The sequence below is a fragment of the Rhea pennata genome, unplaced genomic scaffold (genome assembly GCF_028389875.1).
Source record: "Rhea pennata isolate bPtePen1 unplaced genomic scaffold, bPtePen1.pri scaffold_32, whole genome shotgun sequence".
Lineage (NCBI taxonomy): Eukaryota > Metazoa > Chordata > Aves > Rheiformes > Rheidae > Rhea > Rhea pennata.
In genome coordinates, this window is record NW_026907679.1 from 327,889 (window position 1) to 389,273 (window position 61,385).

The window sequence follows — 61,385 nt, forward strand, 5'->3', positions numbered from 1 at the left end:
TCTTTCCTACTGTGTGTGTATGAGTTGCTTCCAAAGAGTGGCTCTGCAGCTGGCGGAGAGGCTTCTGCCACGCTTTGAAGATGTAAGGCTGGTGGGAGAGGCAGGGGCTCTCTGGCGTGTGGGTGCATCTGTAGACGTGGCTCTGGATGCTGTGTGTCCCTCTGCACGTGTGCCCACTGGCCAGTGTATTGGCACCTCCTGCCACAGTTGTGCTGCCTCTGCAGAGGCTTGTCCCCAGCTCCGAGCCCTGGCCAGGGAGGGGGACAGTTGTGCCTGCAGAAGACGAGGCCTCGCAAAGGAAAACCTTCTTCTCATGCCTGGCTCCTGCAGTCGTTGCTGAGGCCTCCGCTGCTCTCCTTCCTTCCTCACAGAGCTGCAGCACAGTGCGAGAGCTCTCCATGCTGCTCTTCAAGGACCTGATGGAGATTGTGGTGGGGAAGAACAAGCAGAGGATGAAGCAGCGCGTGCAGAGGAGCCTGGTCCCACTCTTCCTGCACATGAGCGAGCAGAACCAGAGAGCGGCCCAGGTATGGAGCAGTGCTTTGGGGAAGGGATGCTGACATGACCTGGGGGAGGCCTGAGCACCATGGCAGGGGCTGCTGACAAGTGTGCCTCTGAGTGCATGTGAGCGGGAGGTCCAATTTGCTGAGTGGCCAAGGAAAAGGCAGAGGTGCCGCTGCCTTCAGCAGGGAGGGGCAGCCCTGGTCCTAAGCCCCACTGTGGGCTGGGGCATGCTCCAAGGCTGGCCGAGATGAGGGGGAGGCAGGGTGTCTTGTCCTGGCTGTGGTGGCATCTGCCGGTCTCTGCTGCTCTGCAGGCCGCTCAGAAAGCCCTTGTCAGCGCTGCACAACTCCTCAAGTGGGAGGAGCTCAAGCAACTGGCCAGGACAGGGGAGACATGGAAGATTGGGGAGTACCTGGTAAGGACAAGGCCAAAGTCCCGGGGCCCTGACCGGACGAAGCCTGCCCCGCTGCCCAGTGTGCAGGGCACACAGCTGTGCCCCTCACCCACTGCTGCAGCCCAGAGCCCCGGCCGCCTCGGACTCTGCTCCAGGTCCCTCTGCCCTTGCTGTCCCCCCGGGATGCTGAAGGAGCCCCTGGCTTGGCTGTCCTTGTCAGAAGGCTTGGGGGGGATCTCAGAGGAGGCCGGTCGTGGGAGGAGGGTCAAGCCTGACTCCCCAGGGAGTCTCGGTGCCAACCCACGGCCTTGCGGTGTCTCCAGGTGCTGAGGGACAGGAGCAGAGCGGAGCAATACCTGCACCAGAGCCTGCCATACTTGGAGAAGCCTGAGGCATCCTTGCGGGAGGCATCCGTGAAGTTCCTTGGTGAGCCACTACCCCAGTCGCATCCCTGACCATGCAGGTGGGCTGAGAGGAGGTTCTGCAGTGCCTCACAGCATGCCTGCATCCTGCACCCCGGGGACCACACTGAGGCCAACCTTGCACAAGGGAAAGAGGATGAGTGGCTAGACTGGCAAGGCCCGGTGGGAGCTGTGCTGCTGGGGTCTTGGTGGGGAGTATGAGGGCTGACAGGAGGTGTTTGCCTAGGGCTCACGGGGCAGCAAATGAAGCAGAGGAAGGAGAAGGTGGAGCAGATCTGCAGTGGCGAGTGAGATCAGCTGTGGCAGGAGGCCCTGGCAGGGAGGAGGAGGGAGCCCAGGAAGGGAGCTTCAGTTGCTGGCCCTGCCATAAGCCAGGCAGGTGTGGTCTGCCTCTTTGGGGGAGAGGAGGTGAGTATTTGTGGGTCACCTGGGGTATTCCTGACCAGCAACTTGCAGCTGATCCTTTTGTCCCACGTGCTGCCTGCCCAGCCTGGGAAGGGCTGGGTGGGACGGGCCCTGTTTGGGCGGGATATCAGGGATGTCTGCAACTATGGGAGTCTGTTATGTGCTGTGATCTTTTCTGTCTCAGCCCTTCAGCCCCTGGAAGCTGATGCTGAACCCTCCGTCCGTTGCCTGGTGACACAGACCGTGCTGGACCTGAGAACTGCCCGGGAGCGGTCGCCACCAAGGTTCAGCTTTGGAGCACTGGGTCACTGGCTCCAGAGAGCATGGCAGAGGTGTCACCCTTCTGCCAGGAGGTGACTCTGTTTGAGCAGCACGGCCACAGCTGTGCCAATGCCGTGGGGCTGCACGCCGCAGACACGCAAGTGTGCTGGAAGGTCTGGGCCATGGCTGGTGTCTCCCGCAGCACAGGACAGCTCGACAGCTCTAAGCGCATCCTGTCCCATTAGTGTTCTACCACTTCTTCCCGTTGCTCTGCTTTCCTCAAAGATAAAGTCCTGTTTCTTCAGCCCATGTGTGTGTAATTTTTTTTGGAGAGAGAGAAAGGCAAGGGGGAAGAGGGCAGTTGCTCTGCTGGACCAGGAAACACAAGGGCAAGAGGGAGAAGCTCTGTAGCCTCTACAGACACCCGCTGTCCTCAGGCCTTGCATCTGCTGTGCAAGGGCCGGGCTGGTGTTTGCCATGCAGCTCTCTTTCTATCACCACTGCCCACCCTGCGCCGTCCCTGGGAATTGCTTCTTTCCTCTGCTCTCCCTCTTCCCCATGACTATGTGCTTCTGTTTTCCCTTGAAAGACCTCAAAAGCCAGGAGCCATCAGCTTTGATTCACTGGGGTGCCCCGTAATCCAGAGCTGCTGGCGCTGGGGCCGTGTGTGACCCAGTCCCTTTCAGCGAATTCAGTGCTGCAGAACAGTCCCTTCACTGTCAGCCAGCCATAGGAGCTGCTCAGGGACACGGAGCAGTTCAGTCCAGCTTCCCCAGGAGCAATCCCACCACGGCCCCTGCACACTGCAGGCTCACACCGGAAGCACCTGGGTGCTGTGGAACTGAGCACCGGGTTCTCTCTTGGCCGTCCAGCCGCACTGTTAGCTGTCGACCATCCTGTTCCTGGCTGAGGCCACCTGGTCTGTTGTGTACCTGCGGTCTGGCATGGCTCGACCGGAGAGGGAATGAAGCTTGAGAAGGATGAAAGCCAGTAAGACGCACAGCTCTGGTGTGCACTCAGACTCACCACGAGCTGGCCGGTGGACCCAGCAACCCATCCAGCAGCAGGGAGGCTCCCCGAGGCCAACAGCCAGGGAGAACCTTGATCATCTTGGTGCAGCTCCTCTGCTGGCACATCACAGCCATCCCCACTGTTTTCTGCTGCTTTGGGGGTTTCATCCCAATTTCCATCATTTTCCCTTTTTTCTGCCTCTTTATGCATTTTTCCATTGCTTTTGCCTCGTCTTCCAATATTTTCGACCCTTTCCACTGTTCCTCGCCGCTTCCTGCCGTTTTCCACAAATTGCTGAACTCACGGAGGTTACGGCTGAAGTACATAAAGATGGAAATCTTACCTCAACTTGGGACTGGGAATCTTGCACGATTCATGGAGAGAATACGGTCTTCTCTGGTTGGACTCGTTCGTTCATGATTGAGAGCCGTTGCAAACACCTGTTTCCCCTCTTCTGCTCTCCTCTGGTGCAAGTCCTGTTTGTGGAGACCTGGGCGATGGACTCCTACTTGCCTCCATTTCCTGCAGCTGCCTTGGGCTGTTTTCTGTTGCAGCTGGTGAGGTGTGGTGGTACCACCGGTGGTCTCCTTGGGTGAACATCTCCCCAGTCCTTTGCATTTGGAGAGGACGGTCATTGCTGGCAGCTGGTGGCAGGGAGAGCCCTGGGGTAGCGCAGGAGCTCTGCTGTCCCCAGCTCATCCTTTGGGATCAGCTCCATGGAGCAGCATCTCCTTCAGCCCAAGGATCTCAACGTCCCATCAAATGTCTTGGAAATGCATGTCTTTTCTTTCCTTTCTTCTCCCCTTTTTTTTTGGGGGGGGGGGGAAGGGGGGGAGGGAACTGGCTCATGTTGCCTCCAAGCTTCTTCTAGCAGCAGCCATGCCCACCAAGGGCTGTCAAGATGAAACCACACTCAACACGCTCACGGTCGCTGAGAGGAGGTCTCCGCTGATCTGCTCGTCTTCATCCCACTGCTTACATGCAAAAAAATCCCCTCGTTTAACTGCAATTTTAAATCCGATATGAAAACACTATAATGCAGCAAAGATTTGAGGAAGTTTCCATGACTCACGGTCCTTAGGATTTAGGAAAAGCACTGGTTTTAAGTGAGTAGAAGTGATTTATTCCCCCCCCTTTTTTTTTGTTCCCACCTGCTTCGAGCTTTCCACCAAAGACCAAACACGCGTCGCAGAACGAGCTTTCCCCCACGCTTAAAAAGCAGCCTCTCGCCTAGAGATCAATGTCACATTTTAGCATTTCGCTAAATCCCCTCTAGATTAAATTAAACCGCGCTCTCCAAAGGGGAAGCAGCCGCCGAGCCCTGCCGGCGGCGACTGAGAGGACGTTTCCCGGATGTGTTGGAAGGATAAAAATGATCCGTTCTCTTTTTGATCGTTGGAAGGTGCCAGTGAGGAGCAGCAAAAGTCAAGATTTCTATGTTTTTTTTTATTAAAGTTTTGTTGCTAGCGATAAGGTGCCTCTTGGCTGGGAGCACAAGAAGGACCCAGAGCAGCTTCTTGTTCCACAGTTTAAGCAATAGAAACTTGTTGCCGATTCAATATTTTATTTGACATGATCAACCAGATCCAGCCACGATTCTCAGTTCTACCACTGCCCCTTGGGGGACCCAGGCGTCCGGGTGCCCCTTCTCACCCCCCGCTCTCCCCCACACAGAGGGGACCCAGGCGTCCAGGGCTCCCATGCTGAACCCCCCCCAACCCCACTCCCCCGGGTGAGCGAGGGGCCCAGGCGTCCGAGGTGCCCAGGAGTCCAGGCAACGCAAGAAGCCCAGGACAACCCAATTCTCCAAGGGACTCAGGTGTCCGGGAGGGTCCCAGGCATCCGGGCATGCCGCCCCGCCCCTCCCCTGCACTCGTACAGAGGACCCAGGTGTCTGTGGCCAGCAGCGCCACACCCTCCCCCATCCCCACACCTCCTCAGACGCTGGGCCCCCCGCGAGGCTTCCAATAATTACTTTATTTTAACATCTTTAATTACAGACAGTAAAGTGGGGGCCAGGCCAGCAGGGCAGCTCCTGAGCCAGTGCCCCCTAGATGGTCCCCCCTGCCCCTCACTCCAATTGGTGGGGCGCCCCCCCCGCCCCCCCAGCGCCCCCCCCCAGCACCCCCCCCCAGAAGATGGGGAGGGAATAAATACAATCCAGCGTATTAAAAGCCATCGGGGGAGGGGAGACACCCGGGGGGGAGGGAAGGTGTCACCCCCAGGGGGTGTTGAGACCTCGAGGGGGTCGTGTCATCTCGGGGGGGGGGTCACATCATGCCCAGCTGCAGCAGGGTTTTGGCGTACATCATGGGTTGATGTTGGGGTGAGGCTGTGGGGGAGAGTGGCATTGGGTGCGGAGGGGGGGTAAATACCGCCCCCCCCCATGGCAAACAACCATCCCTGGGGCAAATAAACACCCAGATCTCCCTGTCCTAGGGGAAGGGGTAGAAATAGGCTGCTGCCCCCCACCCCGAGTGCTGCAGGTTTGGGGGGGCCTTCTGGAGGGTTGGGGGGCTACAAAGGGAGTTTTATGGGCCCTCCTGGGGGTGGTTGGGACCCTGGGGTAGGGGGGAGTTGCGAGATCCTGGGGGGTCTCCAGGGGTTTGGAGGGGGGCTCCTGGGAGGGTTTTGTTGTTCCAAAATCTGGGTTCTGTTACCCGGTGTGCAAGCAACCAACAGACACACAGGGTCGAGATATTTCTTTATTTCATTTCTGCGCAGAGATGGGGGCTAGGTGGTAAATCCACAAAGCTAGCACACCTTCTCCCCCTCTCATTCTTCATTTATACACACTTTCCAGGGAGTATTTTATACAAATCTTTCTATTGGTTACAATTTCACTACCTCAGGTAACCGCTCTGCGCTTGCGCTTTCACATTCTGGCCTTAGGCATGCAATCTCTGCAGGAGCTGGCCCCTAGAGCCCAGGGGCTCCCAGCTCGTGCCCTCTGCACGCACAGGGAGCTGGGATTCTTGAGTTTATTTACAAAAGAGAAACCAGGAAAAACAGAGCAGAAAACAAGCAAGTCGGAGCCGCCAGCTGTAATCTGCCTGGCTAGAGGCCAGCACCCAGCTGTGCATGCCGTGTTCAGCCTCTGCGGGACTGCGCCCTGTGGGCAAGGGCACCGCCTGCGAGGGTGTCAGCCTCAGCCCCGGCTCACCTTCCCGTAGGGTGCAGTGAGCCTTGGGCTGCCTGTGAGCTGGGGTGCCCAGCATGAGGGGGTGTTCCTGCGGCGTGGAAGCTTTACACAGCTCTCTCCCGCAGAGCAGGGGGCTGGAGCTGCCTCCTGCCGCGTCTTTCAGCTTTTTCTCCCCCTCTCTGATATGCCCGTCCGCTGTGCTGCTGGTGCAGCCCTGTCCATCTCCTCCTGGCCTCCGCCAGGAGCCCTGTGGCTGGAGGTTTGCTCTGTCCCCCACCCCCTGGAAAAGACCCACTTGCTCTTCACAACAGAACAACCTAGGACGCGCCCCACTGCGTGCTGCAGTTGCTAGGGCAGCGACGACGTGCAGAAGCTGTCCCTGTTAGCTGGCTCGCTTGTCTGATGACAGCACAGAGGCAATCGACGACGTGTGGCCGATGTCACTGCCGGCTGATTGTGACCTGCCCCTTGGTGGCAGGGGGCCAGCAGCCCCTCCCAAGGCCCCAGGCTATTGCGCAACCCTGCGTGGTGCTGTGCTAGCCTGCTCCCGGTTGGGCACGGTCGTCTTCTCCTGAGGTACCCTGTGTACCCCAAGGGCGCTGACGATGTCTTGTGCCTGGGAGAGAAGGTCCAAGCACTGCTCAGAACTCGGGGAAGTAGCTGCTTACGTCCCCGACCTCATTTTATCTGAGGACTTGAGGCACGAAGCCCGTTGCGTTCAGAATTTTCATGGAGTACTGCTCTTTGCGGACGTCTCAGGTGGGTCCAAGGCTTGTGAAGGGCGGGGGTTGAGAAGAAGTCAGAGACACGAGGCATTGGGACTTTCTGGACCTTTGGGAGCCCCGGTGCCACCTCTGGTGGAGACTGCATCAGAGGAGGCCTCTTTGCTGCTGCCATCTTCCACTTTGGGGGAAGTAGAGCTCAGAGGTGGCTGACGTCAGGAGGAACAAGGGGCTCCAAAAGAGGAGAGGCCTGCAAGAGGCCGGGAGTTGGCTAGTTGGGCTCAGCAGAGGTACCCAGTGCTAGGCACTCCTCCACGGGCTGCAAGAGCGCGTGGGCCAGGGGCCCCTGCTCCAGGCTGTGTGGTGTGGGAGAAGGCACGCTGCCGGGAGCAGTGGCCAATGCGAGAGTGGTGGTTTCTCTTGGGTGGTGCAGGCTCGTTGTCACAAGCCAGGTCAGGGCATGATGTAATGCGCACGCTCTCTGAGGTGGGAGCGTGAAGCTGGCGGCCATGTAGGCACCTGCTGATTCCTCTGTGCCTGTTTGTGCCTCTTTGAGGTTTCACTGCTCTGACAGAGAAGTTTAGCCAGAGCGTCAGCCTCGAGCGGGGTGCGGACGAGCTAACGCAAACGCTCAATGACTACATGGGTGACATTGTGGAGGGTAAGTGCCGTTCTGCAGGACTGTCTGGGACGGTGCCATGAGGCTGCTCTTTGGGAGAGCAGAGAGGTGCGCTAGGCAGCCTCCTTGTGCGTGCTGGGGGTTTCTGTGGGTGCTGAGGGCCACCGAGAGCAGCTGGGCTCTTGTGCTGGGGGACACTGGTGCTGAGAAATGGGTGTGTTATCTTCACTAGCTCCTTTGGGCAGTGCCCAGTACCATAGGCACCAGTGCTGTGGTGCCTGTGAGCAGTGTAGAGGCGGGGCTGGAGCTGTGCTTTCCTGAATGGTGCCCCACCAGGCACCACTGCCCCTGTGCTGCTCGGGCAGCAGAGTGGCTGCTTCTGTGGCTTGCTTGGAGAAGGTGCAGAGGTGACTCTTCTCTTGCTTTCTTTCGCCTGCAGAGCTGCTGGGCTTTGGAGGAGACATCTTGAAGTTTGCAGGTATGTCTTTCTAATTGAAACTTATCTCTGCTGCCACTGCAGAGGCGTGCCAGGGGAGAGGACAGAGTGAGCTGTGAGCTGGCAAAGCCCAGAGGGGAGGCTCTGTTGGCACGCAGGTGCTCCTGGGGAGCTGCCATCGCAGGCCCCAAGCGGGAAGCTGCAGTGGGACAGGGCTGGTGTGGAGGTGTTGGGGAGGCAGCCTGGGAGCTTGGGAGTTGAGGCAGCATGGTAGGAAGGAGGGGATGAGAGAGGCCTCTCATCTCTGCCCTGAGTGGGACCAGCTGCAGGGGTGCCCGTGTTCCTGTAGCCACACTGTGCACCTTCATCCTCTGTGGGCATGGCTGCTGTTGTAGCTGGCCTGGGGGAGGGGAAGGCATCCCTGTGCCCAGAGAGCTGTAGCTGAGGAGGAGGCCTTCCGACGAGTGCCTCTTCCTCAGCACGCCTGCCGGTTCCTGCTGTCCGTGCAGGGGGGTGCAGCTCAGGGAGCGTCAGGTCTCACGAGAGCCTTCCCCTGTTCCCCTGCTTTCTGCAGGGGATGCTGTACTGGTGCTGTGGAGAGTGAGGGAAACACAGCTGAGAGACACCATCAGCCTGGTGCTGCAGTGCTGCCGGCAAATCCAGGAGAAGTACAGCGTCCGTGACACAGACGTGGGTCTGAAGCTCCGACTGAAGATAGGTATGGGGTGTGCTGGATAAGCTGTGCCGTGTGTGGCTCCATGGCCCTGTGCAGGGCCACAGGCTGCTTTTCCGCCTGGGGGAGAGGTGGTGATCCCTCGTGGGGCCAGGGAAACCTTCTGCCTGGAAGGCTGTTGTGTGCTCTCAGGCAGCCGCTTACAAGCTGCCTGCACGCACCCTGAGCAGATGGCCAGCAAAGGTGCTGGTGTGCTGGGCCTCTGGGGTGCTGTGGCTGTGAAGACATGTCAGTGTCAGCTTCACGTGCCTCTTTCTAGGCACCCGTTTCAGGCCCCTCTGTTGGCAGGCCCCACTTTGTACCCCCTCCCCATCGACACTCCAGCTGGACTCCGTAATGAAGGACGGGTGCCTCCAGCTGAAGCAGCTGAGAGCAGGAGCCTGTCTCCAGGGTTGAGCTTGGAACGGAGCCTGTGGAGAGTTGCCGCTGCGGGAGGCTGCGGAGGTGCAAGTGCTCTGCGCCTCAGTCGTGCTTGTCTCTCCCCAGGGATCTCTGCAGGGCACATGTCGCTGCTGACTGTGGGAGACCGCAAGGAGCAGCACTTCCTGATCCTTGGCAAGGCCGTGGGTGAGGTCTGGCAGGCGCAAAACCTTGCAAGTGCAAGTGATATTATCCTGTCAGCCAGCTGCTGGGAGCTCTGTAACCAGAGCCAGGTGAAGAGCAAGAGAGTGAAAGGCCAAGGAGCTGTGAAGGTGGGTGAGATGGCCTCTAGAGCTGTTTGGGGCACCTGGAGCTGGGGGTGAGGGAGGAAGGTGTGCGAAGGCTGAGGAGATGGGCGTTGTGGGGGTCGTAGCTGTAAAGCGGAGGTGGAGAGCTGTAGCTGTTGCCCTTCCAGCTGAGGGTTAGCTGTGGATTGTGCTTGCTGGGTTTGCAGTGGGGTCAGGAGGGAGTGTCAGGGTTTGGCCCTGCTGGGGTCGTGGCGGTGTTCTGTAGACGTCGGGGTGCGTGGCTGATGGCTGCACAGCTCGTGTGCTGCTGATGCCAGCGTTTGTCCCGGTGCAAATCCAGCAAGGTGGCTTTGCTACACGGAGATCTCCTCTTCTCTGGGAAGCGAGGGCGGGATGGAGGGAGGGTAGGACGCGTGCCCTGGGACTCCTGGGGAGGCTGATGGCAGTGCTTCTGCTGCGTGTGCCTCCAGGTTACAGGCGTGCAGCGGATGTCTGTGTCGGAACGCGAAGAACTTTTCTCCAAGTTCACACGAGCCCAGCTGAACTGCCGTTCTCCTGAAATGCCAGGTGAGTGCTCCGGCTTTGCCTTGTTCTGTGCCAGCCCAGAAAGATGGGGACTGGCTTGCGGAGGGGCTGCTGGGGCCTGGCCTCTGCCCTCTCCCCCTTGCAGTTAGTTAGTGGTTGTGCTTGGGGCGCAGCTGCGCTGCAGCAGAGGCACTGGCTGCTTCCTGCTGCTTCCAGGGGACTGCTGTGGCTGAGCACCTGCAAGAGGAACACACGGGCAAAGGGCAGAGGACCTTGCTCCCCGAGTTGCAGTGCCAGCCCCTGCTTTGCGAGGCCCCCGTAGCCAGGCTCGTAGCGCCCTGCTGCCAGTGACCGCGTGTATTTTCCTTGCGTAGGCGTCCTGAGGCCTGCGGTTACCTTGGCCCCTCATCGTGCTCAGGGGAAGGTGCTGAGGAAGTACATCCCAGCCAGTGTCCTGCGCAAGGTATGGCCACGAGTGCTGGGAGGTGCCTTTTGGGGGAGAGGGAGGGGAGAAGGAGATGTGTGTTGCAGAGCGGCAGTTCTCCAGACAGCAGGTAAGGCAAAGAAAATGCCCCCGTATGCAAAAACCTGGGAAAGGAGTGCTGCAGGGGCCAGAAACCTGCCGACTGTGCGCTCCTGCAGAGAGCGCCGGGGGTGAGGGCGGGGTGGATTGCCCTCTGCATTTTCCACTGGTGTTGTTCTGGCCATGGCCCCGGGGTAAGAGAGAGATGCCTCCGGAGCGGTGACAGCGTTGCTGAGGGTGGCCCCTTGTGTCCATCCATGCCCAGTGCCGCATTGCACTGTTGCGTATCTGCCTCGCGCAGGCTGACGCCTGCTTTGCGCTGCGAGGAGGCTTTCTGCATTCCTCTGAGAGCGCCCGCTGCTGCCGCTCTGTGCGCTCTGCCTTGGTATCTGCTGCAGGCAGGAAGCGCCCAGGGCGAGCTGGCTGGTGGAGGTGGCCCGCTGCTGTCTTCCAGATTGACGACAGACAGCCCCTGGCGTGCCTATCCGAGCTGCGGCCGGTCACCTGCCTCTTTGTGAAGCTGCAGTTTGCTGCCAAGGTCAACCTAACGCAAATCTGCAAGGCTATCCAGGACAGCAGTGTGCTGATTTCGGAGATCCTCCGTCCTCACAAGGGCGAAATCAACAAAATCTCCATGTTTGATAAGGTGAGCGTGGAGGAGCAGTGCCCCCGCGCACGAGGGCGAGGGTGGTGGTGGAGAGGAGGGAAGCGGCTCTGTCTCTCGCACGGTGGGGAGAGAGGAAGCAGCTCTGCCTCGGCGTTGGGAGCGGTACCCTGTGTTCTGGGGTTGCCCTGAAGCTCTGCTGCGGTCGGCGGAGGCTGGAGTCTCAGGGCGGGAAGGGTTTGGTGCAGGCGTTGCGGCAAGGTGTGCTGTCTCTGTCCTCGGCAGGGCTGCACGCTGCTGTGTGTGTTTGGCCTCCCTGGAGGAAAGCTGCCCTGCGAGAGCGTTTGCGCCTTGGAAAGCGCGATTAAAATCTCCACCGCCTGCTCCGGCAGGCTGGGGAAAATCGAGTGAGTGGGGAGGCGTGCTGCCCGGGACGGCCTGGGGCGGGGGGTGCGGAGGGGTGCCAGAGCGCCTGGCTGCTCTGCACACGCAGCCCGCTCAAGCTGGCGTGTCCGCTGCCGGGCTCTGCTGGTCCCCGAGGCCTGTGCTGCCGGGGCAGACGGCAGAGCGCGGGGACGTGGGGAAGGGGCGGCGGTGGGCAGGCAGGACTGCGCACGGGCGCTGCTGAGTCCCTGCTGCTCTGCCTGCGCCTCAGGGCAGTGTCCGTGGGGGTCACCAGCGGGACGGCGTTCTGCGGAGTCGTCGGCCACCGCGTCAGGCACGAGTACACAGGTACGAGGTGTCCGTCTGCGGAGCGGGTGCCCGGGCCGCGTCTCTGAAGGGAAGAGGCAGAGTGTCGGGGAAGAAGCTGTGGGCCCTGGGCGCCGGGCCAGGACGAGGGCTTGGCCTGCGGCAGCACGTCGGGACTGGCGGAGGCGGGGCGGGTCCTGCCGTACGACGGGGGACGGGCTGTGAGCCTCCTTGTTGCTCTCGCTCGTGCTCAGCAGGGTTTTGTGCTGGCCTGTGCTGCAGGGGATGCAGCCGGCAGCCTGGAAGGGTGGTGCGGGTTGCTCTCCTGAGGACGTCAACGCGTGCTCTCTCTCTGTGGCAGTCATGGGCCAGAAGGTGAACCTGGCTGCCCGGCTGATGGAGCACTACCCGGGGCTGGTGTCCTGCGATGCGGCGACCTACGCAGCATCCCGGCTGCCCCGGTCCTACTTCAAGGAGCTGCCGAAGGCCCAGATGAAGGGGGTTGGCGATCCTGGCACTGTCTATCAGTACCTGGGGATGTCGCAGAAGCTGTGAGTGTGCTCTTTGAGCAGGCTGCTGGGGGCGTGGAGGCACACAGGGTGCAGCCTTGGGGAAAAAGAGGAGCTGTGCAGAAAGAGGCCAAGCTGCTGCCCTCCCCAGGCCTCCCACCACTGTGGCTGAGAAGAGGGAAAGCCATAGCACGGCCGTGCTTTTTGCCTGTTCACCTTGGTGCCTGTTGCTGTTGAGAGAGTGGGAGTGATGGCGTAGGGGTGGAGAGGGCTCTCGGGAGTCCGTAGGCCCAGAGGGGCCTGTCAGCCCCTGCCCAGAGGGCCTGCAACTCTGCTTTCTGCCCTGTGCTTGCTTGCTGGCATGCAAGTGCAATGCAGTGGCAATTGTGACCCACCCAGGGGGTATTATCTCGGCTGCTTCTGAGCAGGAAGCTCTTGGAAAGCACTTTGGTCCGTGCTGGTCCCCTGGGCAAGTGTGGGTGGCCAGGCCTGTCTTCTTGCTCGCTTGCTGGTGAAACTGGAGCTGTTCCTCTGGGCCAGGCTTGTAGGTTCTCTTTGGATGATGTTTTGGCCTCTGTTGCTTGCACGTTGATAGCGTGTGCTGTGCCAGTGTGGGCAGAAGCCCTTGGACTTCCATGTGCTGGAAGTTTTCCCTGTGCTTGTTTGGTGTTTGCACTCTCTGCTGAATGAGCGTGAACTTTGGTGGTGGGAGCGTGGCCAGGCTGCCATTATGCTCAAAAGAGGAGCGGGTAGGCAAGAGTGTGTCCTCAGCTGCACGCATGACTCTCTGTCCTCCAGCTTCTGCCTCCTTCACTGACTTTTGTTTTTCTCTCCCCCTGCTAGCATATTTGGCCTGGATCTTATGGAGGAGAGGTCAGAGTACGGCCCCTTGCTCGGTAGGTGAATGCCTTGCTCTTGTGTATGCCCATTTCTTGCCCTTGGGTACCTGCTAGTACCAGCCTGGGAATGGAGATGCTTTTGCAAGGGATGGTGTTGCCTGCAGTGGCCATCAGGTTTAGGCTCATAGCTCGTTCGTAAGGTTGGAGTTGGGCCAGAAGTGGAGGTGGGAATCAGAGTGAGACGCCTAGTGCTTCCTGCCTTCCTGCACCATTAGCGTGTCAGGAGCTTTCAAGAAAGCAGTTGCTCCCAGGCTCCAGCAGGAAGGTGGGGCTGTGAGTGCCCTAAGGCAGGCCTAGCTGCAGAATTGTAGCTCTTAGGGTGGGAAGGAGCCCTGGGTGCGGGCAGGCTCGCAGGTGCGGTGGAGGGAAGGTGCAGTGGCAGCAAGAGGGGAGGCTGCCCAAGGTTGTTGGCTTTTGAGCTCGCTGCAGCAGCTTGCTTTTTGTCTGCCTTCACAGGTCGCGAGGAGGAGATTGCCCTCTTTGAAAGTGCCTTGAAAGCCTACAGGACTTGTCACGAAAGCAGCATCCTAGCATTTGAGGGTGTGCTTGGCTCTGGAAAGAGCCATTTACTCACTGAGCTGGCATTTTTAGGCCAGGCTGCTGGCCACAGGTGAGTGTTTTGGAGCGCTACGTGTGGGACACTTCCCTTGCCCATCCACTGATGTTCGTGGCATCCTTGAGCCCCTCTGCTAGTGCTGCTGGCCGTTGGCCTGCAGCATCCCTGAAAAGCCTCCTGGAGCCGCTGGTATGGAGCAGCTGTACGCTCTCCTACTACGTCTCGCGGGAGCTGGAAGTGGCTTGTGGAGCCAGGGCTGTTGCTCTTGCAAACTTAGGCCAGGCAGCAAGGTCTGGCAAGAGCCCAAGCTGCGTGCTTTTCATGCACCTGGAGAGTAAGGAGAAGAAAGATGCTGGGGGAGGCGGGAGTGGTGTGGTGGAGCTGCCAGAGAAAGGCTGCTTGCCCTTGGGCTTTATCCCCAAAGGCCCCTGGGGTGGCCAAGGCTTTCCGTAGTATAGGAGGCAGATGGCAAAGCTGTGGCATTCAAACACAAAGGCCCAACTTGCTCAGTCCTTGCTTCTTCAGCTGGCAAGTTGCTGAGCAGGGGGAGGTGCTGAGAGCTGTGGAGACACCGGGTGTGGTGGTGGCTCTCCCAGGGGCTTGGCAGCAATTGCCCCTCTGTGGCTTTTCCTTGTAAGACGCGGGAAAAGCTTGGCCCTCTGTGAAGCACTTGGAGGTGTGCGGAAGAAGAATCCGTCTGGGGCTGTGTGTCCAGAGCTCCCTTGCAGACAGCCCTGGATGACGTGCCTCTTCTCTGACAGTTTTGCCTTGGAAGTCTGCAGCTCTTTGCGTTGCTCTCTGAATCTCGGTCCCTTTTGCTTTTGCGTGGCAGGGTGGTGGCTGTGGAACTGACAGAGCTAAACCTGAAGCAGGTCTACTCTGCCCTCCGTATGGTGCTGGCCATGGCCCTGGGCCTGCAGGCATGTCAATCGTGCAGTGCCAGACAGCTTGTGCTGCAGGCAAAGCTCCAAGGGCTGATGGCAGAGAGCAGCTACTGCCTCCTCAACGACATCTTCCTCGTTAAGGTGAGAGCAAAGCCCTCTCTGGCCCTGGCAAAGGGCTGCTTGTGAGCTTTAGTAGTTTGGAGGCTCTGGTGGGGAGTCGCTTGGCTGCCTGGAGGGAAGAGCAGGGGCATATAGCGCAGGCTTCTGTTCCTGAGCGCGGTGGGCAAAAGGCACTGAAGAGCAGCTTGGAGATGGGGCTGATGACCTGTGTTGTCTCCTTGCAGCTGTGTTGGGGAGAGGGCTGATGGTGAGGCCAGGAGAGGCATTTTGCTGGGTTGGTGTTGTGTGGTGGGTAGGTGTGCTGCAAGCCCTGGAAGGCTGTTTCTCTATGACTGTGCTTTTCTGGGCAGTTTCCCCTCTCGACGGCAGTTTCCCAGATGAGTGGCACTCAAAGGCAAATGGAGCTGGAGTTGGTTTTGAAGAAAGTGCTCCAGAAGGTGAGCTCTTCTCTCCCTTGGGGGTCAGAGAAAGACACCAATGCCACAGGCGGAGGCTTCAGGAGGAGAGTGGTGGGAGCTGGCGGGAGGACGATGTACCTGAGTCCTTACCCTTCATAGCCCAAGCACCCCTGCCCATAGCCCCGATACCTTTCCTCCCATAAAGTTGGTGGGAACGTGCTTGGGAGGAGCAACAAGGTTCTTTCTTCTGTCCTACTTTGCACCAGAGGCCTTAAAGTCTCAGAGAAAGTGCAAGCCAGTAAGATTCTGAATGCCTAAGTAGCTGGGGAGAGGAAAGAGGCTTCAGAGCATTCTCTCCGTCTCTCTCTCTCCCTCTCTGTCTGGAGAGGGAGAGAAAGAGGCCAAAGTTGCTGCTATGGAGGCTACTTGAGAACCCATCAGAATCCCCCCAGAGCAAGCTGTTTGTTTCAGACTGTTGAAGAAGATGGCGTTGTATTTGTCATCGACAACGCCCACTGCATCGACTCTCCCTCCTGGAGTCTTATGTGGAGCGTGCTCAGGGATGTCTCGATCCTCATGGTGATGAGCTTCACTGCCAGTCACTGCAGAAGACAGAGGCTTTGCCAAGCTGCCGTAGACATCCTGAAGCTGCCAAAAACCAGTTGTGTTCGTCTGGGAGAGCTGAAGCCTTCCGCTGTAGTGCAGAAAGCCTGCCAGGCGCTTGGAGTTGTCAGCCTGCCCCAGGATCTAGAGACGTAAGTCACAGGCAGGGCCTGTGAGCTCTTGCTGAGGGCTTGAAGCTGTGCAGAGAGGCAAAGGGAATGAAGCCCTAGAAAAGGCAGTGCAGAGCTTCTAGAAGGGCCAGTGCCTCTAGCCAGTGGGACATACTGACAGTCGTGAGCTGCGAGTGGGCAGCTGCCTAGGCACAGAGCACAGGAGGTGTCCAGCCTCCTGTGTTGCACCGGAAGGCAGGAAGGAAGTGGTCCTGCACGCTGGCATGGCTCAGGGGTGGCAAAGGCATTAGTCTGCGTGGTGAGGCTTTGAGGGGTGATTCACTGGGGCAAAGGTTCTCACTGGTGCCGGAAAGTATCTAGGCTGTTGGGGACACGAAGGACAAGGCTTGCTTGGGGCTCTATCTGCACTGCTTTTCCCGAGGATTCCAGCAAAGGCTGTATCTTCCGGGTGACTCAGGCACCAAAGCCCGTGGGAGTCGTGGCCCTTTCAGAAGTGAGGTGGAGCTGTGGTGAAGACGTTGGTTTCTGTGCTCTGCCCAAGTGGCTCAGCACCCACCTGACCTGCCTTTGCCTGTGTCAGTGAGTGCTGGATGTGCTCCTTTGCAGGTTGCTGACACAAAGAAGCTACGGCATCCCCTATTACTGTGAGGAACTGTTGCGCTACCTTCTTGGCCATGACATGCTCTTGTTCCACCCACTGGGGAAGGTTGGGAAACGAGAGGACAAGTGGGAGAGCCTCTTCAGTAAGCACCTTTGCGGTCGATTGCCTAGTTGCTGTGGTGCATTTTCCCCAGCGCATTCTTGCCCGAGGCTTCCCCTGTGAACTTGGCACTGTCAGCTCTTGCAGCCATAGAGATCGTGGTGTGGATCAGGTGTGGGTTTGTACAGGCCTTGCTGCTGGGACAGCCAAAGCCGAGGCAGGGGAGTTCTGGTGTCTTTGAGAGGACAAGTAAGGGTGCCATGGCAGCCAATTTCAAAGGAGGAGCAGAGCTGCTGCCTGCACTCAGATGAGTGCTGGTCTTGTCGTGAACTCATAGGAACACAGGTGCTTCTTCTGGGCCAGTGTGGTGAGTCCTGTGGCTGGAATGTTCCTTGTGCACAGCCACAGGGCTGGATTGAGTCCGTCAGTGACACATGGTGCCAGGTGCTGTAAGGCCTGCTAGGGGTGAATGCTGAAGGGTTGAGGTTGGAGGGAGCTGAGGGATGTTGGGTGGGAGGCATTTAGAGGACCAGACAGAGGGCCTGAAGAGTTGAGTGCGTTAGCGAAAACACTTGAGGGCAAGGGAAGGCAAATGGATGCCTGGAGTCCACAATGCCTGGTCTGCTGCTTCAAGGAGAGCTCCTGCTGGGATCAGGCTCTTCTCTATATGGGTATACGGCATTGGTGCACTTTATGTTCCTGCCGCACACCGTGTTTGTTGGTTAGAAGAAACTTCTTCATCAGCAGGTGGTCTGAGGACTCTGGCTTTTGTGAGCCCCTGCCGTCCTTATCCTCTGCCTGATAGGCCAAAGCGTAGTTTGAAGCCTGCCTGAAGGGGTGGGAAAGAGCAATTACTGTCCCTGAGCACAGCTGCTTACGAAGCTCCGTGTGCGGGGCGAGGGCAGGCAGGCGCAGAGCAGCCTGACCGCAGGCTGGCTTTGGGCACGCTCTGGCTAAAGAGAGAGAGAGATTAAACACAAGACCCCGGCTAGGCACAAAGCGGGGCATGCTGCTTCTGCCTCTAGCATGCCCCACGCGGGTGGATTTTCATGGGGACGTTGGAGGTGCTGCTGTGTGACCTGTGGAAAATCCCTTCTCTGGCCCTTTGAGTCGCTGCCCAAATTCTTGGGATGCCCTGGACAACTCTGCTCTCTAGCCGATGTAGGCGTGTTATTTAAGAGGCATTAGAATGTGCATGTATTTCCCTGGGCAAAAGGCAAAGAAGGTCACTTGCAAAGAAGTCTGACATCAAACCCAGCAGAGGCGAGGCACAGGCCTTGGGAACTTGAATGCCAAAGTGTGAAAGCCCCCAAAGGTGCTACTAAGTGAAGGCGGCAGTGGTAACACGACCTAGGGATGAATGCCAACCAGCTTGCCATGGCTCTGGCAGCAGCCCTGAGTGACCCCCGATTTTGCATTTGCACTGGCAAGCTGCCTGCCTCTGGGATGACGGCAACACTGCTGCCTTCTGTATTGAGGCATTGCCTCCCCAGTCAGGAGGTCTGGAGCCTTTGACTTGGGAGTGTTTGGGGAAACTGCCTGGCAACAGCTAATGTTAGGGAAGGGCTATGAAACAAAGGTATGCAAGGGAAGTGCTTTGCTCGTCTTAGCGAGCATGTTTGGTGCAGGCCAAGTGCATCAGCCCACCTGAGGCAGGCCTTCTTCCAGCTGAGGTGGATTTTGTAGTGTTTGCAAGCAGGAAGTCATGACATGAATTGTCTCCCTTTGCTAATCGCTTTCCCCTGCTCCCTTGTGCCGCTCAGCTTCTGTGACGGAGGCTTCAACCACCGCAGCAGCACGGAGCTCCAGCGCGGGGAAGGACCGCAGGGTGTGCACCATGAGGCCGGATGTGACCCTGCAGAACACTGTACTTCCCCCTACATTGAAAGGTGAGGGGCTGAGCTGCGCTGCGGCAGCTGGCAGCAGTGCTGGGTGCCATTGCCAGGGCATGAGCTGGAGAGTGTGGGCCTCGGTGTGCTGCAGAGTTGAGCCTCTCCCGTCTGGGACTCTGCTGGGCAGGTTGCTTTGGTGCCGTGGGATTGTCCACAGAGAAACCTGCATGTTGTCTGCTCTGAGTGGGGTGGGGTGGGCAGGGGGCAGAGAAAGGAAGGTATTGGGAGCAGACTGTTCTCAGCAAGAGAAAATGCATTTCCAGGGGATATTTGTCATGGCTCCGACTGAGCTTTGAACTAGGCTTCGCACCTCATTGTTCTGTGTGTAATTTCTCCTGCTCGTGCGGGCCTCAAGGCACTGAAGCCCAACCAAATCCGTCTTGCGAATCTCTCTGCCTGTTGTTTTCTGGGCTGGCCCAGAAATCGCCCCATTTCTAGGGGGTGCTGGATGGGAAGCTGTGAATGAGCATGGCTGCCCTCGAGCCGAGCCCTGGCCGAATGCGGGTGGCAGAAATGTCCCCCGTGCCCAAGTGTTCTTCTTGAAGGAGCTGCTTTGTCCAAGAAGGGGAAAGTCTTGTGTGACCAAGGGAAATGCGGGGTTGTGGGGAGCTCTGAGCTGGCCTCGGCAGTGCAGGAAAAGCTCTCTGTCTGTGTGCCCTGTGCACATAAATAGAGCGCAGAGCTGGCAAGCTGCATGCCCGGACATATGCATGTGCTGGATGCTGCCCTGCTCATCCGTGGTGGGGGAGCGTTCGTCTGAGCATCTCTGCTTTCCCGCATCCTTGCTTCCTGGGGGTCAAGCAGGAGCAGAGGCATCTTGAAGACATGTGCCCTGGGTTGCAGTTGTCCAAGGGGCTGGGTCCCTAGGGAAGAATCTACCCTCTCGAGTGTTGCAGCTAATGCAGCCTGTGATGGTGGGGAGTGGGCAAGGGAGAGACGTGTGGCTTGCTTTTGGCAGGGATTGCGCTGGCTGAGCTGGACAGCATGAAGCCCTCGGAGCAGATGGTTCTGAAGTGTGCAGCCATCCTAGGGCCGCTGTTTAGCACGGAGCTGCTGTTCCACATCCTTCCCGGGTGGAGCAGGGCCAAGCTGAACAAGGCGCTGAATGCCCTGGTGAGATGCAACATCCTCAAGTGGCTGAATGCTGCCAAGGGGGCAGAAGAGAGCAGTGTTCCCACCGAGGGGTCAGGCACCTCTCTGGAGGAGGAGAGCGGTAAGAGGTGGTAAGGGGAGCCTGGGAGCACTGCAGGCTGCTGCTGCCGCTGTCTGTGTCCCTGCTGGGGCTCCCCAGAGAATGCCCCCTGCCCGGAGGAGGTGTGTAATGCTCATGGCACCCCGGGGAGTTAGGGATGGGTTGTTAAAAGCTCTGACAAGTCCATTTCCGAGGAGCCTGTGCTTTGTGCTTTGTGCTGGAGGGCAATATTGCAGTGAGGTGCTCCGAGTCCCTCTGCTGCCCTGCCTGCAAGCGCGGCTCATAGCCCATGTAGGAGAGGGAGTACGAAAGCCCGGACCTGCTGACCCAGCCTCCCGCTGTGTGCAGATGAGGGATTTAGTGTGCGTTGATCTTTATTGTCCCCTAGCGCCGGGGGAGCGTGGGAGGCTGGGAGTGTCTTGCAGAGTGGGCAGAAAGAGCTGGCTGTGTCTTGCTTCTGTGGCTGGCAGCATCCCCAGCTGCCGCCTGGGGCGCAGCTGCACAGCCTGTTGGCAGGGAGAGCAGGCCAGCAGCCCGTTGCGCTGGCCGTGCTAGTGTGAGGAAGGCAAGGTGGGCCCTTTTGCTGTCTGGCCCGGAGGCTCTGAGTGCAGGAGCGCTGGTTTCCTGCCAAGGGCCCACGCCAAGGCCTGTCTTTCATGGTGCAGCTATGGCTTGCGTGAGCTCTGGCCCCAGCTCCGGCCCCAGCTCTGGCTGATGGGAAGCCCCGTTGCCTTTCAGATGCCCAGAAGTCATCCGTGGAGGAGAGCAAGCAGAGGGCGAGGCTGGAGTCTGGCGTGCTGGCCTTTTGCGCCCCGCTGCTGCAGGAGGCTGCATATGAGCTGTGGCCAAAGGGACAGAGGGTGGCCCTGCACCACAAGTGTACGGCCTTCCTGGAGAGGCACGCGCACAAGTGCCAGTGCTGCGGGGGAGGCGACTTTGTTGCCTTCCACCGCTTGGCCATCGGCAGCATGCAGGAGGCCGAGAGCTGTGAAGAGCATGGCAGCGACTGCTCCTGGCGCAACTGGGAGGCCTCCCTGGCGACCAGCGAGGAGATGAAGTTGGACGAGCTCCCCGCCTCTACGGGTATGCTGTGTGCCCTGCTCTGGAGCCTGGGTCCTGCCCACTCCTACTGCACACTTGTTTCACGCAAGCGTGGGGATGCTTCCAGTGCAAGGCGGATAATGTTGTAGGACTAGTTCATTTCTCCACTGAGCACAGCTCCACAATGAGAGCGATGATGTGTCCACAGCGTAGCGCCTTTCTCCCCTTGCGTGTCCACCTGCATTTTCCCGGAATTACGGGAGGGCAGCCCATCCCCCGGCAGAAGTGCACGCGTGGCTCAGCAGGCTGAGGTGTATTAGCTAGTGTGTCTAGTACACTTGGTGACGCTAGGTTAAATCTGGAGTTGAGCCCCACAGTGAAGGCAGATGTCAGGGAAGGAGCTGGAGAGGGAGCTGCCGCCAGTGCCTTTGGCTCTGCTCTTCCTCCCTTGGTGCTACAGAATGGCAAGAAGCAGCTCTACGGCATGTGCAGTGAGGAGGTGTTTAATGCCATGCTTTCTTTGCAGATGCTTCAAGTGGTGTACCGAAAGAGAAGAGCTTCTTGGAGGAGATTTTTCGGTGAGGAGCCAAGATTTTGAAGATGATTTTTGGGGGCAGTGGGGTGAGGGTGTGCAGAGGAGATAAGCGGAGTTCCCCGCTTGGGCTGCCCGTTGTGAGTCTAGCATTGGCGAGATCAGGCCTGTGAGAGGCAGCTGGGTTGAGATGGCCATGGGGATGCGTATCTTTGGGGAAGCCATTGGGATCCCAGTGCTGATGGTGATTTGGAGGGGAGCAGCCCTGGCTTTCTAGCTGTTAGAGAGCAGTGTTGCAAGCTGTGCAGGGGCAAAGCAGCCCCTGGAGGCAGGGTGGCTTGTGGAAGGGGACAGAAATGCCAGCTGGTCTCCCTGCCTGCCTAAAAGAGCAGTGCTCCTCCAGAGCCAGGGCAGCAAAGGCGCCAAAAGGACCAGTGCTCCTGCTGCTTTGTTACAACTGTGGCCAACGGAATGGCTTGCCATTGCTGAAAAGGGGAGCTGTTGCTTCTCATGCCGGTTCTGCCCTGCCTGAGGCCCCAGGGCTCCTCAGAGTGCCCAGCATTTACTGGTCAATGTGCCCACAGTGTCAGGGAACAAATCTTGCCAAAGCGTGCTGTGTGAGTGAGTTGTCCTGGCTTTGCTTGCCATGCAGGGAGAGCCAAAGGTCTTGAGGGAGGAGAGAAGGCGAGAGCGGAAGGGAGGAAGGAGCACAGGGGGAAGTCATAGCAATGATGGGGGGCTGCAGCCTGCTCCGGAGTCAGTGGTGTCAGTTGTAAGCTGGGAGGGCCCAGGGAACTCTGGCTGCAGGTAACTGTTGTGTGGGGTAGAAAGAAGGACTGAGCGAGCTCCCTCAGCACGCCTGGGAAGGCTGTGCAACCCACAGCTCCCGTGCGGTGCCTTCGTGCGTGTGGCCTCGTGCTGTGCTAGAACCTGTCTTTAACGTACGCTGAAGGAGCGGTGTTGGTGACGCTGGTGTGTGCTTTGGTGTCTTCTTTCTCCGTGATCTTGTCTCCAGAGCAGCAAAGCGGTTTCTGGCTAAGACCGAATGGATGCCCAAGGTGCCCAGCAAGACCCAGTGGACGCAGGGTGTGGAGTGTTCCTGCAGCTGCAAGGCCATTGTGGACTTGGTGCTTGTGCCCTTGGCTCAGCACTACATGGCAGTGGGCAATGAAGCCAGAGCCTTTTATTATCTGCTGGAGGGTGCGGCTGCCTACTTGCACGTCTCCGACAACTACCTGGTGAGTTGCCGTGCTTGCCAGAGCCCACTGCCCGTGGAGTCCTCTCAAGTGCCTTGCCCTGGGCAAGCCCATTTCCCCACTGCAATAGGGCCTGCCTGGGGGCCTGCCTTTGTGGGGACTCAGGGATGAATTGGTGGGAGGTAGACCCAGTGTTTGCCTCCTGTTTGCCTCTCCTGTGGCAAGAGAGACAGGGCTGTGGAGCAGCCCCTTGGTGCAAGGTGCACCTCCCAGGAGGTGGTGCAAAGGAGTGCTTGTGTGCGTGGTGTGAGAGGCAGCGTGACTGTCCTTGGGTGGGCATCACCAGGGGCAGATGCAGGCCTCCTCAGCAAGATGCTGGAGGCACCTGGGAGTGCTGGGGCTGAGGACAGGCTTGGCAGCGATGCTCAGCTGCTCTCTGTGTGCTTGTTCAAAGGCCTTCCGGAACCTGCAGAAAGCAGAAGTGCTGAGGACCTTGGTGGCTAAGAAGGGAAACGCGCTTGCTTGCTTTGAAGAAGCCACTTTGCTGAGCCTCAAAGGAGAGGTAAGGTGACAGGGTGGTTTTGGTGGGCTCCCCCGGTGGGTGGAGTTGAATGCTTTCCTGTGGGGTAGGGTGGGGTGGGGCAGGCTCTCCCTGGCCCACCTCACTGTAACTGTTCTCAGCCTGCTTTCCTGGGGCCCCTTTGCCCCCTGGCCCAAACCAGCTGAGGTCCTGGCCTTGATTCCACCAGAGACATGCAATTGGTTATGTGCTGAATCGGAGCCCTTTGGGAGCCTTCCCAGTATCCTTGTTCTTAGCGTTCCCAGTAGCTGGGAGGCTCAGGATTCCCAGCTGTGCCTGGGGCTGCTTGATGCACTGGGGGTGAGCTTTTGTGCCAAACGGGACAGCCTTGAAAGCCCTTTTGCTGTGTAGGTCTGCTACCATATGGGACAAACGGAGCTGGCGAAGACAATGATCAGGAAGGCATTGAGCCTTCTGAAGAGGAAATTCCCCACGACCTCCACTGGCACCGCCTTGCAGCTTGTGCTGGAAAAGTCAGAGTATGCCTCTCGCAAGAAGAACAGAGACTCCTCCGTTCCTCAGGAGGCAGGGTAAGAAGCAGAAGGGAAAGCAAAGGCTCTTCTAGGCAGAGGGAAAGCTGCTGAGGGAGCTGGAGGCTAATGGGTGGAGCAGCTGTGGGTTGTATTGGGCAGCTACTGGGGTGTTGGCATGGGAGATGGTGTTGGTGAGAGCAGGGAGGTGTTAGTGGGGAGCAGAGTGTGGGGAGGGGAAGGGAGTGTGCTGGTAGGAGCAGGAGGTGGGCCTGTCGGCGTAAGCGGAGATGAGCTGTGAGAGGGAGGAAGCTCAGAGGCTGTAGCCAGGCGCAGGCCTCCCGTGCAAGGCCCCTTTTCCTCCCGGAGGCCAGCTTTGCTTGGCCTGCCTAGGCATTAGCGCCAAGACACCATCTTTAGCAGTCACGTTTCCTGTTGGTACTCCTTGGTTCTGCCGCTTGTATCGCTGCAGCCGTGCCTGCGTCAGCTGCCCTTCTGCAAGGAGGTGCAGCCGTCTCCTCCATCCCCCTGCTTCCCCCGCCCCGTGGGACTCGGCACAGTGTGCCTCGTGGCTGTGGCCCAGCAGTTTCCCTTGTGTGGCAGGAGGCAGAGGCTCCCCTGGCTGTTCCGGCAAAGCCACTGCCTGTCCTTACTGCAGCAGCTCTTCAGCCTGGAGAGCGCCGCCGGCAGTCGGAGGCTCTCCCGCCTGGCAGCACTCATGAAGGTGAACACGGCCGAGGAGTCCGAGGACGCGAGTCACGTGAGTGCCTTCTCTCTGCAGCAGCAGACCCGTCCCTGACACGGCTCCTTTTCCCTGGCCTGGCAAGAGTACCAGCAGGGCCTGCCCCCGGCAAGAAGAGCCCAAAGATGTGTGTGTGTCTGCCCTTTTCTGGATGAACTTCCAGAGGGTGTGGGTTGCTGCTGCTTTGGGTAGTCCCTCGGGTTGGATTTGTTTCCTAATTGTGAGCATGGAGGTGGTTCTGGCTTTAAGGCAGCACCACTGTGTGTATTCTGTAGTTTCCTCGTGGCTCTTGATAATGCTGGTGTGCAAGGCCGGGGGCCCCTGTCTTGGCACGGCTGCAGTTAGCAGTGGCAGTAGGAAGAAGAGTTGGTTGTATGGGTGTGCGCTGTGAGGGTGGAAGAGAAGAGAGAAGCTGGCAGCTGGGTTGTGGCCTGTCCCCTCCAGGCCAGGGAATTGCCCTGGAGAGACAGAGTCGTGTGCATTGTTGTGTTTGGACCCTTCTAGGTCCTCTTGTCCTACCTGGAATATGCGCTGTGCTGCCAGAACCTGGGCTGCCGGGAAGAGTGGCTGCAATACGGGCGGGCAGCCATGCAGCTTAGCGCTGAGGTGCAGCTCTTTGGAGGAGGGGTATTAAACACAGCCAGCTTTGCCCAGGCCCTGTCCCATCTGACCCTCAGCCTGGGAAATCTGCTTCTGTCCGTCGACGTAGGTAGGTACTGCCCCCGCCGCCTGCAAGAAGGCATCTCTGCCGAGAGAGCCGGTGCAAGTCTGCTTGTTCTCTTCCCAGGCTATCGTGCTGAGAGGCTCTGCATGGAGCTGCAGAAGCCTGACCTGGGCTGCGTGGTTCTCAGGACCCTCTTCACGGCACTCTTTCTCCAGATGAGGTAATCCCGGTGCTGGAGAGAGTGGGGGTTGCGCAGTGTCAGGGGTCAGGGACCTTTGGGTGAGAACAGGCCTGCTGGAGAAAGTGGGACGGAGTTGGGAGGAAGAGCAAAGAAGGGAAAACGAGGGAGAGAGAGGTGCTGGGAAGGGGAGTGTGAAGTGTCTGGAGGTGCTGCCTGGGCTCCCAGCCCGTGGAGAGGCTCCCTGGAGGCTCGTTGTGTTCCTCCCCAGGTACCCAGAATGTGAGGCAGTGCTGCGCAGGCTAGAGGAGCAGGTGTCTGGAGCAGATGAGATCGTTGGGCAGGCATGCTTCTGCTGCTGCTGCTTAGACCTCTTGCTTGATGCTGGTAAGTGCTCAGTGAGGAGGGCCCCTGAGAGCCTGTTTGCTGGGCAGGCAAGGCTGCCCCCCTGGAGCTGTGGGCCAGAGCTGTGGGCTTTGTGCAAGGTATAAACAGGCAGAGCCCTCCCAGCACAAGCAGAAGTGCACTGTCAGTACAAGACTTCCAGAGACTAGAGTAGACAACACAAGAGTTCTGCCAGGTTTCCCTGTCCTCTGCAAACACGGAAACAGTTCCGCTGGCCAAAGCAGTTTTTCTCCTGGTAGAACAATGACCCCAGAGCCTCCAGCAATCCTTATATTTCCTCCACAGAGCTTTCTGCTGTGCGCATTTCTCTCTTCGCCTGCATCCTCGTTATTTTTTTTTCCCCTTTTGCGTTTCTAACATGGGAGCCAAGAGTAATTTGACAGTGCTTTTAGTTATGCTCTTTCCTAGCTGTGTTTTGAGATTGCCCCTTCTGAAAGCTCTTCTCCGCCTCACTCTGCTCTGGCTCCCCAGGAAGCAGGGCTAGCAGCGCTGGCATGTGCCTGAGCAGGAGGCACCTAAGAGCCTGTGCTGTGGCGTCGCTGTCATTGCTGCTCAGTGGCAGTGTGCTTTTGTGCAGTGCTAGAAAGCTGCAGATTTCTCAAGGGCAAGACATGGTGTCAGGGGAGCTGGGAGTTCTCTTGTTTCCTTCCTGATGTTCTCTGCCCTTGCGTTCAAGGGCAGTTCCGTGCACTTGAGCAGCCCTGAGGAGCTAGGGTAGAAGTGCAGCCCTTGCCTGCTTCCTGTGAGGTTTGTTGCTCTGTGAGTGCTTTGCCTGCCAAGAACTTTGCCAGCTGTGCTGGAGCTTTCTGCTGCTCTGAATGCCTGAGGCACGGTGAGGCCAGGGAGGGAGGTGCTGCTTCGCTGCTTCTCTGAGAGACATTTGTATTGCAGGGTGGCAGTATAAGTCCTTTGAAGAGTGCAGGAGGTTCGTGGAGCAGAACGAAGCCAACTGCCTTCTCCAGGCGCAGAGCAGCATCCTGCTTGGACTGTATTTGTCCCTGGCTCTTTGGTAAGTTGGAGACTTGCTTTGAGTGGGGAGAGGCCCAGGCAGTGGTTGTGGCCAGGAAAGGGGGAGCTCTGCGTTCATCACATGCCCCCATCCCATGTCCACCAAGGCGGCTGCTTCTGGAGCACGGTGGTGAAAGGGGCCAGGGGGCCACGCAGGATGAGCAAGGTGGCAAGGAGCCCCAGGTTGTGCTGCTGTGGAGCCCTGCCAGGGAAGGATGCCTTGGCGGCATTCAGCCACAGCCTTCCTTTTCCCCTTGAATGTTGGGGACGGACTGGTGTGGCTCTCTCTCAGCGCAGGAAAGCGATGCAGGCTGAATGCTGCCTAAGTGCAAGAGCTTGGCTCGGAGAGGGCACGAGGGCCTGGAGCAATGCTGTGTTGGTGGGAGAAGGCAGCCATTCTCCCAGTCTCCTGCCTAGCATGGCTTGTGTCTCCTGGGTGCCTGCAAGGGACTGGGTTCCAGTCCTTGCAGTTTCCCTGTGGTCTCGCTCATCACTGTGGGGGAGTGCTGAGTGCCGCTGGCTCACAAACAGACACGCATGCGCACACGTTTATAAACAGGTCAAGCAAACTGGAGGGAAGGGGAGCGGAGAGGACCCTGTCGGGAGGGACAGCAGTAGATTCCTGCTCAGCTGTGATGTAGCAGGGAGACGAGAACTCCAAGTTCACGCGGGAGAGAAGGAATTGAGCTACTGCTGCCTGATTACAATGCAGTGCTCTCAGTGATGCTTATCAGGAGCAGCTACAACACACTGTGGTTCAGCTCCCCATCACGCCCCCAGTAGCTTCCTTGTCCTAGAGGATGCATTGCCTCTGGAAGCCAGGTTGGGGCTGGAGCCTATAGCCTAGGAGACCTCTTGGTTACTTGCTCATCTCTACAAAATGTGCCTGAGTGTGTGTTTGTCTGTGTTTCCTTTTTTCCTCTGGACAATGTAGGTTTGCAAGGCTTGGGCAGTGGGACAACTTCCAGAAGCCCTTTGAAAAGGCCAAGAGGCTGCTGAAGAGCACTGGCGCCTGCCTTGTGGCCAGCCAAGCGTGCAGCCGGCTCCTGGAGTGCCATAGCCTGGTGCTGAAAAAGGACATGGAGCACGGCTCATGGAGGGCCCGTGAGAGCTGCCGCAGGGCTCTAAGGGTGAGGGATGCGGAGGAAGGGGAGGGGCATGCTGCAAGGGCCCTCTGGGGAAAGCTGTGTTGCTAGCAGCAGTGGGTTGACCTGTGCAGGTAGAAGCAGCCACGACAGGATGGAGTCAGGGTAGTGCCAGAGGGTAGCACCTTAGGGAGCAACATGGCTAAAGTCTCCTGTAACAGAGGTGTCAGCAAGAGGGGGACGAGAAGGCAGTCAGGTGAAGGCAGTCTTCCTGGGCGTGTGAGAATTCCCATGTGGGACTGCTTGGCCCAAACAGGAGAGGAGAAGAGCCTTGCTCAGCCATGAGCTAGTGAGCCCTGCTGAAATGCCTGCTCCATAGGAGGTGTTAGGGCTCAGGAGAGATTTGTGTGGTACCTCAGCCTTGCTAGCTGTGCACTCCTCCTTTCTTTGTGGCTGGTTTTTCTCTTTGGGGATTTGGCGCCCTTTTCTGTGCCAAGCCATCGCTGGGCTCTCTGACTTGTCCTGATGTACCTCTCTGTTGTTTTCTCGGCAGCTTGCCGAAGAGGTTTTCTCTCGGTGCTCCACAAGCCCCGTCTTCTACCCCAGAGTCTACCACCTGAAAGCCTACATTTTCCTGATGCTGGGGAATGAAGAGCAGAGCCTGCTGTGCCTCAACCAGGGCCTCCAAGCCTGTGAAGACCATGGCAACCTGCTGGAGAAGACTTGGCTGGAGATGAGCACTGTAAGTTGCTCACCTGTGCCTTTGAGTTGCTCCCTGGGCAGAAGTTGAGCCTGCTGTAGCAGAAGATGGGCCGCACTGTACTGTGGCAGGTAGCCCCAGAGAGAGCCCCCCGAGAGCTTCAGGGGCATGTGCTCAAAGTCCTGTGTGAGCTGGTAGGTGCTCTTAGCCCTGCTCAAGAGGAAGGTAGAGAGCAGCTGTGATCCCTCTCTGCCAGGTGGGGCTGGACTGGTACGTGAGGAAGCAGTATGCCCTGCAGCTGCTCCTTTGCAGCATCTCTGCTTGGCAGAGGAGTGGTGAAGTGGAATCTTTCCCTGCTCCTTAAGGCAGCTCTGGGAGGCCAGGATCAACGTGTGCTGAGTCTGAATTGGCCTTGCCTCTCCTTCTGCTCGCTGAGGGGTTTTGGCAGCATGGCTCATTGGCTGATGGGTGGAACAAGCTGCTGAGAGAGGCCTTAGTTGCCTTCCCAGGCAGAAGTCATGGCTCTGGAGGTCACATGCTCTTCTCAGCTCTCACTGTGCCTTTTTTCCCCCCCCCCCTTCCTTTAGGAGTGCTGGTTCACTGGAAAAGGCCCCCTGGGAGATTTGTGGCTGAAGACAGCCCCACATTTTCCCCACCTGAACCAAGCAAAGCCAGAGGTCTGTAGCTCCAGGTACCTGCTGAAGCTGCCAGCACTGCAAAGGGAGGATTCTTCTCCAGGAATTAAATTCTGACACTGCTAGTCCAGGCAATTCTTCTTTTCCTTCTTCCTTTAATATGCTCAGCATCATTCTTTGGCCCCCTGCTTGTATTCTGCCTCGTTCTCTCCTTTCCCACAGCAATGTTTGCACAACCTGAGTCAAACTGAACCAACACCTACACAATTACTAAGGTCAATACTCAAACCAAAAACCAAAAAACAAAACAGTCTGAGCATTCTGAAGAGCTTAGCATTTAGGCTTCCATCAAGTGAGGAATATGATAAATAAGGCACAAAGCGCTCCAGAGAAGGTAAAGCTCTGGCGGGTTGGTTAATTCCTATAGTTCTATAGTAGTTCCCAAGTAGTATTCATTCTCCTGGGTAGAGGTAATGCATCGGGCCATTTCAGGCCCGTCTCTGCCCAGCTCTTTGCCAGTTTGGTTCTCCTGTTGGAGTTTCTCCTTGCTGCAGCCCCACGGGATTGGGGGTGGTTAGCACAATGCAACTTCTGTTCTCTCTGCAGGTTTTATGCACAAGGGGATGTCTAGGGTTATACCTTTGTGATGAGTTAGTAGAGCAAAATGCATGTCCTTGGTGGAACTCATGTCTGTTTCTTAAGAAGACACAGATGTTAGGTCCTTGGCAGAGAGAACATTTTAAAATAAAGACATAGTTTACAGCCACCAAAGCAGGGAAGTTGGTAAAAGTATTATGTACTCGTGTCCCTGACTAATGAAATGGTAGGTGGTGTTTTTTATTTTTTTTTAAAGTAACATTCTCTGGTTAAAGGGAAACTGTATAAACTCCCTGTAAGCTGCCACAGGGCCCTCCCTTAATTGGGGAGTACCTTGCTGCCGCAGTCGTCCATGATTAATAAAGAAATATAAGTGAAGCATCCCACATACATGATTGCAGACCCATTAGAAGCCAAAGGACAAATTTCCTGTTCCCAGCCGGTTGAATTAAGATGCCCCATCGGTCACGGGGGAATCGCAGTGCGGGCATCCACTTCTCACTGGGTAGAATCTTGGGGGAAGTCCCACTGCCCAGAGCAGGGTCCACACCTTGGGGGGTGGCATTAATCTTTCATCGTTCGCACTGTTGTTCTCCCCAGAAGTCACAGCTTAAACCAATTGCAAGCCCAATCATCTGTTGATCCAGTCAGGAATTCAGTCTTGCCTACAACTGCCTTGGTTTCCTTTCGATCACTCAGTTCCCCACTGTTCTACGAGCGGTGAGAGTTTCTGCAGTGCCATCTCATCTCTCATCACTCCATTCCGTCACAGCCCTGCAGTGTGGTGCCTCAAGCCGCAGGCGCCCCAGAGGTTCCCCACTGGTGGGAGGCACCAGTGCATGCTGCTGGGATCGGGGCTGTGCTATCCAGGAGGCCCACTCTTGCCTGCAAGCTGTGACACCTGCTGACTCATCAGCTCCCAGACTGTTGCCACAGGTCTTGAGTAGCAGAAGAAATCCTCCGTGTCCACTGCAGAGAGAATCAGGAAATGCTGTGAAGACAGGCAAAATCAAGCAGTTGTGAGAGGGGGCAGGGGGGCTCCAGCAGAGAAGGGGCCAAAGTCCTTTGTGTCTGTGCTGTGACCTTGGAGTGAATTTGCAGGAGCAGCAGGTGGGGGCCCTGGGGGTGGCACCTGCTGAAATTGTCTGTCTGCAGCCACGTTGTGTCGTCCTATTCCTGCACGCTGCAGAGCTCCACAGCAGCTCAGGAGGTGCAAGCCTTCAGGAGAGGCATGAAGTCAGGTTCCTGCTGTTTGTGCCTAAGAAACCGCAGGAGGTTTCTTAGGAAGGCAGGGATGAAGCGCACACTTGTGGCCACGGTCACTTTGCGAGGGACGTGCTCCAGGACGTAAATCCTGGCGTTAGGCACATCTTTGGTGAACTGCCTTGGTCTCATGTCCCTGTGAAAGAGATGCCAGAGTCCTGCTGCCTTCCCTAGAGGCAAAGAGGATGGTTTGGGGGCCTCAGTCCTACCACCAGCTGCGAGTGGCCTTGGGACCCCATGCATGTGTGCGTGTGACGGTCCTCGGTGGCAGTGCTGCTGCCTCTGGGCTACAGGATCTTTCGCAAGCCCAGCCTTGGTGAGGGTCTGGCCCAGGTTAGTCCCTCTCTCACTACGGATACAGAGACACTAACTCTACACCGGGAAGAAGAGAACAAACTCTCAACTGTAACTGCCCTAAGACTACTGTAACCACCTACACACCAAGGCTACTGTAACCAACACCAAACTCTGGATCCTAATAACTAATAGCAACACTAATAATGCTAATATCACTCATACTAACTGTAACTAACACCTGTCCTCAGGAAGACAAATAGCTATGCCCTATTTGTCCCTTCTACCTAACTGTGACTAAGAGTAACTACACGCTAAGAATTCAATAACCAACGCCACGCTATCGTAATACTGTAATCCGACTAATGCTTATCCTAAATAACCCGTCCTATCCAATTACATATCCTACAGTCCAAGGAGAGCTGTGGCGGAGTGGTGGGAGGTGATCGCGGGCACTGTGTCCGTGCTGCAGGGGAGGTGGAAGGGAGTCTGGGAGGAGGGGCCGCACAGCAGCTCTCTGCACCTCCAAGCCCGGTGCCTTGGGCTCGTCTTCCCCTGGCTAGGTGCCAGCACCAGCCTGGTCTTGCTGGGGGGAGGCCGTGCCCTGGCTGGTGGGCAGCGGGGGCCTCCTGCTGGGCTAGCACCTCCTCCTCCTCCTTCTTAGGCTCCAGAGCACGGCCTTGGGGCATCAGACAGGCCGCCCCCTCACAGCATCCACCTCCAGAGTCTCCCCTCCTCCTCCTTCATGGGGTCCACCTGCATGGGCTCTGGGTGCCCATGGTGGCTGCGGTGCTCTGCAGGAGGGCAGCGCGGTTGTCCCAGATGGTTGTGTCCACCTTCATCTTGGTGCACAGTGCTGCCTTCCTCTCCAACCACAGCCACTGTGACTGGCTCACGGTGGCAAGAACCGAGAGCTCAACACGGTACAGCCCCCGGAGTGGGCGGCTCCAGAGGGGGTTGCCTTTGCTTGCAGCAGCAGGTTGTGTGCTGGTGCTGATCTGAGTTACAGGTAGGAGTGGAAAGCTTCTCCCCAAATCCAGGTGTTTTCTGGCAGTGCTGTGCACAGCTGCAGGCCGGTGCTGCGGCAGGAACTGTAGAAAGGAGCTGTGAAAGGAGCATCAGCAAGATGCTGCTGGAGCTCCCTGCTGCCCTGGCACCGAGGGAGCTGCTCTCTCCAGACTGAGTCACTCAGAAGTTACAAAATCGATGAATTCTACCTGGGAAATGGAACTCTCTTACATTGAAGTGGACTGCTCTCAGGGGTTATTGGTGTTATTTCACGTTCTGATACCATTATTATTTATAATAATAGGACTGATTTATAGGAATACTGATTTGTTTAATCCTTTTCAGGGAGCTAATCAGATGGAAAATGAGGACAGTGTTAATTTTTGTTATGCATGCCCTTTGCTACAACTAACCTGACTGTGCAGCTTATACAGGCCTTTGGAAAGTCCATAGCATGTCTCAGATTATTGCTTGCTTGCCTATTCCCAAATCTGCCAGACCACCCATGCCGTGGGAGACACTTAGACCTAACTTAACATCCATACGGGAACTACTGAAGTTGTTTAATGAGACTTGCTAGGTAAGTGATATTATCAAGTCTCAAAGGGCAGAATTGCTGGAACGATGTTGTGGAAACCCTGCAAATAGCTGCCAGGACTCAAGGACAAGGGAGAGAGGGTATCGTAAATCAGTATTGCAAAGGACCACCAGCTCCAGACGAATAACCTCGAGGAAAGCACAACACTGTGAAGAATGTGAGGGGCAGAGAAGACCAGAATAGCAGAATTAGCCGGAGCTGCCTGTAAGTTCATTAAGGCTCTATCTCGACCTTGCTCTATGCCTACTGGTTGCTTGCATACCGGGAAACAGAACCCAGTTTGGGGAAAGCAATCTGGCCCAAACTGCTGAGGGGAAGGGCGTCTCTTAGACGATGATGCGTCTCCAGCAGAGCTGAGAAAACACAGCCACCTTGCAAGGTGATTTTTCACTCCTCCTGAACCCCATCAAGAGAATGCAAAATACTTTTCAGTAGCACTTGGTAGCCCTGCACTTGGCCAAACTAACAGAAAAATGGCATTTCTATCCCTTGAAATCCCATAGGTCTCCCTTGGCCCTGCGCCCGCCTGGGTCGCCTTTGCCCACCTCACCCGCTCCTGGGGCTGCGCACGTCTCTCCTTCCTCCCAGCCCCTCAGCCCAGACTGCTGCCTGCTGCTCAGGGCTGGCTCTGCCCAGCCTCATTTCCCAGCCTCTCTAGGTATCTCCCACAGCCGCTGAAAGGCTCTGTGGATGCTTCTCTTTCCTGATCAGCTATTTCGAGTGGAGGGGAATGCAGGAAGGCTGCTGAATGGCCAACATGCCAGGAGACACTGCCCAAAGATGGCATCAGGAAATGCTTTCCTTCCGAGCTGGTTCGGGAGGCATTTGGAAAGGAGACTTCTCCCCCAACTACGGCAAGCAGCCATTCCTTCTCAGGTATGTTTTGCTTCTGCTCAGAACTGCAAGTTTTTTCTTTCCCAAAAGACACTTTCAAGCAACAGCTCCCAGGTTTGGAAATCTCCTTGCTTTGTAGGCTTGCTAGTGCCCCCCCCCCCACCAGGCCTTGTCCTTTTAGCCTTGCAGGGAAATGCACACCGATTTCAAACAAACAAGGAAAACCTGCCAGGGCAGCAGCTGGGCCTCGAGCTGGTGGGCGCTGATGTAAGCAAGATCCCAAGGCAAAAGCCCATCTCTTAACAGCTAAGGACCCCGAAGGGCACACAAGGTCCACCCCAAAACTAGTCTTTAGTTGCCAGTCAGTGGGACCCCTGCAGAGCAGATGAGGCCTCGATGACCAGTGTCCTGTATCCTCTCTGTGGCACATGAGGGTCCCTGGGCAGAGATGTCCTGGTGCTTGGGAGCACATGGGTGAGAGCGGCTAAACCCTGTAGAGCCCGGGGGGAGCAGGCCGGAGCTCCTCATCTGGGGAGTCTGTAAATCACTATCGCTTCCCCTTCCCTAAGGCCTTGCACTGCTGAGCTTTCTGATCTTAATTTCCCAGTGTTTCTTCTGGCCAGCTGTCACGCAGGACCTCAGCTGCTGCCTGCCGTGTTGAAGGGTTCCCATTGCTCGGCAGTCCCCAGAGATCTGCAGTGACTCAGGGGAGGGCGGAGGTGACACCAGTCCCAGGACAGGGAGCCCAGGCCCAGGCTCGCTGCGGGGCCTGGCAGGGGAAGGAACTCTGATTGTGGGGCAGCGTGGGGGCAGCAGGAGGCGGACAGCTTCCCCAGGCCAGCGGGGGCTGTGGCAGTCCCTTCTCCTCCATACGTGAATTTGCTCTAGGCCGGGTCACCTTGCACAAGGACTTTGACAGGCTGCTGCTTGGCCTCTCAAGTCCTCCCTAACCTCTGGAGCTCTGTTCAGGCCCGTTGTAACCTACCTGCAAACAGCAGAGCCATCGCCTGCTGCCTCAGCCACTCGGCATCTGCATTTTCAACGGCGACTCCTAAGCATGCAGTACAGATGGCAAACATCAGTACACGGCCCTTGGAAACTCTGATTTCCAGGCCAATGTATGACACTGAGGATCTCCTCTGGGACGTGGACGGGAGGGTTATGAACATCAACACTTTCAGAGCTGTCCAGGCATTTTAGAGAACTCTAAAAAAGGCCTCTGGAAAAAGCCCATTTGCTGTCTGCCCAGTCTCTCACTGCTGGGACACACTTTTCTGTTGTCCTGGCCTAGTCATGGAGGCAGCATGTGGGGAGGCATGAGCAAGCCAGCTCTGACTCCTGCACTCCAGCCACACCAAGTTCCCGAGGGATCCAAAACGCTTCCTCAGCTTGGAGGCTGTTTTAGGGAAGAGGGCACAAGAAACCTCCCTGGCACTCTGAGGGCAGAGACCAAGCCGAGCTCCCAAGCGGTTCTTTTTCACTTGCACAGGCCTGGGAGAACTCTCCCTGGAAGGGGCTGCAGGGGAGGAAACCTCACGGAGAAGGCTTTCAGATGGACCCAGACACAATTAAGATCAGGACAGTAAGAGGACACTCTGTGGCCTAGCAAGCTTCCTCCGACTTGCACCTTCCTCGGAAGAGGCACTAAGCAGAGCTGAGCAACTCCCTGTGCTGGGGCCCAGCCTCCCCTGGAGCACTGACACCACAGCACTTTTCTGCAGGCGCTTCCAGCACTTTAAGGCCTCCACAAATGCCTTCTGCCTCCCTCAGCACTGTTTTTTTCCTATGCTTTACAAGCTGGAAGGTCAGCAGAGCATTGCAGCTTAGCAAAGAAACTTCCTTGTTTCTTTAGGAAGCAAAAGGAAAGGAAATGACCTGGACAAAGGGACACAGTGCCTCCTCAGCAGGTTTGCTGGCGATACCAAGCTGGGAGGAGTGGCTGATACACCTGAGGGCTGTGCTGCCACTCAGAGAGCGCTCACGAGGTTCAAGAAGGGCAAGTGCAGAGTCCTGCACCTAGGGAGAAATAACCCTAGGCACCAGTACAAGCTGGGGGCTGACCTGCTGGAGAGCAGCTCTGCAGAGTAGGACCTGGGAGTGCTGGTGGATGACAAATTGACTCTGAGCCAGCAATGTGCCCTTGTGGCCAGGAAGGCCAACGGTGTCCTTGGGTGCATTAGGAAGAGTGCTGCCAGCAGGTCGGCGGAGGTGATCCTGCCCCCCTACTCAGCCCTGCTGAGGCCACATCTCAAGTCCTGCATCCAGTTGTGGGCTCCCCAGTACAAGAGAGACATGGAGCTACTGCAGAGAGTCCAGCGTAGGGCTACAAGGATGATCAGGGGGCTGCAGCACCTGCCCTACGAGGACCAACTGCAAGAGCTGGGCCTGTTTAGCCTGGAGAAGGGAAGACTGAGGGGGGATCTTATCAATGTGTGTAAGTATCTGAAGGGAGGGTGTCAAGGGGATGGGGACAAAGGCTTTTCAGCTGTCCCATGCGAAAGCACTAGAGGCAAAGGGCAAAAACTGAACCACAGGAAGTTGCGCCTGAACGTGAGGAGGAATTTCTGCACTGTGAGAGTGACAGAGCACTGGAAGAGGTTGCCCAGAGAGGTCATGGAGTCTCCTTCTCTGGAGATATTCAAAGGCCACCTGGATGCAACCCTGTCTAACGTGTTCTAGGTGAGCCTGCTTGAGCAGGGGCGTTGGACTAGATGATCTGCAGAGGTCCCTTCCAAGCTAACCGATTCTGTGCTTCTGTGAAAGGGACAGAAAGGAAAGGAAAAGGGGGAGGGGAAGGGGAAGGAAAAGGGGGAGGGGAAGGGGAAGGGGAAGGGGAAGGGGAAAGGGAAGGGGAAGGGAAGGCATAGGGAACAGCTCCAAATGACTGCAGGATGCCCAGAATTTTGTGATGCAGTTTAACTGAATGATACTGGTTAAATGTTGATAACCTCAAGGAAATCTCTAACAATGAGCTTGGTCTGACTTGTGTAATATGCCCTTTTTTGGCTTATGCTGAAGTACAAGCATTCCAAACTAGAAGGGACTAAAAGTGGAAGCTCTCAGGCTTTTCTAACCATGAAAAGGTGTGGGCTTACTATGTTTTCTTGAAAAAGGAACGTGACAGGGTTTGCATGTTGTGACTTGGCTCTCTTGCGGAGGCTTCCAGTTCCTTAAAGAGTACTTTTGTGTATTCAGATTCCCTTGTACTTTGCTCTGCCTTTGTTTTCTTCCCGGTTTTCTTCTTCTTTTTCTAGAGGATTTATGGGCTGCCTTCGTTGTGGAAACAGTGTGCAAGTACAGTCTTTTTCTGGAGGAAATCCGACTTCCTCTATTTTTTCACAGACAGTTCTTGCTGAAATATGTTTCTCCAGAATATTAGCAGAAAGGCTAATATTATCTTGTTCCAGTACAACGACCTTCACCCTGTGGGTCCTCCTGTCCACAAGTGGTCCAGAAGCTGCTGCATGCAGCAGTGCAGTGCAACCAGAGCCCAGCTTGCTCCTGCCGAAGGCCTTGACTGCCTGATGTACAAGGCTCCTGGGCACACATCCTCACAAAGGTGCACAGCTGAGCCATGACGCTGGCCTTGAAAGCCTCTGCCTGACTGCCTGGAGCTGCTGAGAAGCCAGTGAGAAGTGCTGGCAAAGTCCAGTAGGTTTCTGCCTGCCAGCAGGCTGACTGCATGCTCAGCATGGCAGCCTGCAAGGATATGCCTGGGGGTGTCCAAGGCAGCTGCCTTTTCCGTGGGTCTGCACGGTAACTGCACACTGGCCTTGCTGGTCATACCAGAGCCAGCTGGACCAGTATCATTGCTCCTGACAACTCCTCCCCCCCTCCCTCAATCTGTTATGTTGGGATGGACAGAGAAGTGACAGGGCATTTCACAGAATCACGCAGAAGCACAGAATGGCTGCGGTTGGAAGGGACCTCTGAGATCATCTAGTCCAACCTCCCTGCTAAAGCAGAGTCACCTGTTGCATGTTAGACAGGATCATGTTGAGGCAGATATTGAATATCTCCAGAGACAGAGACTCCACGACCTCTCTGGGCAACCTGTTCCAGAGCTCTGCCAATCCTGCAGTAGAGAAGTTCTTCTTTATCTGTGGGGGCAGAATTTCACACTGCTCAGGGCATGTTCGGGGGTGTCATTAGACCCAGCCCACTCCCTCTCCTGAGAATGAAGAGCCCTGATTTGATGCTTTCCTTTGGTTGACTGCACTTGTTTGTGAGAGTCTCTACTTACTGTACATCCCAGGCACACACTGTCCCTGGAGATGTCCTGTGCTCTCTGGGTGGCTCCAAACCCCCTTCAGAAAAATGGGCATCTTTGATCAGCCCTCCAATATGTGGCACAGTCCCCAAAAGAGACCTCTTTGACCACTCATCCTCTCGAGGGACACTGGGCACCCACAAGTGACAGATGAATACAGCCCTCTTTCCCTCACGTGTCACTCAAAAGAGTTCATGCCCCGTTATCCACAGAAAACCCAAGAACAACAACAGGATCCTTTTGGGTGCAATTCCCTGAGCACATTCTTGGCTCCAACTTGGGAGGAAGAGCCCAGCCTTCAGGCACAGAGATCCCCTTTTATTACAGAATTGCTACTTGGGAGATCAACTCCGACACAGAGATAGGCAGATTTGCAGAAGGCTTCTGGGTCAGAGAGATGGGATTTGTGCTCCAGCAGAAGTGGAATGAATTCAGATATTTGTGCACAAATAGGACTATCACAGACAGAACTCCCAGAGCACAAAGTTTCCTGAGATAAACTGGGAATACCTTGTGAGGAGACATGGGCAGCTCATTGCTACTGAGTTTGTACCAGCTGGAATAGTTTCCTCACTGCCTCCTGGAGCTCCTTGTTCCTCATGCTGTAGAGGAGCGAGTTGAGTGTTGGAGGCACAACTGAGTACAGAACAGCCAGCACCAGATCCAGAGATGGGGAGGAGATGGAAGGGGCTTCAGGTAGGCAAATGCTGTAGTGCTGACAAACAGGGAGACCACGGCCAGGTGAGGGAGGCACATGGAAAAGGCTTTGTGCCGGCCCTGCTCAGAGGGGATCCCAGCACAGCCCTGAAGATCTGCACGTAGGACAGCACAATGAAAATGAAACACCCAAAGACTAAACAAAGACTAACCACAATAAGCCCAGCTTCCCTGAGGTAGGAGTCTGCGCAGGAGAGCTTGAGGATCTGGGGGATTTCACAGAAGAACTGGTCCACAGCATTGCCTTGGCAGAGCGGTAGTGAAAATGTATTTCCAGTGTGCAGGAGAGAATAGATAAAGCCACTGGCCCAGGCAATGCTGCCATTCTGGCACAAGCTCTGCTGCCCATGATTGTGCCATAGTGCAGGGATCTGCAGATGGCAACAAAACAGGCCATGACAGTGAGGAGAGAAAGTTCTGCTGAAAGCAAGAAGAAAACCAGGAAGACCTGTGCAGCACATCCTGAGTAGGAAATGGCCCTGGTGCTCCAGAGGGAATTGGCCATGGATTTGGGGACAGTGGTGGAGATGGAGCCAAGGTCGAGGAATGAGAGATTGAGGAGGAAGAAATACATGGGAGTGTGGAGATGGTGGTCACCAACTACAGCTGTGATGACGAGGCCGTTGCCCAGGAGAGCAGCCAGGTAGATGCCCAGGAAGAGGGAGAAGTACAAGAGCTGCAGCTCCTGTGTGTCTGCAAATGCCAGGAGGAGGAACTCATCAAAGGAGCTGCTGTTGGACATTTGCTGGTTTGGAGCATGGGGCAACTGTCCAAGGGGAAAAGACAGTGACCACTGATTGTCCTGAGAAACAAAACTTTCATTTGTTCATAGAAGTACTACCCCCTCACCCATCCTACCAACAGTATAGACAAATTTCTTTTCTCCTTCTCAGGAAGACCTTCGTTCAGCTCCTCAGCTTCAGCTCCAGCTGAGTGTGCTGGGAGGAGCACAGGCCTGTCCTGCTTCGCACCAGGCAGTAGATGGGGCTGGTTTGTGATATCTCTGATTTTCACAACTGATGTCTGAGTGTCCACCTGTAAAGAAAAAGATCTGTTAATATCCTCACACACGGTTCTATAGAATTTATGCTACAGCAGAGAGGTTTAGCAGTTTTTTTACAGTTATTTGTTTGCAGATTTTTAGATTCTTCCATCACATCTGGTGAGTGGTCTTTTTAGGGATAGATGTTTTTTCTTGCTGCAAGGATGAACATTAGAAGACGAGAGAGGAAAACGGGCTCTCTGCTGCTTAGTGCAGGGTCAGGAGTGCTGTTGAGTCCACCTGCCTTGCTCCCAGCTGCCCTGTGCTTGCACTTGCATTACCCGAAGGATGATTTCACCCACAAGTTACTCTAAAAAAAGACATTGAACTCTGATGAGATCAGGGGAGGCTGGTTTCAAAGCACAGATCTAACTGCTCTCTTTTGCAGCCTGAGGTGGAGATGTGATGGAGAGAACAGGGTTTTCCTCCTGGCATACATGATCAGACCAAGGATTCTGTGAGCTGAATGCTGAGAGTGGAGGAAACTCTCAACACTTCCATTCTAGCCGAGGAAACGCTGGGTTCACTTCAGCTGCACACATACGAAGGTGCTCAGGAGCATTTTCTGGTGTTAGTACCTCCTGAACTACTTGAAAGGGATCTCCAGCATTGCTGAGATCCAATGGGAGAGCTGTGTCCTTCTGGAGGGCAGCTTTCAAACCCAGCAGCACACCATAAGGACTCGCTCACATGTCCTGAGAACGGAATCTCCGAAAGAGAGAGTCCATTCATTCCCCAGACCCTCAAATCACATTTCCCAGCACCCTGGGATGAGAACAGGCCGTGGGCACCTCAGCCCTCTGCAGACACCTCCATGGGAGGACCTCAGGGTGGGTGTCTGAATTTGTAGCTGAACCTCCAGCTGACAGCAAGTACAAGAGCAGAAAGGGAGAGGGAGGACCACGGGAGAGTTGCCTGAGTCCAGCCTGCCACAGTGTTTCTGTGGGCACTTTCCTCACGTTCCCTGAGCATCTCTCAGCCGCCTGGAGCTGTCCCCACTGGAAGCTCTTTCTTTATCCCCACGTCTGTCCCCTGTCAGTGCTCCCTGACCCCATGCCACCCACAGGGCATTTGGCTCTGCCCTACAGAATCCTTCTGGCCAAAGGGCCCAGCCCAGGGGCATCTCTGTGTGTGCAAGACCTAAGGAGCAGGTGAGACTAAGCATGATGAGACTGGTGAGGGCTGCAACGGAGATATTGCTGCTGCTGGCAGGTGAAAAGGTGGCTGAAGGAGCTTTCTGGGGTCCTTGTAGACCTATCGGTCCCTCACAGGAACAGTGCAGAACTCTCTTCCAGTCACCTAAGCCTAAACCGTCCCTTTCAGTTTGCATCCTGCCAAAGATACAAAACAAAATCAGAGCCTCAGGAGAGTGCCTTCCCTTTCAGGCAAGCCTGCCATGCATGTTAGAAACCAGGAGAGTGATCCGTAAAAAGCCTTCCAGGCACGGGATAGGCTGGGTTCAGAAGACCCCTCCAGGAATCTCAGTGGTGTTGTCCTGCAGCCAGAGACTTACCATGTCAAAGGCTGTGAAGATTTCTCCCACAGTGAGCTCTCCTCTTGCCTCCCACTCCACACCGCCTTTCACTTCTCATCTCCTGTCCACAGTCAGTGCCTAGAGCCTAGAGCCCTGCTGCTCTTGGCAGAGGAGCTGCTCCTGGACACCACTGTCTCTCAGTAATGCTTCCAGGTTGCCATGGGCTCCCTCTGTCCCAGGAGCCCGGCCCCGCTCAGGAGCAGGGGGCAGCTGAAGACAGGAATTTCTCTGTGCCTTGTGCTCCATTCTCTTGGGAAATCGTCCCTGAAGTAGACTGAAATAATCACCGATGGTCCCTCTCTAAGCCCTGAAGGAAGACTGACTCCAGCATTACAATTTATTTCATCAGAGAATGGTTATCTGCAAGAGATGGAAATCTCCCACTCTGGAAGCCCCTGTTCCGTCTCTTAATTAGGCAGGACACCTGGAAAGGGGCAGGAAGGGAGCTCATTAGCCATGGTTCAGGTATTGGTTCTGATGAGTCTTTCTGGGCATCGCATGTCTGTTTAGAAGCCCCTGGGCTGCAGTGGGACTCAGATCCCTCCCATGACCTCCACAGGCACAGAGAAGGTGGGATTCCCCTTGCCCGAGCAGAAGTGTGCACAACAGAGATGTTTGCCTATGAACTCCTTGTCTGAACTGCCGTTACAATCACTGGAGATGGCGGGTGGGAGTCAGTCCCTCACCCACAAACCTCTGGTGTTAATTAAAGAGACAGAGTTAAAGAGACAGCTAAGAGCTAAGGAGACAGTTCAAGTATCTGTTTGCTGTGATGGAGGAACTATGAGACTCACATCCTTCTGGAGCATGAGGTGGGGGCCAGGTGGGGAATTTCCTTGGCCATGACACTAGATGTCTAACACTGCTGGAGCCCCACTCACTACGAAGCTGAGACACAAGCCGATCCCTACAGTGCAAAATCCTGATGTGATTCAGTGCAGACTCTTGATTTAATGACGTAAAATAGGCTGGCAGGTCCATACCGGATGCCTGGGTTGTCCAGCACCACTGTGTATTTCTTGCAGATACAGCGTGGCACCTACAGGAAAATCATGCCCCTTTGGCACGTGTGCTGGGCAAGTGCCCCAGGGCATCTTGGGCTTCCTACCTGTGCCCAAACAAATGAATCCTACCTCTGCCTTTAGGCACAGTCGGTATCGTCCACATCCAAGCGTGCTGTATAAATGGGAGGCACATCACACCGGGGTCTCCACTCCAGTCTCGGCACTCTCACACCCTTCTAGCTCTCCTGTCCCTGAGCCTCTTCTCACCCACGCAGATGACATGAACAAGGACTGGGCTAATGATCTCCCCAAAGTGGCTGGATCACGGGCTTTCCAGGGCCTGGGAATTCCTCAGTAGCACCTTGTGCTTCCTGGAGATCAGTTCACCTCTGACACAGGCCCCACGATGCTGCAGAGTCAGCTCGGGCAGCAAACCCATTCCTGAACAGCCCAGCTGTGTTTCTCCCTGGCACTGCAGGGTTTGCTCTCTTGGTGGGAACATCCTTTCACCTTAACATTGCCACCTGCTTTGTATGCCAGCATGTCCCTGCTCTGAAGTGGGACCATCACGCACACTGTGTCCTTGGCCCTTGATAACAGGTTTCACCGTCACCAATCTGACTGAAACATTGCTAGAATGGCTAAGATGTGGTGAATCACCCGCATGACTGAAAGGAACCAATTGTAGGGTAGCAGGTCTTCAGGAGAGAACAAGGGAGAAGATGAGGAAGGGGGATGTCCTTTGTGCGAAGGGGCAGTTCACATGTGTGGAGCTCTTCCATGGGAGAGACAAGTGTTTGGGTAAGCACCAGAGTCAGGGTGACATTGTGATGGGAACTAGACCACCTAATCAGGGTGACAAAGTCAATGTAATGTGAGCAATTCTGTGGCTCACAGGCCCAAGTGATCTTGTGGGACAGGGAGGGGGATGGACTTCAGTCTCACAGACATTCCCTGGAAAGGTGAACAGCAGAGTGGAAGCAGGCCAGGAGGTTTCTGGAGGGCACCAGGGACAGCTTCTTTGCACAGTTGCACAGTGGGCCGGTACTCGTATTTCCCTCTGTCTGCAATTCCAACAGGGAGGAACTGATCAAGGATGGGACAGTCAGTGTCATGCTTTCCTAGAGTGACCATGAAAAAGCAGAGTTCTAGATCCTGAGCAGAGTGAGGAAGGATAGCTGCAGAGCTCAGACCGCGGACTTCAGAGAAGCAGACTTGGGCCTGCTCAGGGGACTGGTGGGGGCCCAGGAGCTCAGGAAAGCCAGCAGGTCTGTAAGGACAGCACCTGCCAAGCACAAGAATGGGCCATAGCGATATTCAGTAAAACTACTAGAAATCTTGGGAGACTGGCTTCACTATGCTGGGAAATCAGGACTGAGCTCCAGGCAAAAAGGCCACACGTAAGAATTGGAAGGAGGGAGAAGCTAAAAAAAAGAAGAAATCAGAAAAATTGTCCAGCAAAGCAGGGATGGTCTTAGGGAAGCCAAAGTTCTGCTAGGATTGGACTTGCAAGGTGCGTCAATGGCATCAAGAAGAGCTGCTACCTCTTCAGTTACAGCAAAAGAGGGAAAAGGAAAATGTGGGCTCACTGCTGGTTCGGGCAAGGAATCTAGTAACAGAAGATGCAGGTAGGTCTGAGGAGCTCTGTGCCTTCTTGGCCCCACTCTCCACCAACAAGGTCTCCTGGGCTGTTTTGCCTGGAGTCAGGACTTCAGAGGGAAAAAAGAGCCACAGGTGGAAGAGGGTTCAGTGAGGTATTATTGGTAAGAACTCAACCCCTACAAGTCTCTGGAGCTGGATGGGCTGCATCAGAGGACACTGAGAGGGCTGGCCAATATCACAACAAGGCCAGTTGTTATCCTCTTTGGAAGGCTGTGGAGATCAAGGGAGGTCCCAACGACTAGAAGAAGGAATATGCTGTGCCCATCTTCCAAAAAGGCCACGAGGACAACTTGGGGAGCTGCAGGCCCTTCAGTCTCATTTTGGTGAAGAGTGTTTCATGGAGTGAGTCCTCTTGCATCACATTCCTGGGCATGTGAAGGAGGAGGAGGAGGAGGTAATGGATTTACTGAAGATAAATCATTCCTGAGCAACCTGGTTGCTTTCATGAGAAAAGTTCTGTACTTGTGGAGGAGAGGAGAGGAGAGGAGTGGATGTTATTTGCTGTGATTTAACCAGGTGTCTGATGGTATCTCACACTATTTTCTTGCATACAAGTAAGGCATTACACTGCACTGGGTAGACAGCTGGATGGGTAAAAAGCTGTCTGGATGATCAAGCTCAGAGGGCTTTTGTGAATGGGTTTGGCTTTACCTGGAAGCCAGTGACGAGTGAAGTATGCAAGTGTCCATACTGGGACTTGTCCTGTTTAACAACTTCATCAGTGACCTCGAGGACACAACTCTCATCACGTTTGCAGATGGCACCTAATCAGGAAAACGGTCATAAGGCTGAGGGCTGCCATCCAGATGGACCTCAGCAGGGGAGAGGAACGGGCTGCCAGGAACGTTGTGTTGACTGTGGAATGGAAGCTATGGCCATGCACAACATCATCATTTGATGTCATTCATTCTAAAAGAGACATGGATGCACATTGAAACCAGGTCCAAGAATCCTCTCCCAGGCTGCATTTCTCTGTGTGTCTGATCAGATGATCAACACTCAGGCAGTTCTGGTCCTCCCCCACCCCCAACACGCACACGTGAGTCAGTGAAGCCTATGAGATTAAAGAAGTGAAAAGGTGCATGTGTGCATCCTTCTCCAGGGGACGTGGTGCTACCAAACAGAGCTGACAGGCCCAGGGAAGGAGCTGCCAACTTCTCCAGAGCATGTGATCCTGCAAGGTCCAGGAGAGACCTTTGCCCGTACCCTGGCTCTCCAGCTGCAGACTAGACAAACACATAAGAGTGTTTTTTGTTTGTTTTACCTAAAAGGATGGACAACACATTTCCTTGATTTTGAGCCCCTTAAGGAATACTTTTAAATCAACATGACTAAGAGTCTTGTTGGATCTTTCTGGTGGAGGCTCAGTCCTTCCATTTGACCAATAATAAGAATGCACTTTACTGGAACTCTAGTACTGAGTTTCAGCTTTGTAGTTACTTCTTCCATGTACTGATATAACCTTCCCTCCATGAAGAAATGTTTCTCTACCGTCTTCTATCCCAGCCCTCATTCCTAAAACAGTCAAGGCTGTTTACAAGGCAGTTGTCCTTGTAACTTGAATCCAAAGCAACTTGAATCCAAAGGACACAGACATTTACCTGTTGCAGTTAAGAAATGTTTCTTCTTGTCTAGTAGGCATTTGATGAGGCAGTTCATCCTCAGAACCCTGAAGGTAATTACTCATCTTTATATATTGCACCCTCATTTAAAACGTGGTTAATGCCACCTGAAAGACAAGACCTGTTTGCTAACTTCCCTGCATAGTCCATGTTGAAGGTACTTGCACTAGCACAGCCTCCAAATTTGAGCTGAAAAACATTCCCTTGCATTTTGTGATTTAATGGGAACACACTATATTCTTGTCTTGACCTTACCACACAGCACAGCAGAGTGAACGAGTGTCTACAAAGCTTTCCCAAATATCCTGATTTGGCTGAGTATATCTCCCCTGTGGTGAAAATGCCTATTATTCTAAGAATAAATAGAGATGATGATCAGGAATGCCTTCTGCAGTGCAGAGATACCCGAACAATACATATACTGTACATATGTATATACAAATGTGTGTGTGCATGTGTATACATATACATATATATATATATACACACACACACACGCATATATGTGTGTGTATATGTATTTCCTGACAGAACACTTGTGTAGAGTAACAGAGAGTCCCCACACAACTGCAGGAACTGGGTTTTGGTAGCTCTGTGCTCTGTGTGGTTCATTCCTGCCAGCTGATCAGTGTTTCTATGTGCAACGGCAGCCTCTTTCTTTCAGGATCCAGAAAGTCCCAGAGAAGCCAACCAAATCCCTACCTGCATGAACTCAGTGATGAGTCTGTGCAGTGGACTCCTGGCACCTCCTAGATCCACAGCAGCAGGAGCCCAGAACAAGCCCCTCTGCCCAGCACAGCCTGGGGGTGGCTCAGGCCTCCCTGGAGAGCCCCAGCCCAGCAGGGAACGGCCCTGCAAGGCCACCGCATTTCTGGCCTGTCATCTTCAGGGACAGGAGTGTCCTCCCAAGCCATTTCACAGCCCTGGGGCTGCTGCTCAGCTGCTCGGGCTGCAGTGGCCTCACAGCTGCTCTGCTGATGCTGTTCCTGCTGCTGGCCTCTCCGGTGCTCGGGCAGAAGTGACCTCGCAGCCTACACCGAGGCCATGAACCTGCTCCTGGCCCAGCAGCAGCAGAGACACAACAAGAACATCCATGAACCAGGAGGCTGCTGGTGGCACAGAACCTCCAGAGCAGGAAGTGACCTCACAATCGGCAGCAGAGTTGTGTCCCCTCTTTTGGCCTATCAGGCACTCAGGGAGCTGTGACCTCACAACCTGCATCCAAGCGTTAGGCCTGTTCCTGTCCACTCAGCAGCAGAGACTGCAGTGACATCACAAGGACCTCCCTGAAAAGGATCCTCCTTCTGGCCTATCAGCTCCAGAGAAACATGTGACCTCCAATGAGAACCAGACTCTGATAGGTGTTGGCCTATCAGGTGCGCAGGCAGCAGTGACGCTGCAAGCACAAACTCCAGTCACATCTCTGGCCTGGTCTGACTTCTCACATAGCCGTGACCATGTCATTGACCCCCAGGGATGTGGGGAAGGTTTTTTCCTGGGATTTCCTTGCTTCTGCAGTGGCTTCTCAGACCTGGGAGAGGGCCCAGGAGGTAGCAGGGCCTTGGCCCCAGCCACGTGTCAGCACCTTCCCCTCGTGAGCCGTGGGGCCGGTCCTTCCTCCTGCCAGACCTTTGACCAGTCAACTAGTCTCGAAGAGGGTGACAAGAGCCTGAGGTCTCCTTGACCATCCTGAGGACATGCTCCTCAGGGACTCCCCAAAGCACTGCTGGCCCCCAAGCATTGGGCCTAGGAAGTGTGTGCAGGGGCAGTGTCACAGCCACAGCCGTTGCAGTGCCATGAGGATCCTGCCCAGCCTGTTCTTCCAGCACTTCCTCAAACAACAGGCTTGGGAGGACCAGGAAGGGCCACGTCCCACGTATGCCCATCCAGGTGGCTGAGGGAGCACCTTGGGGACTTGGTTTCCTTCAACACAAGGACATTCCGGGTGCAGCAGTTGGCCTGGCATTCGCTGATGCCTTCCCCACGACTTCTGGAGCCGAGACCGCCGAGCCTTCAGCCACCCAGGTTCTTAATGTCTCAGACAGAAATCTTTCTTTCAACGCCCAGAAACTCCCCCTTGTCTGCAAGGGGTCTCTCAAATCCTGCTGCCTTCCATCTCTGAAGGAATGTCAGGAAAAGACTCTCCTTCCCCCAGGTTCTTCTGGCCATGGAAGAAATGGCTTTACCAGAGAGGGAGTAAATCCACCCGTATTTGCAGATGTTTAGTGGAGGGACTCTTGGCCTGAATTCCCCCTCTTTTGATTCGTTTTTACTTTCTTCCTTCACCTCCCCCACAGAGATTTATCTTACTGTGTGGGATGTGCCATGAGCCCATGGCATGAGCAGACGGAGCCATATCCATCCCCATGGCTCAGGGCTGGGATCCTTGGCAGCTCCGGAGGGTCCCTGTCACTTGGTTTCTCCAGGCCTTTGCTGTGAGGCCTCGTGCACACGTTTGCTTTCTCAGTGCTCTCCCCTGGCTGCCAGATTATCACTATGGCATTTCCCTGCACTCAGCGCTTTCTCCACAGTCTTGATTTATGTGTTACACAAAGGGAAAAAATGGAGTTCAGGGTAGACTGAGGTGGGACCACGGGAAGTATCACTGCAGAGCAGAGAAAGCATCAAGTAGCTCATAGTCACCCTCAGGACGTTCAGTCCTAACCCCCCGTGAGCAAGCCTGGACCCACCTGGCTCCAGCCACTTGGCAACGGGCAAAAATGCCGTTTTCATCGTTGTGTTTGTAGCACCTGGGCGCTCTGTTGGCCACACCACTCTCTCCAGCATGGGCAGTCTGACAGTTCTGCTCTTCCTTTTTTTTTGCTCCTCTTTTTTTGTCAGAGCTGCCAGGATTTTTTGTGTGTCCCACTGCACTTGCCCTGCTGCCTGCACTCTTGCTAGCACAACCCAGTGTAACAGTGGTTGTGTTTGCTACAGGAGCACCCTGCTGACTGCTGGTCACCTTCATATCCACCACAACCTTCCTCAGATCCTCTTTCTTGTCCTTCTTGAAGACGGATACAATGTTTGGTGGAGGAGGTGGGGAAGGGCCGGGGCCCGGGCAGTGGCTGCGGGGCTGTGCCAGCTCTTACTGCACTGCTGGTCCTTGCAGTGTGGGGAGAAGAGACGGGAGATGGGGCAGCATGGGGGTGGCAGCGGGGCAGGGGACAGTGGGGACTGCAGCAAGGGGTCGGGGCTGGTGTTTCTGCAGCGCGGTGGCTGTCACATCCATCCAACATGCCAAAGTCCTGCACTGAGCCCAGGCAGGACCAGGCCATTTCCCTGGTGCCCGTTCCACCCTCCCAGCAGGATGGGGACATATGGGGAGGGTGCCCCACCTGTCCTAGTGCTCCGGGCCAGCTCCACGAGGCTGGCACAGCTTTGCCTGAAGGATCCCTTGGTCCTCGGCCTCTGCTCTGGCACGGCTGGGGCAGGGGCAAGAGCTTGTGGGGCAGGGCTAGGAGAGCTCTCCTGGGAGCTTCTCTTTCACAGGGGAGTGGTGAGGAGCATCGTGCTTCCACCTGCGCCTCATCCCTGCACCCACACGTGCTAGGCAGGCACCACACAGGGCAGTGGGGCCTTCAGGAGTGGGGAGAATCCCTCTGGCACGGTCCCCATGACAGCCCTCAGTGACCCAGCCACCCACAGCCCCCCTGCTTTGGCAGCCTCCCCCAGCACCTGGCCCCTGCCCAGCCCCAGTCATGTCCCGCATTTGAGATAGCACACCATCATCCTCCGGGGTCTGGCTGGGAGAAAGGCCAGCCAGGGCTGCTTGTTCCTCTCGATACAGGCACGAGCCCAGCAGGACGGAGCCGGCCACGCAGTAAAATGTGCCCAGAAAGCTGGGGTGCATGGGCAGAGCTGGAAATGGCCGATGCGAGAGGCCAGCGTGTGACGCAGGCCCAGGGGCACCTCTCTGGTCAGCCGATGCAACCAAGGGCGTAGACTGGCCATCTTCTCATCTGTGCCCAACATATCTTGGTTCCCCTCCATGAGATCTGGCTCTGTACCACAACCCCTCCCCCCGACCTGTGTCCTCATCTTTCCCACTCACACAGCTGAGCTGATGTTGGTGCTTTCCTCTCCCAGGCCCTCTCCAGCCCAGCCCAGCCTCTCCCCGCCTCTCCTCACCTCCTCCGCCCTCTCATCAGCCCACCCAGCAGAGCAGCCCGGGCTGGGGGTGGACCCACAGCAGTGGTCCCCGCAGGGGGCTGCAGAGCAGGAGGTGGGTGCAGCAGCTCCGGTGGGTGAGGGGTGTGTGTCAGCTGCCCCATCAGCCTCCGGGCACACAACAGCTCCTTTCCTCTTCTCTGGAGACATCCCTGCTCCCCAAAGAGCCCTTTCCCGGGGGGGGAGGGGTTGCATTGGTGCTGGCCTGCCTGGCCATTCCTAGACCCTCCCCCATCCTCCCCATGAGGCTCTGAGCTGCTCTGCCAGTGCTGCTCTGTAGAACAAGTGACTGCGGGGCAACAGGGCCACAGGTTGCCTCCACACTGGCCATGGTGGTCATAATGGGAAGCAGACCCAGCCGGATAGGCATCATTGCACCATACAGCCCCTACCAAGGAGTCTGTGGCTGAGGATGATGCTCTGAGTAATCACAGGCCTTTTCAAATGGCTCAGGCTGTGTTCAGGTGTGTGGTTTAATATAACACACGAATTTCATTGAAGGTGACAAGAACCACTCTCCAGGCTCTCTTCCCTGTTCCTGCAGGGTCCACACTGCCCCTCATCAGATTGCAGAGCTCTCACTAGCCTTGGTTTTACCCTTTACCTTTGGATGACTGCCCTAGATTTTGTGAAGCTCCATTCACTGCTCACCCCAAGGCACATGGTGCCCCTGGAGATGCCCTGTGCTCTCCTGGGGGCTGCATGCTCTCTTCAGGAAGGATAGGCCTCTGTCTCCAGCCCTGTCATATTGGAGATACGGCCTGACCATTCATCACCTCCAGGAGCACCTGGCACCCACAAATGAGAGCTGAATCCAGTCCTCATGCCTAACACATCACCGATAAGCTCATCACCTTGAGATAAGCTCATCACCCTGGGGAGCCCGGGAACAGCAACAAGTCTCTTCAAGGTGAATGTCCTTGAGCACATTTTAGACTGCAGCTTTGGAAGGAGAGCCCAATCTTCAAGCACTGAACTGAGGAAATTCTCTTTTATTTGAGTGAAGCCAAGTCTGACACAGTGACAGGCACATTTACAGCAGGCATTTCAGTCAGACAGATTGAGTTCGTGCCACTGGAGAAGGGATGAATTCAAACACTTCTGCATAAACATGATTTTTCACAGAGAGAATGCCCAAAGCACAGGAGCTGTTTCAGAAAAATTAGAAGCCAACTGTGAAGGGGGATGGGCAGCTTACTTCTTCTGAACTAGGACCAGCTGAATCAGTTTCTTCAGTGCATCTTTGAGCTCCTTGTTCCTCATGCTGCAGATGAGGGGGTTCAGTGCTGGAGGCACCACTGAGTACAGAACAGCCACCACCAGATCCAGAGTTGAGGAGGAGATGGAGGGGGGCTTCAGGTAGGCAAAGATGCCAGTGCTGATGTACAGGGAGACCACAGCCAGGTGTGGGAGGCACATGGAAAAGTCTTTGTGCCGGCCCTGCTCAGAGGGGATCCTCAGCACAGCCCTGAAGATCTGCACGTAGGATAGCACAATGAAAATGAAACACCCAAAGACTAAAAAGACACTAACCACAATAAGCGCAAATTCCCTGAGGTAGAATTCTGAGCAGGAGGGCTTGAGGATCTGGGGGATTTCACAGAAGAACTGGTCCACTGTGTTGCCTTGGCAGAGTGGTATTGAAAACGTATTTCCAGTGTGCAGGAGAGCATTCAGAAAACCACTGGCCCAGGAAGCTGCTGCCATTCTGACACAAACTCTGCTGTCCATGATGGTCCAGTATTGCAGTGGTTTGCAGATGGCAACATAGCAGTCATAGGCCATGACAGTGAGGAGAGAACACTCCACTCCAACTGAAAAGAAAAACAGGAAGAGCTGGGCAGCACATCCCGAGTAGGAAATGGACCTGGTGTTCCACAGGGAATTGGCCATGGATTTGGGGACAGTGGTGGAGATGGAGCCAAGGTCCAGAACAGAGAGACTGAGGAGTAAGAAGTACATGGGGGTGTGGAGGTGGTGGTCACAGGCTACGGCTGTGATGACGAGGCCGTTGCCCAGGAGAGCAGCCAGGTACATGCCCAGGAAGAGGGAGAAGTGCAAGAGCTGCAGCTCCCGCGTGTCTGCAAATGCCAGGAGGAGGAACTTGTTGAGGGAGCTGCTGTTGGACATTTGCTGTGCCGGGGTTCAGGACACTGTCCAAGGAGGAAAAGATGTTGATAAGTTAGAACAGGCTTCTCTGAGCAAAATCCATGTCACTTCTCAGACACCTCCCCCTCAAACTTTCTCTCCCTCTGCCTTCATTCACTGCCCTTTCCTGCTCACTGTTTCATGCTGAGCATGCAGTGCCAGGGCCTCTGTCCATACGCTCCTTAGGAGTCAGCTCTGCTCTCTTAAGAGGTGCAAAAGAAAATGTCAGACTGCTTTGTGTATTTGCTGGGGATACCTGGGAATGGGCACCATGAGCTGAGTGAAGAGGATTATGTCCAATGACTCAGTGGAATACTGTCTTTTTTTCTCTGTGAGAGACAAATACATGGTAGATGATTTTGAAAAAAAAGAGATCCTTGTGAGGGATTCGTCTCTCAAGACCTTGCCCCCTGGAACAGGGGTTTCTGTAGCTGTCAATCACAACAACTCTCATAGAATCATAGAATCACAGAATTGGTAAGGTTGGAAGGGAACTCTGGAGATCATCTAGTCCAACAGCCCTGCTCAAGCAGGGTCACCTAAAGCATGTTAGACAGGGTTGCATCCAGGTTGGCCTTGAAGATCTCCAGAGAAAGAGACTGCAGAATGTCTCCAGGCAACCTGTTCCAGTGCTCTGTCACTCTCACAATAAAGACATTTCCCCTCACGTTCAGGCAGAACTTCCTGTGGTTCAATTTCTGCCCATTGCCTCTTGTCCTGTCACATGGGACAATTGAAAAGAGTTTATCCCCGTCCCCTTCACACCCTCCCTTCAGATTCTTATACACATTGATAGGATCCTCCCTCAGTCTTCTCTTCCCCAGGCTAAAGAGGCCCAGCTCTTGCAGCCTTTCCTCATAGGGCAGATGCTCCAGCCCTCTGGTCATCTTTTTAGCCCTACGCTGGACTCTCTTCAGAAGCTCCATGTCTGCCTTGTACTGTGGAGCCCGGAACTGTGCCCAGGACTCAAGATGAGGCCTCACCAGGGCTGAATAGAGGGACAGGAACACCTCCTTTGACCCGCTGACTCTTCCCAGTGCACCCCAGGATACCATTGGCCTTCCTGGCCACAAGGGCACATTGCTGGCTCATAGTTAACTTGTCATCCACCAGCACTCTCAGGTCCTTCTCTGCAGAGCTGCTCTCCAGAAGGTCAGCCCCCAGCCTGTACTCGTGCCTAGTGTTATTTTTCCCTAGGTGCAGAACCCTGCACTTGCGCTTGTTGAACCTCAGGACGTTCCTCTCTGCCCAGCTCTCCAGCCTGTCCAGGTCTCTCTGAAGGCTAGCACAGCCCTCGGGTGTGTCAGCCACTCCTCCCACTTGGTATCATCAGTAAACTTGCTGAGGAGGCATTCTGCCCCTTCATCTCACTCTGCCAAGGGAGAGAAACAGTACAGCAAAGGCAGAGGCTGACCAAACACTTTCCAGATGTCTTTGTCCCAGTGAGATGGTCCCTGCTCTCATGTCAGTTTACCTCCTTCACTCTTTCTCCAGGCCCTGGAGCAGCAGTGGAAGTGAGTCACTCTGGGGTACACATCCTGCAGCAATTACCTCCACTTGTTTTGTAGAAAGACTGTGAGCATTTAAACACTGATTTTCTCCAGAAAATGGGCTGCAATGGAGCGGTCTGTTTCTGTATTTCCAGAGTTTTCAGATGCCTCCATCAAACCATGGGAACATTTTTTGATGCAGTAGAAATCTTTGGCATTACAGGTGCTCTCAGCATGATCTCTCGTGTATCCCAAGGGGAAAAAAGGGCTCATGAGGACTTTGTATGTCTGGTCTGTGCATGAGTCTTGCCCCTCACTGCTCAGTGTTTGCACCTCTCTCAGCTAAAGGACAGTCACACCCAAATTACTCTAAGAAAGAAATGAGATGGAGTTGAGACTGGAGGAGTTCAGTTTCAAAGTGAAGATTTCCAAGTCCTCCCTCTCAGCCCACATATGGAGAGAGTGCTCTTCAGAGCATTTGATGAGGTTTCTGACTCACATGAAGGGCACAAGGACTCTCAGCTCTCGCTCATATGATACAGGAGAGCTGTGGTCTTCTGGAGGGCAGTCTGCAGCCTGGCAGGACACCCAGGAGAGACAGTCAAGAGTGCTAATGATGGGGCTTCTCCTTACAGGAGAGTCAGATCATTCCCCCACCAGACAAGATGGCTTGCTTTCTAGAAAGGTGGAAGAGGGCTTGGACACATATCCCGGCTATGAAGCTGCTGTGAAGACAGCTCCACACAGGACCCATAGGGTCAATGCCCTAAGTGCAGCTGAACTCCCTCCTTCAGCCCATAGAGCATGAGAGCAAGAACCAGAGCAGCACAGAGAGGTAGAGAAGCAAGGAATACCATTACCCTCCTACCAAAGGGAAAGCACTGAAAGACAGACAAGCAGTTTGGAAAGCCTTCCCCTCACCCAACTGAGCACATGACCTCCCAGATGGCAACATCACAGGACAGTTGCTCCCACTCCTCTGTTGCACAGTGGGAAATAGGCACATCACAGGAGAAGTGCACCTCTCCTCTGCTGGAGCTCAGGCTGCTGAGGAGGGTGCTCATGCCCTGGACCCCTGGCCCTGAGGGCAGAGGCTCTGCTGGTGGGAGAGAAGATACAGGGAGCTTATGTAGAGGAAGATGTCTGCATTGAAGGGGATGACAGGGAGGTCTCCAAATTCCTCTCTCCCCACCCCCAACACACACATTTCTGCTTCTTGTTTCCTCTTATTCACTGATCATATCTTAACCGCTTGGAGCTTTTCCTCCTGGGAGCTGTTTTTTTCTCTCCTAGGTCTTTTCCCAGCCAGCACTTAGCAAACAGTAGGAAAATGAAAGACCCAGGAAAGCACTTATCTTTAAGGTAACCCCTGTCCCTGCCTTGATTGTCCTCTAGAAAAGGCCTTTCAGAAATACCCTGGAGGTCAGCTGGAGCTGTGAGCAGCCCTGACCCACGCAGCACCCTATCAGCAGGAGAATGAACCTGCCCTGCCAGGGGTCACTCCTCCCACGCAGAGCTTCTCCCTGCACTGCTGTTGGGAGTCTCCTGGACAGGCTGAGCGCTGACCCTGGAGGGCAGCAGAGTCACTCCACTGGACACACAGCAGTCTGAGGCGCAGGGATATTGCTCTGAATTACATCCCTGGTTAGAGCTGGATGCACTCTCTGGTTTCACATCCCTGCACGGGCCCTGGAAGGAAGTAGCTGTGATGGCCCGTCCCTCTGATCACTTAGCAATGAATGCCTGCTCTAAAGCACCACCTCCTCCAAACAAGAGAAGCTGGCAGAGCTGCCCTGAGAGACCCTTTCAGCTGTGGAAGGTGTCAGCTCCAGAAGAACTCAGTAGGAACCACAGAAGCAATGTGGCCCTGCAGCCAGAGACTTACTGTGTCAATGGCTGTGAAGATTCCACCCTGCAGGGAGCTCTCAGCTGTCCTCCCTTTCCCAACTCTCTTTAGTTTCTGAGTCGCTCATCTCATGCTGGTGCCTGCAGGCAGTGCCCTTAGTCCTGCTGCTCCTTTAAGAGGAGCTGCTCCTGGACAGAGCTGTCTCTCTGTAATACCTGCTAGGTTGCCGTGGGTCCCGTGGTCCCAGGAGCCAGACCCAGCTTAGGAGCAGAAGATCAGCCGAAGACATGACTTCCTCTGTCCTCTGTGCACCCTTACGATGTTCCTCGGGCTCCAGGGCTGCCAGTTGCTGAAAGGCCAAGAGGTCACCCCCGAGAAATGTCCACTGAAGTAGACTAAAGTAATCACCAATGGTCCCTGTCTAAACCGTGGGGAGAAACTGAGTCCAGCACTGCAGTTTGTCTCATACAGAACAGTTTTCCAAGAGAGGTGGAAATGTCTCTCTCTAGAAGGCCCTCCTCCCATCTCATAAGAAGACAGGACACCAGCACCAGGACAAGAAGGGAGTTCATTTCCTTGTGCTTCAGGGACTGATTTACAGGAGTGAATCCATACATCTAATGCCCACTGAGAAACCCCTGGGATGGAGTGTGATTCAGGACCCTCCCATGCACTCCACAAACTCACGGGACATGGGATTCACCTTGCGCAAGTTGTAGTGTGCACTAAAATGCCTGTCTGCATGGGACAGAGGGCCCTGGACAGGCAGGAGGAATGAGTTGCCAGGAATCTCATGAAATTCAACAAGGATAAATACCAGGTTCTTGCACCTGGGACAGACCAAGACAGTGCAAAGATACAGGCCGGGGACTAGGCTGTCGTGGAGCAGCTCTGCTGAAAAGGACCTGGGGATCCTGGTGGGCAGAAGGCAGAATATGAGACAATAGTGGGCCCAGGTAGCAAGGAAGGCCAAGGGTGTCCTGGGCTGCGTGAACAGGAGCACAGACAGGAGATTGGTGTAAGTGGTGACCCCTCTCTATTACTCACTCCTTTAGAGCAAATGTACACTTCTGCATCCACTTTGGGGCTCCCTGGTACTAGAAAGATGGTGATAAATGGGAGCAAATTCAGTAGAAGGCCCCGAAGGTGGTCTCAGAGCTGGAGCACTAGATCTGTGAGTGAGCAGGGCTTGTTCAGCCTGGAGAAGAGATGCCTCTGGAGGGACCTAATAGCAGCCTTCCAGTACCTAAGAGGAGGCCCTGAAGAAGATGAAGCAAGGCTATTTATCATGGTCCATGCTTCAAGGACAAGAGACAATACCTTCCCATACAAACATCTCACCCATGTTTATTCGTCCCCATTGGCCCTGGTTTTGCTTGTTTTGCATCTTCGCTTGGTATTTCTGAGATTATTGCCCTGTTAAGTCCTATTTGAGGCAGGAATTCCATTAAACTAGAACCTCCTTTTATTACTTGTGCTGCTCTGCAATTCTATTTGTTGCTACCTTCTTAGAGGCACCACAAGTCAGCCTGAGTCCCCTGCACATGCACATTACAAGCTGGTATACCCGAGCTTCATTCTGGAGGACGTTGAGAAATGTGTATATTCGGCCAACAGAAACCTCATGAAGTTTTACAAGGAGAAGGGTCAAGTCCTGCACCTGGGGCAGGATAACTCCATGCTTCAGGGCAGGTTGGGGCTTTATCAGCTGAGAAGTGCCCCTGAGGGGAAGGGCCTGGGTGTTATGAGAAATGCTATGTGAGCCAGGGAGGCACAGTCATTGCAAATAACGCCAAGTGACCGTGAGCTGCATGAGGAGGAGCTGTTATTCCCCCTCCACTCAGCCCCGGGTTGATGACACCTGGAGTAATGTGTCCCTGAATGGGTCTCCCAGGCACTTGTTTTGGTAGTGAGAAGCAGCACAAGTAAGGGAAAGAGTCACAATCTGCAGCTTGGGAGGTTCAAACCAGACATTAACAGGAACCAAAGTCACTCGAAGAGTTGTGCTGTGATGGAAAAGATCATGCAGAGGGAGTCTGTGATCAGCCCCTGGCTCTGTGTTTTGAGGAACAGCCAGTGAGGACAGGGAGACATAAGTAACGGGAGGGAGATCTTGAGGTGGGAGCAAGGTGGGGAAGCGTCTTGGATGTCTGCTGTCTGCAGGCACCCAGCAGCAGGTGTGGGACACTGTAGGACAGTGTGGTGGAGACAGTGGAGGGCACTGACATGCTGAAGAGCCTGAAAGAGCAGAGGTCTTTGTTCTGCGGCTGCTGTCTCTGTCACTGAGGCCTACCAGGAGACTTCATGACCTCACTGTCCCCTTGCCCACCACAGGACCCCAGGAGGTGTTGTGTCATGATCCTGCACTTGAGCTTGCACATCTCCACCTGCACACTGCCCCCAGAAGCAGCCCTGGGCAACTTATAGGGGGAAGGATCTCCCTTCTCAGGAGCTGGGTGTCTGCGATCGGCCATTTTGCTTGATAAAACACGTCAAGGGGAGATTCGGCATCAGTCACCTGCACGTTGCCTTCACCTACCTGTAATCAGTGCCTCCAACTTTCTGCTCTAATCAGCCCCCAGGGAATCTTTCTTGCTAACGGCCCTCAGTGGGACCCATTAATGCTCTGTGTAACTTTCAGCTCTGCTTCTGACTTTGACTTGAAAGCTTTGTTCAGTCTCCTCTCAGTAGCTGAGGCTGGTGGACCAAATACACCATGGGGCTCATTAAAATGCAAAAAACCCTGGGGAAACTCGTGTCTCTCTGGAATTTTCTTCTAGTCTTGTATGGTTAATTGCAGAGGTTTCGGGAAAGAAGATTGTAATAGCATGGAAGTATTTCTACTATAAAAATTTTATTACTATCATTATCATTATTATTTTTTCAAGTTAAAGACTAAATGACAGCAATATTCTCCAGTTGATGCTGATCCACAGTGTCCCTCAATGAAGTCAGGACGTGTAGGAAAAGGAGCATCGCAGAGGTCAGACGTTGTTCAGACAGTATTCCTCTCCATCTCCCCAACCCTACTATTGCTCTAATCAACCACCCTGGACTGCCATCACTCTTGTTAAAGCCAAACTTTTCCCACCAAAGTTTTCCAACTCAGCTGTACAGCTCATATGCCCCAATTCCCACCTGCTTTCCTTAAACAACTAGTTGCAGACAGACGTAGAGGTTTGCATTTTGTTTAATTGCAAACAAACAAAGAATAAAGCATGATAGAGTTTCATTAAAAGATACACTCCTCCACACGATGCTAAGTCTGAGCTGCCTCCAATGAGGTCCACATTCCACAAGGGACAGCCTTACTAGAAACTGTTTGAAGAGATAAAAAATGATAGATATGATCACAATTAAGGATGTGGCTAAAGGGACAGACTAGTGAAAGATGGAGCAAGCATAATGCTCCCTGAAGGGCAAGTCAGCAGCTCGCTATCAGAATGACCCAAGAGTAAGGGGAGGAGGAAAACTGGAAACAATGGAAAATTACAGCGTCCACCAGTGTGCTGTAAAGGTGATGGTTGAAATTGTCCATTTACTCAAGGGATGTGGAAGCAGAAGAGAGAGCCATGCAGCTCCTGGGGGTCCTGGGTCATGCTGGGGGCTGCGCTGCTCTTGGAGATCTCTGACTGGGCTGTGCTGCTCTACAAAAGTCTGTGCCAAGACAAGGAGGAGCAGGAAGGTTGGTGGTAGGGAAGTTCCCAATCTCCAGCAGCTGCAGAGGTGGGAGCCGGTCACCTCCCAGATTTCTGAATGAGCCAAAATGCAGGTCCTGAGGCACTGCACTGCCTTACAGGCTCTGCACTGGAGCCTGGGCAGCAACACTGCAGCATGTGGGCACATCCTGAGAAGCCCAGGGTCAAAAATGTGGGAGATGCAGGGAGCCAGGACTGTACAGTCCCTTGAGAGAACCAGGATGCTTGCAGGTACCATGGACTGTACTCAGGGGAGAAGCACTGCCCTGAGGCAATGCTGAAAAGCCCAACTGAAGAGCGAAAATAGCTTTCCACAGGCCCAGCCAGAAGGAAATCTGGGCATAATTCATGGGAAATGGGAAAACTCCCCAAGGTTTGCTACTTGGCCTCATCCATGGTTTTGGAGCATAGCATGCACCAGGGTCCTCAAGAAAGCCTTCCGATGGATGTGTGATAAGGACATGTTTACTGTTTTCTGGCTTATGACCACTGTTTTAAGGACCTCAGACCCAGCTGAGGACTTCTGAAATGAACGAGCCTGCTTTGATGCCGGCGGAGGAAGGCTGCGTCCTGCTCTGTATTGTCCTACCTCCTGCTTCTATGAGGAGAGCAACACACAGCAGAAACACACGATTTTGATCCTGTCCTTGGAAAATGCCAAACCCCAAACTAATCCCCCAAACCCTAGATAACTGCAGAGGTCTCCTCTGTGCAGACACTTGTCAGTGCAGGGCTGAGAGTGCTGGTGGATGACAGATTGACCATGAGCCAGCAATGTGTCCTTGTGCCCAAGAAGGCCAATGGTCTCCTGGGGTGCATTAGGAAGAGTGTTCCCAGCAGGCCAAGCGAGGTGATCCTGCCCTTCTCCTCAACCCTGGTGAGGCTTCATCTCGAGTACTGTGTCCAGTACTCAAGGTGGCTCAAGCCACCAGGGAACACCAGCACTGCCTGACCCCTTTCCTCTTGCAACCTGCAGGAACATGAAGGTCTTCAGAGAATGGGGGGAAAAAAATCCAAAAGACGCGTTAGAGTTGGGGGAAATAAATCTTTCCTGGGCCCAGCAGGGGACCACTGAGTGCTCAAGGGGTTGAGTGAGAGTGATGACACTTATGATGTGCAACCATGCTGACAGCATATCTTCATATGCCATTTCCTGTGTTGACTGGGTGCTGCATCTGGCACTGAACAAGCTGTGTATGCGGAGCTTTTGGAAAAGACTTCAACAGCCTTCTCCTCCTGCCGGAGGAATGACCGCAGTCTGTGAAGGACCAAGGTTACAGGCAGCTTTGAATCTGAGCCTGCTCGGAGCAGGAACTGGGTCATACGACCTCCAGAGAACTCTTCCAGCACAAATTCCTCCAGCATCCTGTGGCTGCACAAGGGCTGCATCAGGTGTGAGATTCAGCCTGTTGCCTTCCCAACAGGAAATGCCTGGGCACAGTCTCCACTCCCAGAGGAATGGCTGCTGAGAGTGGTGGGTGGTGTCCCTGTCCTTTCCCACAGGAGGCATGCACAGGGCAGCAGTGCCCAGCAGTGCAACGTGAGTATGGCAACAAACCCTGCAAGCCTGCTTGCTTTGGCCTCTTTGGGACAGCTCATCTGATGGGGCTTAGAAGAGACCTGGAGCTGGAAAATGCTTACTGTCCACTGCTTCTCAGAGAGTGAAAGCACTGCCATTGCTGTCACTTGCCACTGCTGTCTGTGTCTCTGGAGGTATCCCAGGCAGAAGAGGAACTGCATCAGCAGTCTTTCCGAGGCATGGTATATGGGAAAATTCCAAAGAAAGTCAAGAAGACAGGTGATGGAAGGTATCCAGCCGGTTCTGTGGGATAGGAGCATCAACAAGGCAGGTTGACCCCTAGTCGTGATCATCCTGCTGGGCCTGTGCCAGCGTGGCACTACACCTGGGCTTTGAATCAGAATTACCAGTGAGCTCCTTACGTGTGCAGTGCGTGTGTATAGTACATAAAAATCCCTTCTAGTGCCCCCCGCAGCGTTCCTCAGCATGGGCCGATGCTGATAGTCCCCTTGGATTCCCCCACACCTTTATTGACTCAATCAGGAAGCTGCTGGGAAATCTGCATTTAGACGCAGAGGTAATGAATGTTCAGTGTTGACCACAGTGTGCCTCGTGTTTGTGTTTGTGTCCCTGCTGGGGGTCCAGGCATTGCCTCCATCTTGCTCTTACAATTGACGCAGTTGGCAGGATACACAACCACAATGTTGTGGCTGAGGAGAGCAAAGATAACTGGAAACCTGCTGGAAAGACAGGACACAGACAGTGCAGGAGGCCCCTGCAGAGCACTGATGATAACGTCTTGACAAAGGTGGTGGAGGAGCCACCGAGGAGGGGTGTCCGACTGGACCTTGTGCTAACCAACAAAGAAGGACTGGTTGGAGATGTGAAGGTTGGGGTCAGCCTTGTCTGCAGTGACCACGAGATGGTAGAGTTCAGGATTCTACATGGAGGAAGGAAGGCAATAAGCAGGATTGCACCCCTGGTCTTCAGGAGAGTGGACTTTGGGCTCTTCAGAGACCTACTTGGAGGAATCCCATGGGTTAAGGCCCTAGGAGGAAGGGGGTTCCAGAAGAACTGGCTGGTATTCAAGCATCACTTCCTCCAAGCTCAAGAGTGGTGCATCCCAAGGAGAAAGAGGTCCAGCAAAGGGGGTAGGAGACCTGCATGGATGGGCAAGGAGCTCCTGGCAGAAGTCCGACAGAAGAAGAAATTACAGAAAAAATGGAAAAGGAGACAGGCCATTTGGCAGGAATATAGGCATGTTCTCAGAGTGTGCAGGGATGTGCAAGG

The 61,385-nt window shown here is 55.1% G+C and overlaps 2 protein-coding genes across 2 annotated transcripts; one reads left to right on the top strand and one right to left on the bottom strand.

Moving 5' to 3' along the window:
• Positions 1 to 497: 497 nt before the first annotated feature.
• Positions 498 to 28,896, top strand: LOC134154495 (adenylate cyclase type 10-like). Its single transcript, XM_062601167.1, has 36 exons — positions 498 to 527; positions 818 to 919; positions 1,222 to 1,324; positions 1,910 to 2,009; positions 6,735 to 6,898; positions 7,418 to 7,522; positions 7,920 to 7,958; positions 8,491 to 8,634; positions 9,136 to 9,341; positions 9,788 to 9,884; positions 10,217 to 10,305; positions 10,820 to 11,011; positions 11,255 to 11,376; positions 11,625 to 11,701; positions 12,021 to 12,210; positions 13,012 to 13,064; positions 13,524 to 13,677; positions 14,456 to 14,648; positions 14,978 to 15,064; positions 15,497 to 15,780; positions 16,366 to 16,502; positions 18,223 to 18,348; positions 19,310 to 19,564; positions 20,282 to 20,626; positions 21,111 to 21,162; positions 22,132 to 22,354; positions 22,767 to 22,874; positions 23,244 to 23,422; positions 23,966 to 24,122; positions 24,609 to 24,813; positions 24,892 to 24,988; positions 25,218 to 25,333; positions 26,243 to 26,360; positions 27,294 to 27,489; positions 27,998 to 28,186; positions 28,732 to 28,896. Exons 1-36 carry the CDS (start codon positions 498 to 500, stop codon positions 28,894 to 28,896), a joined length of 5,199 nt encoding a protein of 1,732 aa, XP_062457151.1.
• A 21,692-nt stretch (positions 28,897 to 50,588) lies between these two features.
• LOC134154632 (olfactory receptor 14A16-like) lies at positions 50,589 to 51,524 on the bottom strand. Its single transcript, XM_062601308.1, has one exon. It carries the CDS (start codon positions 51,522 to 51,524, stop codon positions 50,589 to 50,591), a length of 936 nt encoding a protein of 311 aa, XP_062457292.1.
• Between the last annotated feature and the right edge of the window lie 9,861 nt (positions 51,525 to 61,385).

Coding starts and splice junctions, on each gene's coding strand:
- LOC134154495 (XM_062601167.1), top strand. CDS start 498: ATGAGCGAGCAGAACCAGAGAGCGGCCCAG. Junction 920..1,221: donor GGAAGATTGGGGAGTACCTG/GTAAGGACAAGG, acceptor CGGTGTCTCCAG/GTGCTGAGGGACAGGAGCAG. Junction 22,355..22,766: donor ACGTCTCCGACAACTACCTG/GTGAGTTGCCGT, acceptor GCTTGTTCAAAG/GCCTTCCGGAACCTGCAGAA.
- LOC134154632 (XM_062601308.1), bottom strand. CDS start 51,524: ATGTCCAACAGCAGCTCCCTCAACAAGTTCCTCCTCCTGGCATTTGCA.